Here is a 59,933-nt window from a genome sequence, read left to right as displayed (position 1 = left end):
CATTTGCATATGAAGCGCGCAATTTATTTCAGGCTGTTTTGGAGAAAGCTCGATAAGTGTCCCCCCCCCCCGCCCGTTATTTCCTTTAGCAGATATGGGCGAAGAAAACGAGAGGAGGGAAGAATATCTCTCCTCCCCCCCCTCCCCCGTTTTCTTTGCTTTGGAGTGAAAGAAGGACTCTTTTTGCAATATTTCAAGATAATAATATTGCAATACTGATTTCCCCAGAGTGCCATTCACAAACTAGCCCTTTGATCTTAGGAGTTGTGGGATAATATAAATCCTCCAAACTGTCTTGAGTCATCCAAGATTTAATTAATTATATCATTTTGATAGATGATAGATAGATAGATAGATAGATAGGTGATAGATAGATAGATAGATAGATAGATAGATAGATAGATAGATAGATAGATAGATAGATGATAGATAGATAGATAGATAGATAGATGATAGATAGATAGATGATAGATAGATAGATGATAGATAGATAGATAGATAGATAGATAGATAGATAGATAGATAGATGATAGATAGATAGATAGATAGATAGATAGATGATAGATAGATGATAGATAGATAGATAGATAGGTAGATAGATAGATAGGTAGATAGATGATAGATAGATAGATAGATGATAGATAGATGATAGATAGATAGATAGATAGATGATAGATAGATAGATAGATAGATAGATAGATAGATAGATAGATAGATGGTAGGTAGGTAGGTAGGTAGGTAGGTAGGTAGGTAGGTAGGTAGATGATAGATGGTAGGTAGGTAGGTAGATGATAGATGATAGATAAATAGATAGATAGATAGATAGATAGATAGATAGATAGATGGTAGGTAGGTAGGTAGATGATAGATAGATAGATGATAGATAGATAGATAGATAGATGATAGATTGATTGATAGATAGATGAGATAGATAGATGATAGATAGATAGATAGATAGATAGATGATAGATAGATAGATAGATAGATAGATGATAGATAGATAGATAGATAGATGATAGATAGATAGATAGATGATAGATAGATGATAGATAGATGATAGATAGATAAACAGAATTGGAAAGGATTTTATAGGTCATCTAGTCCAACGCCCTGCCCAAGCTGGAGACCCTGCCTACACCATTTCTGACAAATGCCAGTCCAATTTCTTCTTGAAAGCTTCCAATGATGAAGATCCCACAACTTCCGAAGGCAAGCTAAGGGGGCGTGCATTAGTACAACAACGTGTCTATCATCCCTGTCCTATTGTTCCCATTTATTCGTATCCCATTCCTGTGTTCGTGTCCATGTTTATATTTATACCTGTTACCTGGTACATGTTTGACCAAACAAACAAACAAATAAATAAAGCTGTCCCATTGGTTGATTGTTCTCCCTGTCAGAAAATTTTCTCCTTTTTCTAGGCTGAATCTCTCGATCAGTTTCCATCCATTGTTCCATGTTTGACTTCAGGTGCTTTGGAGAATATCTTGACCCCCCTTGCCTCTGTGACAGCCCCACAAATATTGGAACATTGCTACCATGCCTCCCCTGGTCCTTTTCTTCCCTAGATTAGCCATGCCCAGTTCCTGTAACCGGTTTTCATATGTTTTAGTCTCCAGTCCCATAATTATCTTGATTGCTCTCCTCTGCACTTTTTCTAGAGTCTCAACATCTTTTGTATAGTATAGTGATTAAAACTGGATGCAATGTGGTCTTACTAAGGCTTTATAGAGTGGTATCAGTATCTCACTTGATTGTGATGGTGTTAGATACTTGTTCTAACTACTGTGGTTTCCACCAAAGTCCTCTGTTCTGGCGGGAACAGAGGTTTAATCCTATTGGTCGAAGGGTCTGACTATAGGCTCCCTATAAAAAGGCTGCTGTCAGATTCAACCTTCACTGTATTGTTCTCATTTGTTGTACTTAATAAAGTACTGTTGTTACCGTTAAGCCTGTGTGTGCCTATCCATTACCCAATCTAACACTGGCGATGAGGATGGGATCAGAAAGCAACTAGGCAAACCAAAAAGAGCGTAGCAATCCAGCAAGTACATCTTCGAGCAGCCATTTTTGAGCAGCAGATTCCAAAACGCCCTCAGAACACAAAATGGCCATGCATGCCCCACCGACTTTGTATCACCCAGTCACTGAGCCCTGGGACTCGTACATGCTACGATTTGACTGCTTCCTCAAGGCAAATGACCTAATGGGCCTTTCTGAAGGCCGCAAGAACACGTTCCTTGGATACTGTGGCCAGGAAGTGTTCGAGATAGCGAAAGACCTCTCTGAGCCGACACCGCTGCAATCAGTTGCCTGGTCCATGCTTCAGCAGACGCTAATGACCCACAATGCCTCCAAGCCACCCAAGCATGTTCGCCAATGAGTTTAACATCAGGAAGCAGAAGTAGGGTGAGCCAATTAATGAGTATGTTGTGGCACTTCGCAAGGCCGCAGCGTACTGCAAATTCCGAGACCTGGACGAGTTGATTCTGGACCGCATAATTTATGGCGTGCGGGACATTACCTAACAGAGGAGGTTACTTGATAAATCTAACCTCTGCAGATCACCTTGGATGAGGCCAGGGCATCCGAATTAGCCGTCAAATCTACCGAGACTCCTTTAGTTTAGACCCCAACATAGCCCCAATAAGGCTAAAACCCAGGAGAGTACCTTTTGCTCTCCACCCCAAAATTGACAGAGAAATTGACAAGCTCGTAGGCCATGGAATCCTAGAGCCAGTCGATCACACAAACTGGGAGACCCCTATAATGACACCTGTCAAATATGATGGGTCTGTTTGCATCTGCATGGACTACAAGTGCACAATAAATAAAGCACTTCAACAAAGTGCCTACCCTGTACCCATTGTACAGCACGTAGTTCATTCACTAGGCACCGGAAATTTTTTCGCAAAATTAGACATGGCGCAGGCATACCAACAATTACCTGTAGATGGTGCTACAATGGAGGCCTAAACCATTGTGACGCACAGGGGTGCATTCAAATGTCACCGCCTGCAATTCGGCATTAGTATCACCCCTGGACTGTTCCAAAGCGTCATGGAACAGCTTTTGCAGGGGATTCCAGGAGTCGTCCCCTATTTCGATGACATCTTGGTATCGGCTGCAAATGAGGCGCAACTTTTGAAATGTGTACGACCAGTTTTGCTCGAATTACAGACAAAGGCCTCTGTCTCAAAAAAGAAAAATGCCAAATTAGAGTGCCAAGGGTTGAATTCTTAAGGTACCTAATTGATGGTTCTGGGATTCACCCGACCACATAAAAAATTAAAGCTATTCAGGACACCCCCACACCTTGCAATCAAACCGAGCTGCAGGCGTTCCTCGGGCTCCTTAATTTCTACAGCGTCTTTCTCAAACAGAAAGCCACCGTTGCTGTGCCCTTACGCCATCTCCTGGCTAAGAACGCGAAGTGATCCTGGGGCAGAGCCGAGGCTGCCACATTTGCCGCGGTAAAACGACTCCTGTCGGCGGACTCCTTTCTAGTACAATACAGCCAGACCCTGCCGTTGGTGGTGACCTGTGATGCTTCCCTGTTCGGAGTCATCGGCATCCTCAGCTATCGCTTGCCCAACGGAACCGAAGCCCCTATTGCATTTTACTCCAGGACCTTGTCCGCCAAAGAGCGGAACTAAAGCCAGCTGGACTGTGAGGCTTTGGCTGCAGTGGCCAGAGTAAAGAGGTTCCATGAGTAACTATATGGCCGGGACTTCGAACTGATTATGGACCAGAAGCCATTGTTGGGCTTACTGGCTGGGTACCGACCTACCCCAGTGTCATTATCACCTCGCATGACCAGGTGGACCATCTTCTTAGCTGCCTACTCCTACTCCTACCACCTCATCCACCACCAGGTTCCACTTTGGGGCATGCTGATGCATTAAGCCACTGCCTGCTGCCAAAACTTCTCACTGACCCTACCCCTGAGACGCCAGTCCTCCTCATTGACTGCCTTGAGACTGGGCCTGGCTTGTCCAGTGACATTGCCCATCACTCTGCAAAGGACTCCACCATCAAGCAAATTTTGAACTGGGTGTGGAGGGGGTGGCCCAAGAGGCCTGTTGGGGTTGATTTCAAAATGTATTTTACCAAACATGATGAGTTATCGGTTGTTAATGGCTGTTTACTGTGGAGGAACTGGGTCGTTGTTCCACCCAAACTGCGCATTGCAGTATTAGAGGCTTTACACCTAGGGCATCCTGGAATTGTCAGGATGAAGTCTTTGGCTAGAAGTTACGTGTGGTGGCCTAACACAAACAGAGAGATGGAAGAATGTGTGGCTACCTGTACACCATGCCAGAGGTCCAGACCAGCTCCCCCAGAGGCGCCCGCTAAGGAGTGGGAGCCACCTCAAGCACCATGGTTTTGGTGCACTTTGACTTTTCTGACCCAGTTCACGGCCAGACATTTCTCGTAGTTGTGGATGCCTACTCGAAATGGTTAGAGGTAGTCCTGATGACCTCCACTACGGCAGAAGCTTTCTCCACGCACGGCCTGCTTGACGTCTTGGTCTCTGACAATGGGCCCCAATTCATGGCCATGCAATTTGAGACCTTCCTAGCAGTTCAGGGAATCAGACATACCCTGGTCGAGCCATTCCATCTGGCCTCCAATGGTCAGGCGGAGAGAATGGTGAGATCTGCAAAAGAGGCCCTCTCTAGGATGGGCCTGGGATATTGGCAAAGACGGGTTGACCACTGTTTGCTAATTCATCACATCACACCCAGTGCCACTAGAGGGAGAAGCCCCTCCAAGCTTCTCATGGGTTGCCAGCTAAGGTCCCACTTAGCCCAGCTACACCCCAATTATTCTGCCTCATCACCCCCAGACTCCACAAGCAAGATTCAGACATTTAGCATAGGGGATTTGGTAGACGCCCACAACTATGCCAGGGAAACTCTGTGGATTCCTGCCACAGTGATAGGCATCACCGGCCCTTGCTCTTACCTTCTAGAGCTCGAGGACGGTAGGAATTGGAGAAGGCATATTGACCAACTCCGTGGCCGCCTCTCCAACTCTACTTTTAGACAACCAGAGGTAACTCCTGCATGAGTTAGCAAAGCCCTACCCAAATGGAGCAAAAGCTCACTCCTTCCATGGCCAGCTCAAGCCCGAGGGTACAGGGAAACTTATCTGATTATGTTGCAGGCCCGCAGCAAGCTCTGAGCGAACCGGCTCTAGAAGCTCCAGCCGCGGCCTGTGAAAGGTTCCAGGAGCTTCCACCAAGCGGAGCTGAGTAGCAAACAGGTCCGTCCGACCTGTCCAAGGAAACCCCTCCTACTGAACTGCGCAGGTCAGGCAGAGCTACCCAGAGGTACCTGCGTGACTACATAACAAGTAGGATTGTTCCATCCAAGAGGGGAGGGGTGTTAGATACTTGTTCTAACTACAGTGGTTTCCACCAACGTCCTCTGTTCCGGTGGGACAGAGGTTTAATCCTATTGGTCGAATAGGACCAATAAAAGGGCTGCTGTCAGACTCAATCTTTGCTGGATTGTTCTCACTTGTTGTACTTAACAAAGAGCTGTTGTTACTGTTGAGTCTGTGTATGCCTATCCATTACCCAATCTAACAGATTGTGTCTCTCTGTTAATGCAATTTAGGATTGCATTGGATTATTTGGCAGCCGCTGCACACACACAGCTAGTTTATGATTCAAAAATTATACACTGAAACTACACAATCCTATCTACTATATCGACTATATATTCTGAATATTTAAATATTTCCATCATTTTAGACATCTTTTAGATTTTCCAGGATTCTTTCCTGGTTTATGTACCTTTTGTCAGTACCTAGCTGGGGGGGGGGGGAGAGAAAGGTAGAACCTGTTTAATATTTGGATGGGAGACCACTAGGAAAAGCCAAGTTCTGTAGTATATGATTGGAAAGCAAAACAAAATTGTGGAAGAAGGCAATAGAATACTGTTTCCTGTACTGCTTCTAAGAAAACATGTTAAACTCTGGCTGCTACAGACATGATCATTAGATGGCAGCAAAGAACTGGAGATTTGTGTCCACCTTAGCTGTCCCCTGGATAAAGACTATCTTTCTGATCTGGTTTTAAAAGTCTGCTCCCATGAACACAATTAAGCCTCTTGGTTAAAAACCTAGTGACTTCATACAACATCCTGTAGAAAGTTAGCACCCACCGCTCTCGTAGAAAAATGGAATAAACTAGGAAATATTTAAAAGGTAGAATATTATGTTTCCTTGGAAAAAAGGAGAAACGTGTTTTAAAGACAAAGCAGCTTCCTGCAGCTCCCTGTCCCCCCTTCAGCTCCAGGATGCTGGGATTAAGACATGGCCCTCAGGACATGATAGGATTAGCCCTCTACCCATCTCACCACATGGCACCTGGGAAGATTACATCACCCAGCAAGGCTCAACCAAGCCTGGGACTCAGGATAGCCTGCAGAGTTGCTCCTGCATGGCCCCATTGGAGTCTGACAACCAATCAGAATACAAGATCAAATTCAAAAGCCCAGAGAGGGTATAAAACTCAGGCACTCTCAGCATCTCCTCCCCAACATCTTCAAGGCATGTGATCCTGTCCACCATTAAAACATTCTTTCCAAGCAACTTCCACAAATCCAGTGTCTTTTCCCCCACTTGGCACTGAACCCAGAAGGACATATCTTCCAACAAGGCTATACTGGATAATGCTTCCCAGTAGTTCACCTTTGGTGGTTTCGAGGCTTGTGGGAACCTGAGAGAATAGATTAGATCAACATATTGTGCAAAACCAGAAAAATGGCTAATACAGTAACAAGGTTACACCACTGTATACGTGTGAGCTATGCTTATGGAAGGAGGAGGTGTGGGTGGCAAAAGGAGAGGATTTCAGATTGCAAACCAGATTTGACCCATTCTACTTTTGAAAATGAGCTGCACCAGCTGGTTTCCCAAAGCAATTGAACTCCATAAGCGTTGGAGGAAGTTGATGTGATCTGTTGTTGCGGAATCTGCCTGTGCAATTAACTTGGCAAACAACTGCTTGAGTGAGTGATTTATTTGCCAAGATTGAGCCATCTGGAATTGGACAAAATCGTGACCTCCCAAATCATGAAAACAGTCCATGACATGAGCAGTTTAGAATTCCTGGTATGTTTCTAGCATACAGATAGAAAAAAAAGAGGTTTGTTTTTCCTCCACTTATGTGTCTTGTACTACAGGTAGTTCTTGAATTATGACTACAGTGGAGCCCAAATTTTTGTTCGCTAAGTGAATTTTGCTCCATTTTATGACCTGTTTTGCCACAGTTGTTAAGTGAATCACTGCGGTTGTTAAATTAGTAACATGGTTGTTAAGAGAAACTGGTTTTTCCCATTGACTTTGCTTGTCAGAAGGTCGCAAAAGGGGACCACATGACAACCCACCCACCCACCCCGGGATACTGGAACCATCAAAAATGTGAGTCAGTTCCCAAGAGTCTCAGTTTCATCATGTGACTCTGGGGATGCTGCAATGGTTATAAGTATGAAAATCGTCGCCACGATGTAGAAAAGATGTGGAGACTCTAGAAAGAGTGCAGAGAAGAGCAACAAAGATGATTAGGGGACTGGAACATATGAAGAACGGTTGCAGGAACTAGGTATGTCTAGCTTAAGAGAAAGAAGGACTAGGGGAGACATGATAGCAGTGTTCCGATATCTCAGGGGTTGCCACAAAGAAGAGGGAGTCAAGCTATTCTCCAAGGCAACTGAGGGTAGAACAAGAAGCAATGGGTGGAAACTAATCAAGAAGAGAAGCAGTTTAGAACTGAGGAGAAATTTCCTGACAGTTAGAACAATTAATCAGTGGAACAGCTTGCCTCCAGAAGTTGTGAATGCCCCAACACTGGGAAGTCTTTAAGAAGATGTTGGATAGCTATTTGTCTGAAATGGTATAGGGTTTCCTGCCTAGGCAGGGGGTTGGACTAGAAGACCTCCAAGGTCCCTTCCAACTCTACTATTGTATTGTATTGTATTGTATAAAAAGTTCATGATACATTTTTCAGTGCTGTTGTACCTTCGAACGGTCACTAACTAAACTGTTGTAAATTGAGGATCACCTGTAGCCAATTCTTCTAATAAAAAAGAGAGATCACAATCATTTCCATTATTTATCAAAGATAAAGCAAAACTGTGCTAAATGCCTATTGCAATTTCTCTATAGCTGAACTTTTTACGTCCAGGCGTAAGCCTGAATATAATTGTATGGACATATGTATATGCAGGGGTGGGCTGCCGGGGGGGTTGCAGGGGTTCAGGAGAACCTCTATAGCTAAGATTCTGTGCAGTTTGGAGAACCCCCCAAATTCCAATCCTGGCTGGCCCCGCCCACCCCTCCCCTCCCAGGAGTGCCGGAGGCCGACTAGGCCACGCCCACCATGACCACGTGTACCTGGCAACCAAGCAGAGAATCCCTTGCTAAAAAATTTGAAGCCCATCCCTGTGCCTATGGATCCTCCACAGGTTGCTTTCAGAAACAGAACTTGCCTGTTTCTGAAATAACCAATAATTAAGTATACAGACGAAGGCAGTTTCAATAGAACCTGTTTCAATAAATTGATTAAAGGATAGAAACAACATTGCACAGAAAGCCCCACCCCTTTGGGACATGTATTATGGCGTCATTTGATTTATTAAGGTAGCCTGCAATGCAATGCTGCTTTGGTCATGTTGATGAATTCTCAACAAATCTAGTGAAACTTGGAATTGGAGAAGATTCCCAAATGGGGAACTTGTAGGGTTTTTTTGGGGGGTAGGAAGAGTTCAATTCCATCTCAGACAAGCTTTATTTAATTCTCAGAGCCCTATCTCTTCTCTACCAATCATCATGAGGAATAGAATAGATTTTAGGGTTGGGGTTTTTTTACATGCAGGGGTCATAATTCTTAGATATTTGATATTATTTGTCAAAGGATACCTATAAATATTGGGAAGGTGGTTAAGATGTCCTTGAACCCTTCTGGAAAGAGATGGACTCTTCTTGAGGGAGGGTTTTTTCATATATGGTACACAGCCTATCATGCATACATTGCAGTGGTGGGTTCCGGATCCTGGTGCAACTGATATGGTGCAATGGGGCCTGGCTTCCACCACATGAATGCGGCAGCACACAAACGCACATGCGTATGCATACTTACTGCCTGGATGCCTCCAAGATGCTCGCCGTATGCTCAGTGCATGTGCGCAGAAATCCTGAACAGCTCAAATACCGGTAAGGAGCGCAGGTGGGCTGGTGGCCCTCTGGAGCACCGTACCGGAATGGTACCCGGTGCTCCCGGCAGGCACCGGTACGCTCATACCGGGGCGTACCGGTCGTAACCCACCACTGATACATTGCCTTTTTTCCCAAGCTAAACTACTGTTATAAATTGCAGTGTCCCTAATGCCTTCTCTGGCCAGTAGGCTGCATAGTGTAGTGGGTCCTACAAGACAGGCTTCTCCTAAACTGAACACGGATAAAATGACTCTGGTCCCAATGGGTGATCCCATGAGGAAAATCCCATCAAATCAGTTGGACCAATTGAGATCATCTGGATCAATTTGGCATGTCTTTTTGAAATGTTAATTCAGAGGTGTACTGTTGGAAGAAATGTCCATTTGGGTTCGGTTACAAGTGGGGAAAAAAGACACTGGAAACATGGAAACTACTTGGAAAGACGGTTTAATGGTGGACAGGATCACATGGCTTGAGGTCCTGGGTGAAGAAGTGTGGGGAAAGACGAGGCTTGACACAATAGGAACGTCCAACTCTGTTTTTATTTACAAGAAGCAATGTCAAGTAATACAGGAGAGAATCGCCCGTTCCGTAGCCTGACAGCTATTTAAGGAAAAGCTGTCAGGCCGAGGAACCAATCAGAAGAACAGACCAGCCCGCCTTCAGCCATGCCGCGCCTGATTGGCTAAGGCGCAGCATGGCTGTTGCTGGCTGACAACAGGGGGAATTCCCCGGTCGTAGGTCGGGGAGGAAAGAATACAATACTCCTTCCCCCCCAGCGAGTACGCATGCGAAGCAGTGGAGCATGCGTAGTCGCTAAGATAGGCTGGGCGGCGACGGACACGCCCAGAACGCCTCAGAACTGGGCAGACCATCGGAGAAGGAGGTGGTGTCCGTGGGAGCTCCTCCCTGAAGGGAGTGGAGCTCCGGGCGCCATCTTGAAGGCCTACCCCAGCCGGAGGCAGAGGCGGAGACTCAGGAACAGGTAGGCAGGGCCGGGGTGGCGCGGCCGGTGGCGGGTTTGAGGCAGGGAAGTTTGAATTGTTGCGAGGGACAGGCTGGCCTGATTGAGGGAAGGCCAAAGTCGGTTGCAATGGCGGAACTGGTAGCCCGACGGGGGCTGAAACGATGGAGGGCTGTGGAAGGCGGAAGGCGCCTGGAACAGTCTCTGGCGAAACTTCTTGCGGCCTGGGCAACAGCCACGGCGGGGAACTCGGGTGCGGCGCCAACCCCAGGGCCTCGGGATGAATTGGCGAGGCCGACCCTGCGGGGTTGTTGTGTGGATCCAAAGGTTCGCGACGCCTTAATTGATCCACGTGGCGGCGCCAGTCTGCACCGTCGGCGGTCCGGACCCTGTAAGAGCAGGGGCCGGTTACAAGAGTGACGGTGGCAGGCACCCACTTAAAATCCCCGGAGAAAGCCCTTGCCCATACTGGATCGCCCTCACGGAAGGAACGAGGAGGGGGCCCCAGGTTGCTCGGCTGTGCCTCAGAATAGGTTGGGTGCAACCTATCTAAGGTGGTCCGCAGGCGCCGGCCCATCAGCAGCTCAGCTGGGGTTTTGCCGGACAAGGGACATGGGGTGGAATGCTGAACCAGGAGGTAAGCAGCCACCCTCGTGGGCCAGTCGCCCTTGTCCATTCGGCCAAGGGCGTCTTTGGCCGAGCGGACAGCGCGTTCCGCCCGGCCATTGCTGGCCGGATGATAGGGAGCGACGAGGGCATGCCTGATGCCTTGGGTGGCCAGGAACCCCTGGAACACGGTGGACACAAACTGAGGACCGTTGTCCGACACAACGACGTCTGGCAAGCCGTGGGTGGCAAACAGGCGCGTCAGTGCTCGGACAGTGGCCTCGGCTGTGGTGGAGGTCATGATGATGAGCTCCACCCAGCGCGAGTAAGCGTCCACCACAACCAGGAAAACCTGACCTCGGAAAGGCCCGGCGAAGTCCAGGTGGAGGCGTGACCATGGGCCGCGGGGAATCTCCCACTCCCGCGGCGGGGCCGCCGGAGGCGCTGGACGGGAGACCTGGCAGGTCGAGCACCTGGCAACCCAGGTAGCTATCTCGTCGTCCAGGCGGGGCCACCAGACATAGCTGCGCGCCAATGCCTTCATGCGCGCTATGCCAGGGTGGCCCTCATGGAGGCGAGACAGCACCTGGTCACGCAGAGTGGGTGGAATGATCACCCTGTCCCCCCACAGGAGGCACCCACTGTGAAGGGACAGCTCTAATTGCCTGGCCTTGTAGGGGTGGTGGCCGTCGGGCACCGGCCCCCCAGGCCACCCCCGCAGAACCCAGGTCATCACCTGGGAGAGGGTGGGGTCGTCCAGAGACGCTGCTGCCACATCGCCCGCGGAGAGCGGCAAGGCCAGGTCTGCAATGGCCAAAACAGACAGGCAAGGCACTGTCTGAGGGTTGGAGACGGGCAAGGGGCAGCGGCTGAGGGCATCAGCATGCCCTAGCTGCTTGCCAGGGCGGTAGACCAGGGCATACGAGTATGCCGCCAGGAACTCCACCCAACGTGTCATCCGGGGTGACAGAATGGGAGGGGTCGGACGGTCACCGGCCAGAAGCCCAAGGAGCGGCTTGTGGTCAGTGAAGAGCGTGAAATGCCGTCCGTAGAGGTATTCGTGGAACTTTTTAACCCCGGACACGGCAGCCAGAGCCTCCTTGTCGATCTGGCTGTAGTTCCTCTCCGCTGGAGAGAGTGTCCAGGAATAAAAAGCTATGGGGGCTTCTGAGCCGTTGGGAAGGACGTGGCTCAGGACAGCCCCCAAACCCACGGGGGAGGCGTCACACGCTAGAGTCAGGGGCATCCTGTCACTATATTGGACTAGGACTGCCTCTGACGTCAGCATGTCTTTGACAGCCGCGAACGCATGCGCTTCGCGGCTGCCCCAGCGCCAGGCTGCCGATCGGTCGAGCAACCGATGCAGCGGCTCGGCTAGTGACGCCTTGTGCGGCAGAAATGGCGCGTAGAAATTTAAAAGCCCCAAGAACGACTGCAGCTCCACCTTAGTGGTAGGGGTGGGCGCGTTCTTGATGGCTGCGACTTTTGCAGGGGTGGGGTGGATTCCGTGGGCATCAATGGAGAAACCGAGGAAGTCCACTTTAGGCACAGCAAATGAGCATTTGCTGCGCTTTAATTTGAGACCCGCGCCCCTAAAACGGTCGAGGACCTTCCCCAGTACTTCGAGGAGTCCTGAGCGGCTGGATGCAGCGATCAGGACGTCGTCGAAATAGGGTACAACGCCAGGGAGCCCATGGAGCAATCGCTCCATGAGGCTCTGGAAGATCCCCGGGGCCACGGAAACGCCGAATTGGAGGCGGCGGCAACGGAAAGCCCCTCGGTGGGTGACGATAGTCTGCGCGGCCGCCGCTTCGTCATCCACCGGGAGCTGCTGGTAGGCCTGCGCCATATCCAGTTTCGCGAAAATACAGCCCTGCCCCAGGGAGTGGAGCAGGTGCTGTACTACAGGGACTGGATAGGGGTTTGCCTGAAGGGCCAAATTGATGGTGGATTTGAAATCGGCGCAGAGGCGTATGGAGCCGTCGGCCTTCACTGGGACCACTATAGGGGTCTCCCAACGTGAGTAGTCAACAGGCTCCAGTACGCCCTGCGCCAGCAAGCGGTCAATCTCCTCATCAACTTTGGCCCTTAAGGCAAAAGGCACCCTGCGGGCCTTCAGCCTAATGGGAGCAACCTGGGGATCTAAGTTAAGAGAGATGGGGGTGCCCTTGTATAGTCCCAGCTGGCCGTCAAAGACGTCCGCGTAGGCGGAGATGACAGCAGCTACGTCAGGGGGCGTGTCTGAGATGGAGTGCACCCCCTGCACGGAGAGACCAAGGGCGGGGAACCAATCTAGCCCCAATAAAGCGGGGAGGGGCTTTTCTACCACTAGGATTGGCAGGCATCCCGCAAACCCCCCGTATTCAACCCTGACTGTGTGGCAGCCCAGGGTTGGAATAAGTGACCCCTGATAGTCCCTTAAGGCCACGGGGCTAGCAGACAGCTGGCGTTTAAGGACGCCGGGGCACAGTTTTTGAAAGTCTGCCCAGGCAATTAAGGAGCGGGACGAGCCGGAGTCCACCTCCATTACACAAGGCGCGCCCTCAATGAGGACTGACGCCTTGATTCTGTCCGCACCTGCGGAGGCCTGGTAGATCGCCTCAGCAGGGGCGGCTGCTGTAGGGCCTGGCTCCACGGTGTAACAGCTGGCCTTCGAGCGCGGCTGGCGGCGGGGCTGCTGCTGCGGTCCGGCTGTCATCTGCTGGCCTGTGGCTCCCTGGGATGGTGGTGGTGGTAACACAGCACGGCAAACTTGGGCCAGGTGCCCTTTTTTCGAGCACCGGCGGCAGATGGATGCCCGGAATGGGCAGGCTGACCGGTCGTGGCTGCCACCGCAGCCAAGGCAGGCTGTCACAGTCTGGCGCGGAGGTCGCGGATTGCGGCGCCTTTGCAGTTCTGCCAGGCGAGCCACGAGTTCTTCCTCTTCCTCAGCCGGGCTCGGGATGGGCACCAGCTGATCGATGAGGCAGGTTTGCGCTGGGGAAGATTGAAACGGGTGGCGGTCCATCTCTGCAACAGATTGCTCCGACAACTCCGCCGCCCGTGCCTCAGCGACCGCCTCTGACAGGGTGATTTCTGGCCGAGCCAGGAGACGCCTCCTCAGCCGGCGGTCCCTGATGCCGCTTACGAATTGTTCCACCAGGTTGTCCTCCAAGTCTGGGAACTCGCAGGGTATGGCTGTGGTCCGCAAGGACTGGAGGAACTGGCTGACGTCTTCGTGCGGCTTCTGGACGCACTGACGGAAAGCGTACCGCCTGGTGATTTTCGATGGGGTCGGGGCGTAATGGCCCTTCAACTTGGCCATCAGCGTGTCCCAGTCGAGGTCGTGGACTGGCACAGGGGCTGCCAACGCCCGGGCGGCGTTGAACATCGGGGTTCCGCAGCTACTGAGGAAGAAGCTGCACTTCTCCTCCATCGGGATACCCCGTTTCCCGTTGGCTCGTAGGAAGCATTCAAATCGCTCCAAAAATCCCGTCCATCCCTCTCCCTCGGTTCCGAAGGGGGCGAACGGTGGAAGCGAAGACATCGCGGCTTGAAGTTGTGCGGCTCGGGGAGCTAACTCAAGCGGCTGTGTAAAAAGGTCGGGTTCCGTCAGGGTCGTCGCCTCAGAAAGATCCCACCTTCGTCGCCAGTGAAGAAGTGTGGGGAAAGACGAGGCTTGACACAATAGGAACGTCCAACTCTGTTTTTATTTACAAGAAGCAATGTCAAGTAATACAGGAGAGAATCGCCCGTTCCGTAGCCTGACAGCTATTTAAGGAAAAGCTGTCAGGCCGAGGAACCAATCAGAAGAACAGACCAGCCCGCCTTCAGCCATGCCGCGCCTGATTGGCTAAGGCGCAGCATGGCTGTTGCTGGCTGACAACAGGGGGAATTCTCCGGTCGTAGGTCGGGGAGGAAAGAATACAATACTGGGCAAAAAGGGGAAGAGATGCTGAGAGTGCCTGTGTTTTATATCCTCGCTGGGCTTTTGAATTTGAGCTTGTGTTCTGGTTGGTTGTCAGACTCCCACAGGGCCATGCAGGGATACCTTTGTAGGTTGTCTGTGTCCCAGGCTTGGTTGAGCTTTTCTAAGTAATGTAATCTCCCCAGATGCAATGTGGTGTTGCTAGATGTTAGAGGGCTAATCCTACCTTTCTTTGATCTTGGGTGAGGACATTTGCCTATGAATAGACCTAGCAATCTCTTTATCTCTTAAGTGCAGACATCTGTTGTGGGTTATTGAGGAGAGTGGGGGCTATTAAGAGTGAGTCTGTTTCCTGCCTTAAAAAATATACACGTTTCTCCATTTCCTATCCAGGGAAATATAATAATCTGCCTTTTTAATATTTACTACAATATTTCATTTTTCTAGGATGGGGTGGGTGCTAACTTCCTACAGTACATTTGAATATGATGGTTCAACACAAATAGTCAATTCTATCCAGACATCGAATTAAAGATCAATTCTGAACTGCAACTTTGCAGAGATCTATCGGATAACCTGGCCTGCCAGATTCTTTATAGCATGATATTATGAAGCGATGTGACATGGGTACAAAAGGGAAGCAAGGATTATGGATTGCAGTGCACTGACTCTACGAAATAATAACCCAACTACCCAATTGTCGTAGTTTTGAGTGGATCGACTCTACATGAAGTTGCTCTCTTCAAAATGGACAGGCCAACCAGAAGAATCACAGTTGATGAGGATTTGTCGTTGTCCTGTCTGAGACGAATAACGGCACTGGCCCTGTGACATTCCCTGTAGGTTGCAGGTGGTGACAGAGAAGACGGATTTGCTGAGCCGTAAAGCTCTGCGATAATGAGTCCCAGCCCAGCTGCAGACGTCCTTCAGCTGGTTGCTTGGAGCATGGACGAAACTGTTGGTGCTTTTGCAGGGCCTGGCCATGCCTCTTTGTAGCATCATAACCATGCAGTAATTCTGCCCCACGACTTTGGTCTGGGGGAAGTCCTGGTGCTCCTTTAGAAACTTCTTGTGCCGAGGATTCTCAGAGGAGCTTTGGCTTGCAATCATACAAGGTGCCATCAGCAGGAAGAACATCGGATAGCCCCATTTCTTCAGAACCAGAAGCATAGCTGATTTCAGGACCTGAAACCAGAGAAAAAAAGTAGGAGGATCAGGACGGAGCTGCCTAATTTGTGACCGGCTAAAATAAAAACAGTTCAAACAACTGTCCTTGAGACCTTCAATTCAAGCCTTTATTGTCAGAGTGCAACATGTGTACAATGAGGTTGGCTGAGCCTCCCTTCGTGCACACCCCCCAACCAGTAATGGTATCCTCTTATCTTCACTACTGGTTCGGAAGTGGCAGGATGCGCGTGATGATGTCCTGGTGGGTGGGCAGAGCCTCGCACCGCTGCCACTACCACTTCGCCCAAACCGGTGCGAACCGGCAGAATGCCAACTCTGCCCCCAGCACAATACAACTCACAGTGAAAGACAAAAAAATCTCCAGCCCAGTGAATCCTACTAACAAACACCTTGTCCTATCACACAATGTGAACTTATTGCATGTTGCGCCGGTCCCGCAAGTTAATAGCACTATGTTGTTGTAGAGTTATGTTTCATTTGGGAGTCTGACAGCCTATGGATAAAAACTGTTCTTCGACCTGTTTGTGCGGCTGCCTATGTTTCTATATCTCCTTCCAGATAGTATGGGAATAAAGAAGGGCTGACCAGGATGTGAGTCGTCCCTGAGGATTTTCCTCATTCTTTTAAGGCAGCAAGCCCTAGCGATGTCGTCTAGTGGTATCGGGACAGCCCCTAATGTATTGTGCTATGCTCACCGCCCTCTGTAGCAGAGATGGGTTCCTACCAGTTCCGCCCAGTTCGGCCAAGTAGGTAGTAACTCAGCCTGCCACGCGCTGAACCAGTTCTCCCGGCAGCGCCATAGGCAGCGCCATCTTGTTTTTTGATTCTGCACATGCACAGAAGCATTTTTTTAGTATTGCACATGCACACATAGTGTGCATCAAGCACCCCTGTGCGCAAACCGCATCCCTGAGCAAACCGGCAGTAGAACCATCGGAACCCACCCCTGCTCTGTAATGTCTTTCTATCCACGGCATACCACACCATAATGCAGTGAGTGAGGGCACTTTCTGTTGTGGCTGGTTCAACATGGCTGGCCATATCTCACCATAGGAGTGATGATGTCATCAAGGTCGTCATGTTCCATGGGATAGGAGAACATTGTGCAGATCAAACATTAAAGGATATCTGTGCTACTTTAATATTTGTAGTATTCTGAGATAATAAGCGTGAATTAGTTTCTGGCACTGTGAAAACTGGGTAAATTTCTGCTAATTTTGGGACCGGTTGTATGATCTTCTGTTTTGAAGGTCAACTCATAGAATAATTGAACTGTGAAGTCAAGAGACAGAGAGATGTATCTCCCTTAGAACTGAATATCCCCAGTTCCTCCATAATTCCAAGAAATTATAACACCTGGAAGGAAGCAACTTGAAAAGAAGGCTTTATATATGCAACAAAATAAGGTGATAGAAAGTCTGCATTGGGTGAACTCTATTTTAGAATGTGGTAGCAGAAGACTCTTTTAAAATTCTTCCACTGTATGTCTATGTAGATTATCAGTCATCCAGGTCATAGTTGTCTCAAAAGTGATTTCCCCCCCTTTTTTCCTTTTCAAAAGACTGTTTTTTGAGGAAGACAAAGAAGATGTTTCACTTCTCATCCCAGAAGCTTCAATTGTCCCAACTGATGAAACTTTTTGGATGAGAAACGAAACATCTTTTTTCTTTTTCCACTATATAAATATCCATCAGGTGGCAGCATTTAACTCACTTTGACCATTATTAAAAAACTAAGAAGTATCAAACCCAATTAGTGCAGGCTGAAGACCATTAGGAAGTACTAAAGCTACCGCAGTAAGAATAGTGGTACATAGAAACAAACAAACAAAAAGGATTGCAGTGAAAACCTTTGGTATAAATAGTCCTCAACTTATGACCACAATTGAGTCCAAAATGTCTGTTGTTAAGCAAGACATTTGTCAAATGAAGTTTGCCCTATTTTACCTTTCGTGCCACACTTAATAAATGAATCACTGCAGTTATTAAACTAGTAACAGGGTCACTTTTTTCAGTGCCATTGTAACTTTGAATAGTGAACTGTTGTAAGTTGAGGGCTACCTGTACCTATTTCTTTCGAGGCAGTGAATGCCCTGCTTCCTTGAAAATAAGACCCAACCAGAAAATAAGCCTAGCATCATTTTCCGGATGCTCATAATATAAGCTCTACCCCCAAAATAAGCCCCAGTTAAGATCCTCAGACAGACAGACACATTTAGTACCATATTTTCCTGAAGATAAAACCTAACCAGAAAATAAGCCCTAATGTGTCTTTTGGAGCAAAAATTAATATAAGATTTGGTCTTATTTTCAGGGAAACACAGGTAACTATAATGAACACAGAAGACTGATGCATCCAAGGCAGCTTACAACATACACCACCTAGTAATGTGCAGGCTTGGTTTGGCACTAGCCCTTGCGAAATCAATTGCAAAAATCCTGCTTTCAAGTGAACCGTTGCAGTAAAGCCAAGAGGAAGTTATTTAGCAAAAGTGCAAGGCAACAAAAATGTCTTTAGTGTAGAAAATATAGAAATACTACCCTTGAATGCAGAGTACATGTTTTAAGGAGAAGAATTTGAGGATAGCATTTTGCCTAGGTGCCCTGATCAATTTTGCCTAGGTGCGCCAATCTATTTTTTGCTACACAGGTGTGTCCTTGCATATTCCCCATGAACATTTTATTATAGTCTTAAACTAAGAGTCAAATGTAAGAGTTTTTTATACAGAAGAAGTCAGAAGTCATTCTTTGTATCTGTTTTTTTCCCCTTTCTGTTTCTTTCTACATTTTTCAAATCTCTATTCTACTTCTCTCTTCATTCCTTATTGTTTATCTTGTAGGGGCGCAGTGGTTAGAAGGCAGTACTACAGGGCTAACGCACTGCTCACTCCAGGAGTTCAAATCTCACGGACTCAAGGTTGACTCAGCCATCCATCCTTCCGGGGTGGTTAAAATGAACACCTAGATTTTGGGGGGCAATATGCTGACTCTGTAAACTGCTTAGAGAGGGCTGTAAAGCACCGTGAAGCAGTGTATAAGTCTAAGTTCTATTACTATTATTAGTTTATGTTGTTTTTTGATGGAACAAGTGTGTTTTTGTAAGGTCACCGCTTAGATGCCTTGTGCTAATTAATGCTAGATAGCAACAGTGAACAAGTGATTGTCTGTTATGAAGCAGACACTGGGGAAGTAGGAAAGTTTATTAGTTCATTTGATTGATGGGGGATCCTCGGTGGTCTCTGAGCTTTGTTGCTTTCTTGCAGATGTTTCATTGCCAAACTAAGCAACATCATCATCACCTAATTTGGGTAATAAAAATGGGTATGTCTAGTTTAATAGAAAGAAGGACTAGGGAAGACATGGTAGCAGTGTTCCAATATCTCAGGGGTTTCCACAAAGAAGAGGGAGTCAAACTATTCTCCAAGGCACCTGAGGGCAGAACAAGAAGCAATGGGTGGAAACTAATCAAGGAGAGAAGCAACTTAGAACTGAGGAGAAATTTCCTGACAGTTACAACAATTAATCAGTGGAACAGCTTGCCTCCAGAAGTTGTGAATGCCCCAACACTGGAAGTCTTTAAGAAGATGTTGGATAGCCATTTATCTGAAACGGTATAGGGTTTCCTGCCTAGGCAGGGGGTTGGACTAGAAGACCTCCAAGGTCCCCTTCCAACTCTGCTATTGTATTGTATTGTATTGAAACATCTGCAAACAAACAACCAAGCTCAGAGAGCATCAAGGATCCCTCATTTCAACCGTGAGCTACAAATATTCCCCTTTATTTGATTAATTCCAATGCCCAGACTTCCCTCCATCCATTCTCTCCCCACAACAACTTCCCTATGTGATGAGTTAGATTGAGAGAGAAATCTGCCCAAATTAAGCTATCAAACTCCTGGGCTGAGGGAGGCCTAGAATTAGAGTTTCCCCATTCCTGGTCCAACAGCTTATCCACAAGAGGACTCTGGCTGCTTGGTGGACCAAACAAAAATGATGTCCCCCCGCTCTCCCCCCCAAAAAAAAGTGTTGCATGAATACAGTTGCCTTCTCCAACTGCAAAGCCCTGGTGACAGTTCAGCCAGTTCGCACCACTTCAGGAGAACTGGTTGTTAACTTTTTGAGCAGTTTCCTGAACTGGTTATTGGAAGAAAACATTAGGGCAGAGAACTGATTGTTAAATTATTTGAATCCCACCACTGCCTGGTGAGCACGAGAAATGGCCACAAGGAAAAAGCTGAAATTCTTTGCAGCCATCTTTTCTTTATTGGACTGTGTCTTTAATCTTGGTCTTTCTCTGAATACGTCAGCTGCCCAGGGTTGTTTGGGAGAAGGGCAACACCTAAATCTAAATAAATAAAATCCTGTAACAATGCATTATAAATAGTCTCTCCCTTCCTGCAAGCAAAGAAACTTTGAAACCATAATTGTGTCCCAGGTTTCGTTTCATTAGCCAGGCTGAATGAAACTGGGTTTTAAATATGTGAAACAAAGACTTTTTTTTTTGGGCTTCTCCTCGTCATCTAACCTAGGGAGTGACAATTTAGTCCTCTCCACATTCTTTTAAAAGACAGATCTTCTCTGCCTATCCTTCTTCCCTGCTGTGGAAGACATCCAAGGCTTATGAACACAAAACATCTGGAGAACACCAGCTCACATTTTCCTGATTTTGAGTTCTCAGGCTGCAAACACCAACATCCCCTTCCAAAAAATAATAATAGTACAGAACTCACCTCCAAGGAATTCACACAACTGGGAGTCAAGCCAAATGATGCCTACATTTTCTGCTGCTTTCTGGGCCTCTTTATACATTGCTTGGCCAAGGGTAGGGGTGAGCCTTCAGTGATCGCTTAGAACTGGACAGAACCAGTGGATAACATGTGGCTAAAAAAGAGGAGGAGGATTGGGATTAGGAAGAACAAATTATCCAAGGGTTTCTTTCTTAATCAGTAAACACGTCACCGTTCCCTGAGTCTCAATTTTGTTTTTCTGGCATGTGATTCTTGGTTTCTTTGACCTTTCAGCTGATGAAGAAATGTGAGTAATGTGACTCCCTTTTTAAGGAATTAAGTCAATCCCCGATGTTTATGACCAGGGCTACATAGCAAGATGGAGAAGTTGAGAATGAAAGGATGTTTGTTCAGTTTGCATTTGAATAAGAAGGTATGTCATTTGAATGTCCAAGCCGATGTCAAAACCCAAAGTTATGTGTCCTTCAAAATAGACACCTCTCCAAAATTTGCAGCACAGTTGTCCTAAATATAGTAGGGAAAGATCTCTGAACAAATATTAGTGGAAGTAATAAACCACTTACTACTTTAGCAATGCTTAGCAAAACTCTTTACAAACCTGATGCACATTAGAAGGAATTACAAACAAAAATGTGCATGTTAGGAAATGACACAAAGAAAAATGTGTGTCTAATAAGAATAATAATGCAAGCATTGGATTAATTAAAATTAAAGTTGAAAAAAGACAGAACTATATATTTATACAAAGGGACGTGATGGCTCAGTGGCTAAGATGCTGAGCTTGTCAGTCAGAAAGGTTGGCAGTTCGGTGGTTCAAATCCCTAGCGTCACATAACGGAGTGAGCTCTTGTTACTTCTCCCAGCTTCTGCCAATCTAGCAGTTTGAAAGCATGTAAAAATGCAAGTAGAAAAATAGGAACCACCTTTGATGGGAAGGTAACAGTGCTCCATGCTCCTTTGGTGCTTAGTCATGCAGGCCACATGACCGCGGAGACATCTTCAGACAGCGCTGGCTCTTTGGCTTTGAAATGGAGATGAGCACCGCCCCCTAGAGTAGTGCACACCAACGGAAGAAAATGTAATAAAAATAATAGGCTCACGAAAGAACTAAAAGAGAAAGAAGAATCTGAATATTACTCCGTATGGGATTTATGGTATAATTGGCTAGAGGAAAGGGGTGGGGGAAAGGGGGGAAACAGGAAAGCAAAAAAGAAAGGATGAAAGATCAACAAATTAATAAACAACTACAAAACCGGAATATGATTAAAAGATAGAAATAAGAAATAGACTGTAGCAAATAAATAATAGGAAATGGATACAAAACGACTCAAATGTAATAAAGGTTGTTATACATAGACTACATAGAATACATAGAATGTTATATATAGAATGAAGAAAAAAGATGTATGAAATTATATATACAGTGGGGCAAAAAAGTATTTAGTCAGCCACCAATTGTGCAAGTTCTCCCACTTAAAAAGATGAGAGAGGCCTGTAATTGGCATCATAGGTAGATCTCAACTATGAGAGACAAAATGTAAAAAAAAAAATCCAAACAATCACATGGCTGATTTGGAAATAATTTATTTGCAAATTATGGTGGAAAATAAGTATTTGGTCAATATCAAAAGTTCATCTCAATACTTTGTTATATATCCTTTGTTGGCAATGACAGAGGTCAAACATTTCCTGTAAGTCTTCACAAGGTTGGCACACACTGTTGCTGGTATGTTGGCCCATTCCTCCATGCAGATCTCCTCTAGAGCAGTGATGTTTTGGGGCTGTCGCTGGGCAACATGGACTTTCAATTCCCTCCAAAGGTTTTCTATGGGGTTGAGATCTGAAGACTGGCTAGGCCACTCCAGGACCTTGAAATGTTTCTTACAAAGCCACTCCTTCGTTGCCCGGGCAGTACATTTGGGATCATTGTCATGTTGAAAGACCCAGCCACATTTCATCTTCAATGCTCTTGCTGATGGAAGGAGGTTTGCACTCAAAATCTCATGATACACGGCCCCATTCATTCTGTCCTGTACAGGGATCAGTCGTCCTGGTCCCTTTGCAGAGAAACAACCCCAAAGTATGATGTTGCCACCCCCATGCTTCACAGTAGGCATGGTGTTCTTTGGATGCAACTCAGCATTCTCTCTCCTCCAAACACGACGAGTTGTGTTTCTACTAAACAGTTCTATTTTGGTTTCATCTGACCATATGACATTCTCCCAATCCTCTTCTGGATCATCCAAATGCTCTCTAGCAAACTTCAGACAGGCCTGGACATGTACTGGCTTAAGCAAGGGGACACGTCTGGCACTTCAGGATCTGAGTCCCTGGCAGCGTAGTGTGTTACTGATGCTAGCCTTTGTTACGTTGGTCCCAGCTCTCTGCAGGTCATTCAGTAGGTCCCCCATGTGGTCCTGGGATTTTTGCTCATCGTTCTTGTGATCATTTTGACCCCATGGGGTGAGATCTTGCGTGGAGCCCCAGATCAAGGGAGATTATCAGTGGTCTTGTATGTCTTCCATTTTCTAATTATTGCTCTCACAGTTGATTTGCTCACACCAAGCTGCTTGCCTATTGCAGATTCAGTCTTCCCAGCCTGGTGCAGGTCTACAATTTTGTTTCTGGTGTCCTTCGACAGCTCTTTAGTCTTCACCATAGTGGACTTTGGAGTGTGACTGTTTGAGGTTGTGGACAGGTGTCTTTTATACTGATAACAAGTTCAAACAGGTGCCATTGATACAGGTAATGAGTGCAGGACAGAGGAGCCGCTTAAAGAAGAAGGTACAGGTCTGTGAGAGCCAGAAATCTTGCTTTTTTGTAGGTGACCAAATACTTATTTTCCACCATAATTTGCAAATAAATTCTTTCCAAATCAGCCAATGTGATTGATTGGTTTTTTTTTTTAACATTTTGTCTCTCATAGTTGAGGTCTACCTATGATGCCAATTACAGGCCTCTCTCATCTTTTTAAGTGGGAGAACTTGCACATTTGGTGGCTGACTAAATACTTTTTTGCCCCACTGTATGTGTATGTGTGTGTGTGTGTGTATGTGTGTGTGTGTATGTATATATATATATATATATATATATATATATATATATATATATATATATATATATATATATATATATAGTTATAAAACACTTATATGTACAGATAAAAGAATCACAACAGATATGTAAAATAAGTGTAATGTGTTGCAAAGATGTGAAGTTTGCATGAACAAAATAAAAAGTTTTTTTTAAAAAGAAGTACAAATGCATGCACTTGTATCATGTGGCAGAATAAATATCTTACATTCCAAGAGAGAGGCAGAGAGAGAGAGGGAGGGAGGGAGGGAGAGAGAGGGAGAGAGAGAGAGAGAGAGTTTGCTTACACATGTAGATTTTTATGTGGATTATGGATGGTTATAATGATGTATGGTCACCTTGTATTAAAATTATGTCTTCACATTCATGTATGCCATGGTGTCCTCAAGGGAGAGTCAAAAAAGTCAAGAAGGTAATCATATCCAGATGATCAAACACCCACTATATCTTTAAAGTGCACTTTAAGAGGGAAAGAGCTTTTTTCTTGTGTCAAGGCTGTGGTTCAATTGTAGACATCACAGCATGTATGAAAAGGCTTCCATGCATACATGTTTTGTTGTTATATTCTTTTCCCCACCAACATAAAAAAAGATGTGGAGACTCTAGAAAAAGGTGCAGAGAAGAGCAACAAAGATGATTAGGGGACTGGAGACTAAAACATATGAAGAACGGTTGCAGGAACTGGGTATGTTTAGCTTAAGAGAAAGAAGGACTAGGGGAGACATGATAGCAGTGTTCCAATATCTCAGGGGCTGCCACAAAGGAGAGGGAGTCAAATTATTCTCCAAGGCACCTGATGGTAGAACAAGAAGCAATGGGTGGAAACTAATCAAGGAGAGAAGCAACTTAGAACTCAGGAGAAATTTCCTGACAGTTAGAACAATTAATCACTGGAACAACTTGCCTTCAGAAGTTGTAAATGCTCCAGCACTGGAAGTTTTAAAGAAGAGATTAGGCAATCATTTTATCTGAATTGGTGTAGGATTTCCTGCCTATGCAGGGGGTTGGACTAGAAGACCTCCACGGTCCCTTCCAACTCTGTTATTCTATTCTATTCTATTCTATTCTATTCTATTCTATTCTATTCTATTCTATTCTATTCTATTCTATTCTATTCTATTCTATTCTACTCTATTCTATTCTCTTACAATGTTGTATTGTTCTTTTCCCTATGTTCTGTTTTATTAAACAAACCCATGCATTTTTTTTTTTAAAAAAACAGGGCGATTTCCCTAAAACGTCTCAATTCTCTAACCGCATGGAAGAGCAACTGAAAAGGAGGCTGTGAAACCACATTTCTACATGAAAAACCACTTCTTTCTTGGGATAATTTTGCAACCCATCGAAGAGTAACGACAAGCACCTGTAAACCTTCTGGCTGATTTCAGCATTTGGCTGTGTGTTCACAATCCACATGAATTGGACATGCCTTCAGCGAAAGGCGACCATAATAATTGGGAAAATATGAGTTGTTTCCTTGGCTGGGCTACTTGCCATCTCAAAAAAAAAAAAAAAAAAGGATGGGAAGGGGCTGAATGGGGTCTTCCTGCAAAAGTAAGAAGGCATGGAGATAATTCCTGAAGGATAAACCACTTCAGAGTATATGTGTAAAGTTGCACAAAAGGATCAGATGTGGAGTCACCTGGCCACCAGCACTTAGCCTAATTTCAAAGTCTTCTGCAAGAGATCAGATTAAACATCTCTCTAGAGTAAAGTTTTCAAAAGTACGAGGGTACCTCCCTTATGAAGGTGCAGGCAGAATCAAGAGGAGGTGTGAAGAACCTTCAGCTGTGCCTTATTACAATAAAACCTTCTTTCTCAATGTTTTATTGTATTTCTTCATGGTTTGTTTGAGTCAGAGGTGCGCTCAGTTTGGCCGAACTCGTAGTGGTTTAGTGGCCTGGGTTACTGGAACAGGCAGTGACCTAGGCCTGCCACGTCCCCAAACTGGTTCCCCTATGGGGCCGTCATCTTGATTTTCTGTTCTGCGCATGCGCGGAACAATTGTAATTGCCCAATTTTTTTGTTCTTTTTAAATGTTTTGCGTATGCGCATACCTATTTTTGTGCAAATGTGCGCACGCGCACTGAACCAGCAGTAATGCCGGGAGCAACCCACCCCTGGTTTGAGTTCAATGTGATATTTGGAATTTTAGGGGAGGTATGTATTAAGATTACACTAAAGGGAAGCAAGATGACAAAAAAATTTAGAAACCCTTATTCTAGAACAAGATGGGGAAGCAATGGAAGGAGACGTAGTAGCATTTCCTTTCTTTTTATGGAAGACTAGCTGTATACCCATGCTTCGCTATGAAACCATTGATTGGGCCAGCCCTCAGGCTGGATGAGTCACATGCTGACCATGCCCATGTAAGGCAACTGGCAGTTGGAACAGAGTTCCTTTCAGGTGGGGAGGGGGAGTAGAACACCTAACTCTTTAGCATCAATGCATGTTAATATAATACTGTATAAGAAATACTGATGATCTGATGGTCATTTTGAAAACTCATTTCTTAGTGAGCACCTAGAAGCCAAGAGGAACATATGTGCTGAATTTCAAGTTGGTAGGCTTTGCAGTTCTGGAGATATAGATGAAGAAGACCAGGTGGGGAACACTGGCAAAATGGAAGCTTGTTAGTGACTGAACATAGGAACACATCAATCTCAGATAGCCATAGCCCAAAACTTGGACTGTATATGTCATTAAGCTTTCTCACTATACATTGAAGATGTTGTATGGACATTGCAAGGCTAGGTTCACAACATCTGGTAAGAGATGACAGATGACCACAGATGTCCTGATACAACAGAGAAGAGGCTATTGACTGGCATCTGAGAGTTGTCACTTCCTACATGTCTATGGATGAGAAGTGAAACACCTTCAGAAAAAGTTGCCTCTTGAAAAAGAACCTTTGGGTTCCTTCCAGCAGTTTTATCATAATCATGATTCTATCAGGGTTGGAACTGTTTCAGAAGAATTGGGAGCCCCTCTTCATCCTTCTGTGCTCCTCTTTCAGTGTGGCCTGCAAAGAAAACATGGCATTCCTAAAAGGATGGTGTGGCCACTTTTGGTGCTTCCCCCATCAAAGGCACATATTTTGAAGGCACTATATTGGCTGTTTTCACACAACTCCCCAGAATAGAATAGATAAGCCTGTTTAAGGAAGTCTTAAGGAAGATCTTCATTATATACCACTCACAGTGGTTTATTCAGTAGATTCTTGACATTCTGGAGTGAATAACTCAACTGCTGATGATCCTAGCCCTTATCTTAAGAAAGGCACATATTATTCTTTCGGTCAGTTTCCATTGGACTGGTCAATATTTGGTCATAGGTAGAAACAGCAACAAACAGGAACAATCCAGTGCAGGCAGAAAAACTTTGGTTTTCACCTCTAATATTCATCAAGCTTTTGATGCCGCCTTCGGGTCTAGTGTGGGTTTCCTTATCTCGTTACTCTGATTCCAAAGATTATATCTGGGGAAAACCGACTTTTATAGGTCAAATACCTTTCTTAGTTCTTGAAATCCATCTGGGCCAAAGGAAGGTGAGCAACCTTCTTGCGATGTAGAATCATCACTAGAGCTCCTTTGGTTTGTGAAAACATTTTCTCCCAGATGTCTTTGTGGTTTGGTTAGGTAATGAGAGATTGCAACATCTGGAATTCCTGTGAGTTGCGAACATATTTTCTCCCACATGCCATTCTGGTTTTGTTAGTCAATGAGAGATTGCAAATTTTTTTCCAGGCCACAAGTCCAGCTTGGCACATGGTGGTTCCACTGAACTGGGCAGGACTTTGGAGCATTTTTGGTCAACTTCTACCATTTATCCCAACCCTCAGAACTAGAAGATTGATAAACTTTTTGTCATTTTTTCTTAATCAAAAAAACTCCCGAGCTCCATTTTCGCTGGCAGAGGCACTGTGGGCCAGTCCTTTGCTGTTTTCAGGACAGCCCCTGTGGGCCAGATCTGTCCCCCCCTCCCAAACTATTTTTATTGCTCTGAGCATGATCAAAATACATGATCAAAAATCTGCTTTTTGTGGGCAATGTAAAATTTTGCTTTGAAGCTTCATTGGCATTTTGCCTTTTTTTGACTCTTCCCTCCAGTGGATGCTTATGCTGTGACAGGATAATTAAGGTAACCTTTTCCTTTATACACAAACGTGTGTGTGCACATACACAAACGCATAACATAGACTCAGTCCCTGTTGTAAAGCAACCTGGATGGGATTCACCCAATTTGTATGTTACTTACTCAAAAATAGTCGCTAATATTAATCTCCCCTCTTGGTTTAAGGTAAGCTTTCTTTAGTCCATGTTATGTTGTACTATTAAACCTCTTGGGACTCTCCCCACTACAGCCTTGTGTTACGGCTACATAACTGGACTGCAATGTTCCAAGCTGGCAGGAAAGTGAAATAGAAGATAGCAACGGAGGTGGGGTCCCCTCTTGTTTAGCTTATAATGAAAACATGATAAAAGTAAACATATATACACAATCCTCATAATTATATACAAAACTTCTACAGGAACACGGCAGTGGCTTCTTAATTGGATGTTCAATTCAGCTGTCCAGGCAATCGCTTCTGGCAGTTGCTTCAGGCTGGGAGTGGCCGTCTCAACGTCATTCGTGTTGGGCTGCCAATTGTGGCCTGAGCGCTCTTCCAGGAAAAGTGGGCTTCCGAGCTCCATTTTCGGCTGTGATACCCTCCTGCAACCCTCTGCCACTGAAAACGGAGCTCGGGAGGGCCGCCCTCCCACGTTCCATTTTTGCTGGCAGAGGCACTGTGGGCCAGTCCTTTGCTGTTTTCAGGGGGCCCCTGTGGGCCAGATCTAAGCAACCCACAGGCCAGATCTGCCCCTGGGTCTTGAGTTTGAGACCCCCATTCTAGAGAATCAGATAACGCACGTGGTAGGCAATCTTGCACAATATGTTTAACAATTTGCATATCAGCACCACAGTCACAACAAGGGGAATTTTTCCATCCCCACCAAGACAGGACAGAGGCATTTCTTCCATTATCAGCTTCTGTTCAATTTCAACCAGACAGAAAAAGGCAGGTGAAAACTAGGTGGTTAATAGAGGGATCACTAATGCAGTGGTGGGTTCCTACCAGTTAGGACCAGTTCAGCCAAACTAATAGAGGTTTGGCAGCCTGGGTCGCTGGAACTGGCAGTGACCCAGAACTGCTACTCCCCTGAACCGGTTCTCTGTTTTGGGCTTCTGCGCATGCGCAGCGCATCCACAAGCTAACTGGCAGTAGAGAGTGAAACATTTGTTAAGTGAGTTTGTGCAATTTAACAAATTTTCTCTCCACATTGGCTTAGTGCAGTTGTAAAGTTAGTAACACGGTTGTTAAGTGAATCTGGCTTCCCCATTGACTTTGCTTGTCCGAAGGTCACGTAAGGGGATCGCATGACCCCGGAATACTGCAACCGCCGTAAATGTGAATCAGTTGTCAAGCATCTGAATGTAAATCACATGACCATGGGTATGCTGCAATGGTCATAATTATGAAAAATGATCCTAAGTCACTCTTTTTCAGTGTCATCGTAACTTCGAACAGTCACTAAGCGAACTGTTGTAAGTCGAGGTTTCCCTGTATCTGACTTCCGTGCTGCTTTACAGGATTTGAAAAATAGTGGTGCCCTCTAGTGACATGTTATATTTTTGCATGCCTGATCTGTAGCCCTACTTGTAAATAATCTCATGCTTTCTCTATTGGCCTCTTTGCAGATCTTCAGCTCATTTCTGAAGTTTGAATCCAGGGGTGGGCTGCTGGGGGTTCACAGGGGTTTGGGAGAACCTCTAGCTAAGATTCTGTGCAGTTCGGAGAACTTCCAAATCCAACTTTTGGCTGGCCGCGCCCCACCCTGCCCCTCCCCTCCCAGGAGTCCCCACACGGCTCGTTTTGGATTCAGGTAAGTGCAGATTGTGTGCGGAAGCTCGCGGAGGGTGAAAAATGGGTCTACCAGAAGTTTGGGAAGGCACTTTCCCACCTCCAGAGGGCCTCCGGAGCATAGGGAGGCAGTTTTTACCCTCCTGAAGACACGAGGAAAGCCTCTGGAGCCCTGGGAGGCAAAAACACCCTTCCCCCCGCAACCCGGCCATGGTGCAGGAGGTTAACTAGGCCACGCCCACCATGGCCACGGCCACCCAGGAACCGGGCAGAGAACCTGTTGTTAAAATTTTGAAGCTCACCCCTGTCTGAATCTAAGGTATATTTCTTTGAAGGAAAAGATATCACTATGGGAATTATAGTGAGTAAACTATCTTAAGTCATTCAAAGAGAATATCAAAACTCATTAAGCTAATAATGTTGTTATTGGGTATCATGTTTGTTGCCCAAAACAACAGGCACTTGTACAACAGTTAGGGCTGGCAAATAACGAAAAAGCAGATTGAAAAAAAAGTCATAATTTCCAAATGACAACAGTACTACTAGTAATCATAACACAATGCCATTCTGCAGGTAAACGAAGACTTTATTGCATGAAGCTGCTAGAGGAAAGAGATTCAGGCAAAAGCTACAAATTGATATTTTCCACTTTCCATCAATCCCAGAAATAATAACATACAGTTTCATTCCTGATTTTCCACAAACATTTGATGCTGGAGGTAAAAACACTCAGGACATATCAACTTAAAGAACCCTTCGGGTGATCTGGAATCAATCTGAACAAGAAATGGCTCAGAAATTCAATTCTTTTTTTAAAAAAACGTATCTGTTTTTTGAGAAAATTGTTTTTTTGAAAGAAAACTGCCTTAAATTTTAATTTAATTTGAAAATTTAAAATTAATTAATTTTTGTTTACTTAATATATTTTAATTGAATTAAAGTAAAATCAATTCTATTTGAATTTGTACTTTTTATATTTATAAAAAGAAATTTAGAGCACATCTGTTTCTCCGGGTACCTAAAATTATGCTTCAGTTTTTATTATAGTCACAGACCAACGTTATGCTTCAAAACACATTTCCCCAGAAAGGAAAGCAAATGGTCTAATTTAAAATGAAAGATGGCTATGCAAAACATTTCCTATCAAAAAAAATCTGACCTTATAAACGTAATTTGGGCATGTAGCATTTTAAATATCACGACTTCTCACATGTCATGGCCCATGGGAGAAGTGAGTCGTGATATTTAAGTCACATAGCTGAAGAATGTTAGTTTGGGGTGTCTGCTATATACTCCAATATCCAGTTTTCTGTGCAGAATTATTAGCCTCAATTTTCCTCAGAAGGCAGAAAAACAGAAAGTTTGATGTTAGAGAAGCTATATTAACATTTTGATGAATACAACAGTCATTTTGATTCAGTCACTAGAAGGCAGTATAGAACAAAAAGAGAGAGACTGAAATATATTATTGCCATAATTTGGGTTGAATGCCTGTTAGATCACAGCAAAAACTTCAGACCTGATTATATTTTAGACCTCACCACTTTAAGATGTGTAAACTACAACACCTAGAATTCCCTGGTAGATTTTCTGTATCGTTTTGCAGCTATCTTATGGTCGCCAGGTCCAGATATGGTGACCAAATGAAGGCCTGCCACAGCTCAGATCCTGCACAATTGCATTGGGACTACATCTCCCAGAGTTCCTATCAGCCATGCTGGCTGGGAATCATGGGGAATCATAGCCCCAATCTATTTGGAGGTCCCCATCTTGTCTAAAACAGTTGGAGAGGAAGACTGAAAGAAGAGGGAAAGGCAGTTAGAAAGAAACTAAGAAAAAGAGCAAATTGTAACTGAAATACACCATTGCAGTAAAAATAGGAAATTTTCTTGGCTTCTAAAGCAGATGAAGATTTGTAATCCCTAACTAGTCATCATGGTTGTTGATATTTCTAAAGAGCTTGTTTGAAATGCACCGGCAGGCCATTTACGCAGGCAACTCGGATTTGCTGGGTGCTAACCCTGCCTCGGTAGTTACAATTAGGAGGGGTGGTTCCTCCCCCCGTCACACGGCAAACAGTGAACTCAAAGGCGCTTTTGCTGTCGTAGTAATTATCACTCGAGTAAGTGCCCCCATTGTTGCAGATGGCATCCACTGCTGTGGCTTCCCCATGGATGAAGGTGTTGGTAGGTTTACACTTGATGTTCGTCATTCCTCTTCGTTGCATCATCAGGTTGCAATAGACCCGGGCATCCATTCCGCTATTGGGCTTTGCGGCGACATGCTGCCGGTGGAATTTGGCATGAAGGGTTTCTCTCTGGGCAAGCGTTGGCAAGGATCCCAGCAGCAATGCCACGAAGAGTACCAACACCGAATAAGCCAACATCCGAGGCATGGCGTCAACTAGACCTAAAAGAGAAAAGAATGCAGATCACAGAATTGATATCGGGGTAGTCCATTTGCATCTTGAAAAAGTACCTTTGGGACAACCGTAGCTGAGAATCTCCATAAATATCGGAGTGAGATTTGCACCCCATTGGCAGAAACCTAGCAACATTTTTTTTAAAATTTCTATTGACTTTGATCTTATTCAAATAAGTGGAGTATTTGCTCATGCACTGCTGACAATTTTATTTCCAAGTAACTCTTGAGTTGGAAGGGGGGAGGGAGAAAGTAGGCCAAAGATTGAAAGAAAGAAAAATAAGACACGAGTAAGGATTTTCTACTAACCATTTGTCCCCTTTTCTGTACCCTTTTAAGATTAACCCATCCAAAATCGCTTGTTTTGCAAGATTGCTTTATAAAATATTCATCAATCTTCAAGAATGTGTCTAACAGCAGAAGCAATTAAAAACATTAATCAAAGCAGTAAAGTGGGGAAAATCAATACATGTAGATATCAAAGCACCCTTTGGAAAGGAGGAAATTAAATTTTATTTATTAATCTATAAAGTAGTTCATATTAGGCATTGTTGGCTGAACTTAGGTGGGAAGCCCCCTGCCCCCAAGAATGAAATATTTTGAGGAATATTAAAAGAGGTAGAATCAGGGGTGGGCTGCTGGGGGTTCGCAGGGGTTTGGGACAACCTCTAGCTAAGATTCTGTGCAGGTTGGAGAACCCCCAAATCCCACTCCTGGCTGGCTCCATCCACCCCTCCCCTCCCCCCCCAGGAGTCCCCCATGCAGCCTGTTTTGGATGCAGTAAGTGCAGGGCGCATGGGGAGCAGAGGTGAGTTGCTCCCGGTTCGGCCAGATTGGGCGAACCAGTAGTGGTGGTAGCAGGAGTCTCCATCCACCTGCCCAGACTCTTCTGCACATGTGCAGAAGCATCATGCATGCACGCACAAGCGAATCGGTAGTAAAAAAAAAATGGAAACGCACCACTGGCACGGAGGCTCGTGGAGGGCAAAAAATGGGCCTACTAGAAGTTCAGGAAGGCAGGAAACGGGCTCATTTCTGGTCTCCAGAGGGCCCCCGGAACCTGGGGAGGCTATTTTCACCCTCCTGGAGGCTCGAGGAAAGTCTCTGGTGCCCGGGGAGGGCAAAAATGCCCCCCCTGCCATGGTAGAGGCCGACTAGGACATGCCCACCCAACCTAAAGGGCAGAGAACCCCTTGCTAAAAATTTTGAAGCCCACCACTGGGTAGAATCATTATATTTCCCCAAAGAAGAAATGGAGAAATATGTTCTTAGAGGCAGAAAGCAGCCCCAAATCTTTCTTAATAGGCTACATCAGATGCTCATTAAGAAAGTCTGGGCCAGCCTAATCACAAACAAAACACCTTCACCTGCAGCGATAAGATTAAAATTTACATCCTCCTCCACCCAAATTCCAAGAACAGGGCGTGGCCTTTTAAGGCATAATAGGATTAACCCACCACCATTGAAATAGTAAAAAATACCAGACTCACTACATTGCACAACACACACACCGCAGCATTTCAGAAACTGTATAAAAACCCCTGCACCTATCAAGCTAAATTGTCAGCTGTCCCAGAACTGCACCCTACGGTTGTGCTCAGCAATAAACTTTCTTTCTTAAGCAGCCTCCATTTTATTCCCTGCTTGGAACTGAACCAGATGGATTTTTCTTCATACACTTAAAAATTGCAAGCTTTCGGGAGGGTATTTGAAGAGGAATGAAAATGAACAGGAAAAAATGAAGGGAATGGAAAGGCAGAGATTTTATGCACCCCAATGGTTACAGAGCAGACAAAAGGTAGAAAGAAAATACTCAGATCTCCTACCCCAATTATTCCAGACAGTATGCAGAAATCACAGTAGATTTGAACCAAACCTGATGCCAAAATAGGGAAGAAGCAACCTCTGCTCCAGAAAAACTGATGTGGAAGCTAGAAAGATGCAGTTGGGAATCCTATGGAATGGATTGAATGCAGCAATCCAATTGCCCCTTTCCCAACTTTTCTGATCGTTCATCTTGGTTGACCAGAGGTCAGCCTACATGCCTTCAAAAATGTTTTCTGTTCCTTCTGGTTCTTGATTTATCTCCCTCCCTTTATCCACCATGCCTCAGAGAAAAATCTTTAGACATTTTAGGAACTCACCTGAAATTCTGGAGGCTGGATCGCTCCCCCTTTTGATTTTTCTCAGTGGCTTTGCAGGAAAAGAGCAGACATGGCTTTCTCTGTGGGCTGGGTTTTCTCCTTTGTAGAGGTGGGTGGAGGCAAAGAGAAAGGAAGAAAACAAATTCCACGAAATCCTAAAGTGCCAAAATATTTTGCAGTTATGAAAGCAAGAACATCTGGGCCATTTTTTCTTTAATTTCCCTTGATTTGTTGGAATGTTAACTCTGTAATAACAATAAGCATAGTGCCAAGCCTGCAGCTTTCTTTTGGATCTTTGGCCTTCCATACTTTTTATTATTCTACTATGCCTTTTTCTATTGTGGGAAAATGGGAGGGGGGGTTGTACGGAGTTAGATGCCATGTAGCCAGAACGAAATTCTTTCTAGAAAGCCAAGGTCATCCTTTGTCTCTGCACCTCTGCACCTGACTGGAACTGGATGGGTGGAACTGCCAGCATGACAATGGGAGATTGGACCATGTGATGGAATTGTGGGTGTGGGGCAAGATCTTGAACTTTCAACTAGGTGGGGAAAACCTGGAAGCTTTCAGGGGTCTGTTAATAAATAGGAACTTTGAAAATTTTTTTGCCTTGGATTCTGATTTACTTTTGGATGCTATTTGGAACCCTGACACATAGTTTGTCCCGCAGCTGACAAGGTTCAAGTGAAAGAAAACACGTTAATTTAACTTTTTTTTCTATCTCTCCACATCTGGAAGTGATTTAGTGGATGAGGAAAAAATAAAACACGAAAAACCTGTTTCTCAACAATTGTTATGTGCCAGTTTTAAGAGGACAGCTGGGAATAGGACTTGTATACAGCTAACATTGAAAAAAATCTAAGCTGCATCCTATTATTATGAAAATAATAATAAATCTGCATTGCAGGCAAAGATAGTCACTTGACTCCCAGGACACTGCAGCCACCATAAATATGAGTCAGCTGCCAAACATCCCAATTTTGATCACATGATCATGGAGATACCACAATGGTTGTAAATGTCAAAACAGACATAAGTCATTTTTTCAGTGCCATTATATCTTTGAATGGTCACCAAACAAATGGTTGCAAGTCAAGGGCTATGTTGGAATTCATTGTTGGCATGTGTTTTTATGCAACAACTGCAGTAGTATTCAGCCAGTATATGGCAGTGTTTCAAATTTGAATCATTGATATATATTCTATGCTCTCTTGTTCTGAATAGAATTTTCTGTTTTCCATTACAGTTAAAATAGTTGAGCAGTAAAGCACATGGTGACTGTACTCTGTTTGATCAGTAGTTTTATATATAAACAAAATTTCTAACAGACTACCTGTAATGGTTAGCAAGACATGATGTTATAATTTTATTATGATGTTGTTATGTGGTATAGACTGCTTAGCATCCTCTGTAGATTGCTAATATTTAGTCAGCACATCATATTAGCTCAGCTGGAGTAGCTAGCCTATGATTTGGTGCTAAAGCAACAGGCTTAATTTAATTTTCGAATTTTTTTTTTATATATATATATATATATATATATATATATATATATATATATATATATATATATATATATATATATATATATATATATATATATATATATATATATATATATATATATATATATATATATATATATATATATATATATATATATATATATATATATATATATATATATATATATATATATATATATATAAATTCTGAATCAAATGTGTGCTTTAATCTGATCAGAGTCCTGCCTATAAGTGAGCAATAATAAAGAAACTATTCTAAGTAGCTACTTGTGTTGACCTTGGTTCTTTGCACCTGGCATGATACAAGCAAAAATTGAATTAAGATAGGTAAATCTTCCCTAATTCTGTTTGCAGTGGCATCAGCCGTTGTGACATCTGGGTCTCTTTTATTTAATTATTACACAAAAGTTAAAGTATATTAGTTTTACTTCTCACTGGTTTGTTCTGGCATGTCAGAATTACCTGGGTCAATTATAGCAAGTGTACATACTCTGTAGTTAGTACTTCCCAAAAGCTGTTCCCAGTTCAATATTGTTGCCACTGTACTGATGCACACCGGTTTTGGCCAACATAGCATAGTACTCAATTTCTGATTTTCTCAAAGCAGGACAGTTATTGGCTAAGACAGAGGTGTCAAATTTGATTTTATTGAGGGCCACTTCAGGATTGTGTTTGACCTTGGGGGGGTGCATGGCCAAGGTGGGCATGTCGAACTTGATGTCACTCATGTCAGAGGGGTGGCCTGGGTACTCTGTCAGCGAAAACAGGCTCCCAAGCTCCGTTTTCGGCTGTGATGGCCTCCTGCAACCCTCTGCCAGGGAAAACTGAGTTCAGTGAGCTCCATTTTCACTGGCAGAGGCACCATGGGCTGATCCTTCACTGTTTCCCAGGGCAGACCTGCAGACCAGATCTAAACTAGAGGAGACATGATAGCAGTGTTCCAATATCTCAGGGGTTGCCACAAAGAAGAGGGAGTCAAACTATTTTCCAAGGCACCTGAGGGTAGAACAAGAAGCAATGGGTGGAAACTAATCAAAGAGAGAAGCAACTTAGAACTGAGGAGAAACTTCCTGACAGTTAGAACAATTAATCAGTGGAACAGCTTGCCTCCAGAGGCTGTGAATGCCCCAACATTGAAAGTCTTTAAGAAGATGTTGGATAGCCATTTGTCTGAAACGGTATAGGGTTTCCTGCCTAGGCAGGGGGTTGGACTAGAAGACCTCAAAGGTCCCTTCCAACTCTGCTATTGTATTGTATTAAACACCTCATGGGCCAGATGTGGCTCACAGGCCTTGAATTTGACACTTCTGGGCTAGGATAACCAACTTGGCTTTGCTCTACTGAATCATTTTCAGAGTTTGTTTATACCCAAGTACATATTTGCCACATTTCATAACCAGTTGAAGCCTAAAGTTTATGAACTCTAAAGACTTTTTTGTTTTCTTAGCATATATATATATATATATATATATATATATATATATATATATATATGTGTGTGTGTGTGTGTGTGTGTGTGTGTGTGTGTGTGTGTGTGTGTGTGTGTGTGTATGCATGCATGCATGCATGTATGTATGTAGAAATTTGGGTCAGATTAATGCAGGATGAATCGGATCATCAACTCTTTGGGGTGGGAAGCAAACATGCTTAAAAAGAAATGAGGCTAAACAAACAACAGAGATGCAATGCTACTCTTTTTTTATTCATGTCTTTAAAAGCATTTGGTAGAGGAATTATTGCAGGCTTACATAACATTTAGGATATTCAGTCTTTTGTGCTCGGCTGAAGAGTAAAGAGGCAAAATGTAAGCAAGGCAAATATTTAGGTAGGTAGGTTGCAATGGTGCACCGATCACCGATCAGAAGAAAACGATATCTTTTCCATGGAAGATCACCCATCTTGAGGATGGCACTCTCTGATCCACTCAGGTCATCTTCAAACACTGCTAAATCTGACCTTCATCGTAGTGCACAGGCAATCCGTTCTCACAACCAATGACAATATACCTGGGCGAAGTGTTATCCCTGTATTCACAAGGAGGATGAATAGAGGATCCTCTTAATGTGCAAGTAGTGACACGAAACTGTTGCTGGCTACGCCGCAGTCTGTCTCCAAAGGGTGTACCGTCATTTCCACACACAGCAGTGATTTTGTTCTTTGTGTCGTGGATGAAAGAATTCAATGGCTTGCAATTGGGCCTGGTCATTCCGCGTCTTTGCATCATTCCATTACAGTAATTTCCGCGCACGTTGCTCTTGGGGTTATCGTAGTGCTGCCTCAGAAAGGTTGGGTAGTCAGTAGCGAAGGTGCCCAGCATCAGGACAGCAGCCAGGACTACGAAGAGCCCAAGGCCAAATCCCTTGAACCACATGATCAGCTCTGCTACAGAAAAAAGGGAGAAGATGCATGAGTATTTCGTGCATCTCGTATTTGGTAACAGTCATTGAAATATCTAGCCATGAAATGGACCTTTCTGTTTTTGCCAATATGGAAAATATTTGATATCTAGAAGGCATTAGGGATATATTTTAAACGCACTGGGGTATTATTTAAATATAATATTTAGAGTCATACACATTTAAATTTTGCAAGAACTCCTAAGAAATATTAGGCAGGGAGGAAATTTGCTTCAGAATCTGCCCAGGGAATTGCTAAGGAAGCTACTCTTTGCAGTGGAAACAAGCAGCTGATTTTTTTTCCAGGCTCTCATATTCAGTCAAAAGCTACATTCGTTTAAGAAAGACAGGGGTGTCAGATTGCAGTCAGCCGGCAGTTGGTAGAAGTAGCCTGCAGTACTGCACTCTATCCACTGCACCAATGTGACTCACCGCTTAACTTAAATAATCCCAGCTTTCAGGAGAATCTTTGGAGAAGACTCAAATGAACAGGAAGACAAAAGAATGGAACGGAAGACTTTGAACACGCTTTCAGAGCAAAGGGAAGAGAAATCCCCAGATCTCCTAGATCCCAAGAGATCAATAATTCCAAACAGTAGGTAGAAATTATAGGGAAGTAGATTAGAGCTAAACCTGGGAAGTGTGTTTAGATGTCAAGATAGGGAAGAAGTAACTTCTGCTCTAGAAAAAGTGAAGTGGTAGCTAGAAAGATCCTATTGGGGATCCTGTGGAATGGATTGAATGCAATAATCCAAAAGCCCCCTCCAATTTTGGTTTTATGATTGTTCACCAAGGAGTCCACCCTAGATGCCTTCCAAAACATTTTCTGCCCCTATGATTCTTGATTTTACTTCCCCTTCCACCCATCATGGCCCAGAAAAATCTCTAACCATTTTAGTATCTCACCTGAAATTCTGGGGCTGTTTAAGTCTCCCTTTTGATTTTTCTCAGTTGCTTTGTGAGGAAAAAAGCAGGCACAGCTTTCTCTGAGAGCTGCCTTTACTCCTCTGTAGAATTTGTGGTTGGAGGCAAACAGAAAGAAAGAGAATAACTTTCCCTAAACACTAAAGTGCCAAAATATTTCATAACTTGTCTCTCGGGGAAAGGCGGGACTATGAAAGAGAAAGGCTAATGAATAATCAGAAGTGCAGAGTTGCAGAAGAATAACCTGGTTCTAAAAACATTGCTAGTTAATCTTTAATCTTCCTTGATTTATTGAGAAGTTAACTGTGTAATAATAAATTAGGTAGCAAGCATACCCTGCCCATGCATCTAGCAATGTTAAAGTTGAACAAAAAGACAAAACGTGGTAAGATTACTCTTTTATTTTCCTAACAATGAAAAAAAATCTGGAAGTGATTTAGTTGGGGGGAGAGAGGGAAACACTAGCAATTTGTTATTTAAGACATGTTATATCCCAATTTTAGGAGGATTAGATGGGTCAACCTATTTTTCAAAACACCAGAAAGGAAGACAAGAAACAATGGATGGAAACATCTTCAAGAAAAAAAGAAGAAAGTCCAGTTGCCTTTTCAAAAATTATCTTTGGAATACTGACTAAGAATCTCAATAGACAATGGATGGAAATTAATAAAGAAGAGAAGTGACCTAAAACTATGGAGGAATTAGGGAGAGGAGAGGAGAGGGTTTTTTTTTTCATTTTTCATTTTTATCATTTTATCAATTTTGTGTGAGCACAATGGCCCACATTAAAAATGAAATTCTGTTTCCTGTTCTCAAGGGGAAAAAAATGTATATCTATCCAAACACATACATAACACTCATATATACATGATATAAACATACATAAATATATACCTGCTCTATCTATCTATCTATCTATCTATCTATCTATCTATCTATCTATCTATCTATCTATCTATCTATCTATCTATCTATCATCTATCTATCATCTATCCATCCATCCATCCATCTATCTATGAATATATATATATATATATATATATATATATATATATATATATATATGTGTGTGTGTGTGTGTGTGTGTGTGTGTGTGTGTGTGTGTGTGTGTGTGTGTGTGTGTGTGTACGTAGGTAGGTAGGTAGGTAGGTAGGTAGATAGATATAGATATAGATATAGATATAGATGTTTTTGTAGATTTTCACGGGTGTAGGTATGCTGGTTTTGTTGTATTCGGGTCTTTTCCCGTATAAGATTGAGATTGTTTTGGCAACATTTCAGCGAGGTCTCACTCGTCATCTCCAGGCTGGGTTTTGGGCTTAAAGCGTGGTCGGACCTGCCATCTTTCTATAAATCTTGGTGAGGGGGGTGGAGTGCTGGATTTGTTTCAGTAAGTGGAATGATTGGTCATGTGGTTGTATCATGATTGGTAGATTGGTGCTGATTGCTTCTGGCTATGTGTCCATTGTTGTTTCATGTTGTAGCGGCCTGGGTGTTGGGTGGGGCTCGTTTGTTGATTGGGGCTGGTTTCCAGATATCTGGTAGGCGGGAGGTATCATCACATTTATTCATGTTGTGGGGGTGTTTCGATAGCTATTTCGATAGCTTCCATAATTATTCTCTTGTTGAAGTGTTCAGTTTTGGAGATTAACCTGGTTCCTATAAAATTAATTTCATGTCCTATAGCTTTAAGGTGCTGGAAAAGGAAGGAAGCTTTTTCTTTGTTTCTTACTGCGTTCTTGTGTTCTGCGATGCACACATTTATTCTCCTGTTTGTTTGTCCTATGTATGTTGTAGGGCAGATTTTGCATGGTATTTTGTAGACTCCTTGGTTTTCTAGCTGGATTTTGTCTTTGGGGTTTCTTAAGATGTTGGCTATTTTTTGGTCAGTGTTGACGGCTGTCTTGATATTGTATTTGTGGAGAATTTTGCTGATTTTATCTGTGGGGCCTTTGATGTAAAGGCATCGCCCTCCTCCCTTATCTCCAGAACCAAACGCCTAGCCGATAAAGACCACCTGAAAACTGAATTACACACTCTCACAAGTATTAATCTCCAAAGGAGTCCAGAGAAAAACAATTACCAACCTAATCCAAAGGGAGACTTCCCCCCAAAAAACCGAGACACAGAACAGGACAATGGCATTGCCCTCCTCCCTTACATCAAAGGAACGACAAAATTCTCCACAAACACAATATCAAGACGTCATAGAAGGAAGTAGGGACAGCTGGTTAAGGGTGTGGCCCCTCCCAAAGAGTTTATAAGTGGAGCGAAGGGAGGGAGATCTTTGCAGGAGACGACAGTCCATATTCAAGCCATTGTGAAAGCCTTCTGTAAGTGTTATCTTGTGTTTGTGAAGAGAACTTTATAGGCTCCCAGCCAAGGGGTGGCTTTATCTATGTAATTAGTCGTGGCAGACAGCCAAGCCTGGGTCTGTATATTCCTTGGATTCACGGGACAGAATATATGTATATATAATGTGTGTGTGTGTGTGTGTGTGTGTGTGTGTGTGTGTATGTATGTATGTATCGTGTTACAACCCCTGGTATGCCCAAATATGGTGGCTAATACATCTGCCTAATATGTAATGCAGCCCAGGCTCAAACCCCAGTAAGGGTATGGCTAACTGATGAGAGCTAAATAGCTTGAAATAGATCTATACTAGTCTCCCTTTATTTATTTATCAGCACAAATACAACACAAATATAACAAGGCAACATTAAAAATATGGTTTTCTGTCTGGATGGTCTCCCTCAGTGAGCTGAAAGACAGAAAGGGGGAGTAGTGAGCTCCCTCCCATATTTGGGCATACCAGGGGTTGTAACACAATACATACCTATTTCCCTGGCTCAGCTGATAAGGAAGAGAGCCTGTGGCTTAGTGGCTAATACATCTGCCTAATATGTAATACAGCCCAGGTTCGAATCCCAGTAAGGGTATGGCTAGCTGATAAGAGCTATATAGCTTGAAATAGATCTATACTAGTCTCCCTTTATTTATTTATCAGCACAAATACAACACAAATATATATCAAAGGACCTGATATGCCCAAACCTGAGGACCTGATTTTGCCTTTCAGCTCCACCCTAGGGGCCTTCCAGGCAGAAAACCTTTTTTGTGTTGCATTTGTGCTGATAAAAAAAAGGGAGACTAGTATAGATTTATTTCAAGCTATTTATCTCATCAGCTAGCCATACCCTTACTGGGATTCGAACCTGGCCTGTTTTTACATGATAGGCAGTTGTATTAGCCTCTAAGCCACAAGCTCTCCTACTGTCAGGCCTGCAGTTATATTTCTTTTTAGGATCTTTGGACTGCCACACTCTCTATTATTTCATTATGCTGTTTCATTAGTGTAGTAATTGGGAGGGGGAATAGAAAGGAGTAGAATTGTGGAATGTGTTGTTGTCATTTGTTTCTAGAAGCCCAAGGTCATCTTTTGTCTCTGCACCTCTGCACCTGACAGGAACCAGCTGGGTGAAGATGCCAGCGTGGCTGAAGAAGATTGGACAATGTGATGGATTTGTGGGTGTGGGGATAAGATAATGAACTTTCAACTGGGTGGAATCCAGGAAGCTTTTAGATTTGGGATTCCACAGATGTGCCAACATGTCTGTCTTATTAAATTGGAACTTTAAGGATAGCTCTTCCTTGGACTCTGATTTAATTCTGCATGATATTTGGAACACTGACATTATCCCAACTCTGTTTAAAATAAATCACCAGCACCCCGGCACAAGGGCTGGTGAGGGGTGCTGATTTTCCAATGCTGACCGGGTCAATTATGAGAAAGCCTTTTGAGATAAGAAGCTGAGATGAGAGGCTTCTCTGCAAATCTTCAAAGTTCAAAGGAATTTCTGTTTGAAACTTCTTTACAAAGCCTCGGAGTGCAAAGGAGTTTCTGTTTGAAAAATTATAGCATCTGGAAGAATGCAGTGGGGGAAGGTTTCTACACACAGCTGGAAGCAACAAGATGTTTGGAATCCCAGACCAACCTCTTCAGGCAAATGTGAGTCAATCTCCCCCCCCCCCCCCTTCACTAGCGAAACCTGCAATGGACTGGAGGACTGGAGTGGAGATAATTACTCCTTCCAAACAGCAGTAAATGAAATGACTCATTACCCTGCAACTGAGTTGAAGATAGATTCCCTATCAAAATGGGAAATTCAACCCAGCCAGCAAGAAAGGATTTGGCCAGCATCTTTCACTTGCCAGCCACCAGAAATTGGGCTCTAGCTTGTGAAGGAAGCACACCAATTTGGGCTTTCTTCCCAGAGTATGGATGGAAAAGATGCCAGTGGGCACCTGCTTGGCCATCAGCATGAGAAAATCCTCCAAGCCAGCAAAAGGGGCCTTGGCCCATAACTCCTCCAAGCCACCAGAGGGGGCCTTGGCACACAACTCACCCCCTGCCAGCCATTGTTGGTTGAACTGCAACTTGTGAATCAGGAACCCCCAGGATGGGTCTTAACCCCAGGTCATGGATGGAAGGGATGCCAGTGAGCACCTGCTCTCCTTCAGCAGATGGCACCATGGCAGATAACTGGGCAGTGGCCAAGCCAGGGATTGACCTCCCCACCGGTTCCAGTCTTCCCAGAAATGCCCCAACAGGTTCTTACCCCACCTTCCTACAGAGAAAGGTTTTTGACAAAGGAAGAAGGGATTACCAAGGGGGAAGCTACAGGATGGATAGTGGAACAATGTGATGAGATGTTCCTAAATTTAGAGATGTAATTAGGTTCCTTTTCTTGTGGGGGCCAATAAAATGCCACCATTGCTGTCAACATGGCCAAAGAACATCAAAGTGCTTGGCTCCAACCCCAATGCCACAAATGTGCACACCCACCGCCATAGCAGTAAAGAGAAGGCCACAGATGCCAGCAGAAAAGAGTCATCTTGGCCAACAATCTCTGGAAGAGGATCCCCAACCTAAGGTGATGAAAAGTCCTACCAAGGGGGAGGCCTTGGAGGAGGAAAAGGGCCAACAACCTCTGGAAGAGGATCCTCAAACTAAGGTGATGAAAAGTCCTACCAAGGGGGAGGCCTCGGAGGAGGAAAAGGGCGAACAACCTCTGGAAGAGGATCCCCAACCTAAGGTGATGAAGAGTCCTACCAATGGGGAGGCCTCGGAGGAGGAAAATGCCAAAGATGACCCAATGGTGAGTGCACCCATCTGCCCCTTTGCCTTCCAAGTGAACCTCCAAGTACCTGAGATAGGGGTGGAAGGGGAAGTTAAGGAGTTGTGGATACCAGTTGCACTTGATGCTTAATCAGCATGTCGATTGTCAAGCAACTAGGCATATGCACAAGACCTCTAGCCTGTCCCATTCAGGTTGAGCAGGTAGATGGAATACTAATTGGAGGGGCCCCAGCCATGCTAATAACTGAACTGCTGAAATTACACGTGGGCCGCCACTATGAACTTCTCAGATTCATTGTGGCTCCAGAGATGCCGGAATCAACTATCTTGGGGTTTGCATGGCTTGACAAGTGGAAGCCTACAATAAAGTGGAAAGACGGTGGTAGGAAATTGATGATTGCGTTTGGGCTGCTACCACCAGTGGAGGAAAAGGGCCAGCCAGGGATGATTGAACCCAAGAGCCCAGAACCTGCAGCAGCTTCAGCAGGGACAAAAAGCCCAGGGGTCCAACAAGTACCAAAAAACTTGTTGGGGGATGTTTTGTCGAGAAAACCGCAGTACAACAGTAATGAAAGACAGGATAAGCTGATGACAGCTATGAAATTGGCGCTCCCAAAAGATCAGTGGCTCAACAATAACCAGGAAATCCTAACGATGAAAAATGAATTAGCCTGGAAGGGGTCCAAACTGTATGTCCCTGCAGGGTTGACGCTGGAAGTTCTACAGTAAAGGCATGAGGTGGAACGAGGAGGCCACTTTGGATTCCTAAAAACACTCCACCTCACCAAGCATCAATTTTGGTGGCCAAGGATGAAATTGAAGGTGGAAGATTACGTAAAATGCTGTGCTACTTGCGCAACGATGAAAGCACTTCCAGAGAAGTCCTCTGGACTGCTACAACGAGTGTCCAGCCCTAACTGACCATGGGTCGAGGTCGCAATGGACTTCTTCGTCGAACTCCCAGACAGCAGTGGAAATAGAGTAATCTGGACAGTTATTGATTTGGTTTCCAAGCAGGCACATTTCATTACTTGCTCAGGATTGCCATCCGCAAAGAAATTAGTGAAAATGTTTGTGAAACACATTTAGCACCTGCACAGAGTGCCCAAGAGGATCATTTCAGGGTCCAGTTCACAGCCAAGTTCTAGAGAGAGGTCCTGAGATCCATTGGATCCACATGAACTGAGCTCAGAGGTTCATCCCAGCATGAACTGCATAGCGGAGAGTGTGTATACACACACACACAAACATATACATGCATACATACATACATACATACATACATGCAAGCAAGCATTGTTTATGTGCTACATTCTGGATAGAAGGCAGTGAACTGCCAATAATCTTTTTTGCTGTCCTCACCACTCTCTGTACCATCTTCCTGTCGGAAGGACCCTGGGGAGAGCGAAAAATGGGCCTAACAGCCCAACTGGAGGTTCTGAAACAGGTTTGGACTTCTGGTTGGGCCATTGGCCCCATTTTCTACCCTCCTCAGGCTCCAGAGGGTTTCCTGAAGCTTGTGGAGGGCAAAAATAGCCTTCCGTGGGCCCCCAGAGACCCCCCAATAACTGGAAACAGATTATTTCTGAACTTCCAGTTGGCCCGTTGGGCCTTTTTTTTTGCCTTACCCAGGCTCCAGAGACTTTCCTGAGGCCTGGGAAGGGCCAAAATAGCCTCCCCCAGCCCCCTGGAGGCTCTCCAGAAGAAAACCAGAAAAACCTCTTTATGACACTCTAATTATCAATGTGTGCAATGCAAAGAGTACACTATATATAGGGTGTCAAACTCACTGCATCATATTGTCATCATGTGGTGTATCATGACTTTTCCCCCTTCGCTAAACTGGCTGTGGGCATGGCCAAGGCATGATGCATCCGGCCCATTGGCCACATATTTGATACCCCTGCTATATAGTTTAGGTCAGTGATGGCTAACCTTTTCCCCATCGTGGGCCAAAAGTGGAGGGAGTGCAGAGGGGGGTCATTGATAGGTGAGCCCACATCCATAATGCTATGCATGTGACCCTACATGCATGCATGCGCGACCCCCCACTTTTGGCATGTGATGGACAGTTTTTCACCCTCCTCAGGATCCAGAGGCTTTCTAGGAGCCTGGGGAGTGTGAAAAAAGCCTCCCCTGCCACTCTGGAGGCCCTCCAGAGGCTTCAGGGGGCTTCCCTGAAGCTTCCGATGGTGAAAACGGCCCAACATACAAACCGGAAATCCATTCCTGAACTTCCAGTTTGCAGGGATGATTGAACCCAAGAGCCCAGAACCTGCAGCAGCTTCAGCAGGGACAAAAAGCCCAGGGGTCCAACAAGTACCAAAAAACTTGTTGGGGGATGTTTTGTCGAGAAAACCGCAGTACAACAGTAATGAAAGACAGGATAAGCTGATGACAGCTATGAAATTGGCGCTCCCAAAAGATCAGTGGCTCAACAATAACCAGGAAATCCTAACGATGAAAAATGAATTAGCCTGGAAGGGGTCCAAACTGTATGTCCCTGCAGGGTTGACGCTGGAAGTTCTACAGTAAAGGCATGAGGTGGAACGAGGAGGCCACTTTGGATTCCTAAAAACACTCCACCTCACCAAGCATCAATTTTGGTGGCCAAGGATGAAATTGAAGGTGGAAGATTACGTAAAATGCTGTGCTACTTGCGCAACGATGAAAGCACTTCCAGAGAAGTCCTCTGGACTGCTACAACGAGTGTCCAGCCCTAACTGACCATGGGTCGAGGTCGCAATGGACTTCTTCGTCGAACTCCCAGACAGCAGTGGAAATAGAGTAATCTGGACAGTTATTGATTTGGTTTCCAAGCAGGCACATTTCATTACTTGCTCAGGATTGCCATCCGCAAAGAAATTAGTGAAAATGTTTGTGAAACACATTTAGCACCTGCACAGAGTGCCCAAGAGGATCATTTCAGGGTCCAGTTCACAGCCAAGTTCTAGAGAGAGGTCCTGAGATCCATTGGATCCACATGAACTGAGCTCAGAGGTTCATCCCAGCATGAACTGCATAGCGGAGAGTGTGTATACACACACACACAAACATATACATGCATACATACATACATACATACATGCAAGCAAGCATTGTTTATGTGCTACATTCTGGATAGAAGGCAGTGAACTGCCAATAATCTTTTTTGCTGTCCTCACCACTCTCTGTACCATCTTCCTGTCGGAAGGACCCTGGGGAGAGCGAAAAATGGGCCTAACAGCCCAACTGGAGGTTCTGAAACAGGTTTGGACTTCTGGTTGGGCCATTGGCCCCATTTTCTACCCTCCTCAGGCTCCAGAGGGTTTCCTGAAGCTTGTGGAGGGCAAAAATAGCCTTCCGTGGGCCCCCAGAGACCCCCCAATAACTGGAAACAGATTATTTCTGAACTTCCAGTTGGCCCGTTGGGCCTTTTTTTTTTGCCTTACCCAGGCTCCAGAGACTTTCCTGAGGCCTGGGAAGGGCCAAAATAGCCTCCCCCAGCCCCCTGGAGGCTCTCCAGAAGAAAACCAGAAAAACCTCTTTATGACACTCTAATTATCAATGTGTGCAATGCAAAGAGTACACTATATATAGGGTGTCAAACTCACTGCATCATATTGTCATCATGTGGTGTATCATGACTTTTCCCCCTTCGCTAAACTGGCTGTGGGCATGGCCAAGGCATGATGCATCCGGCCCATTGGCCACATATTTGATACCCCTGCTATATAGTTTAGGTCAGTGATGGCTAACCTTTTCCCCATCGTGGGCCAAAAGTGGAGGGAGTGCAGAGGGGGGTCATTGATAGGTGAGCCCACACCCATAATGCTATGCATGTGACCCTACATGCATGCATGCGCGACCCCCCACTTTTGGCATGTGATGGACAGTTTTTCACCCTCCTCAGGATCCAGAGGCTTTCTAGGAGCCTGGGGAGTGTGAAAAAAGCCTCCCCTGCCACTCTGGAGGCCCTCCAGAGGCTTCAGGGGGCTTCCCTGAAGCTTCCGATGGTGAAAACGGCCCAACATACAAACCGGAAATCCATTCCTGAACTTCCAGTTTGCAGAGCGAAAAACGGCTGAAAAAGAAGGCCGAAGTCAGGTGACCAGCACGCTCATGTGCACTGGAGCGGACAGGGCAATGCCATGTGTGCCCTAACAAATGGCTCTGCATGCAGCTGTGGAACATGTGCCATAGGTTCGCCATCACAGGTTTAGGTTCTAGGGCAATGTATTTCTCTTTGGGTCATCATTCCAATGGCTTCGTATCTAAAGAAAGTTTAATCTCACTATATTATCAGAGGATGTGAGGGAAGAAGGCTTGACATTATGATCATTATATAACAATACGTGCTGGCAAGCGTGCCATCAGCTCCAACCGTTTATTTCCAACTGACAACAACTTCAGAACCAAGGCAAAATGACAGTTCCCTGCTTGACAGCTATTTATATGCATGCTGTTAAGCGGGGCAGCCAATCAACGGCCACCTAATGTCCTGCCCTGGCCAGCGCCACTCCCATTTGGCTGGAGTGTGCGTGGCCACGTCCTTGGGGCACGGACATAACCCTCCTTTCCGCCAGCCTGGGGTATGTGTAATCCTGCAAGTATGTAGGTGGCCTGCACACCCAGCCAGATCTTCTTACTTCCGTGGCAGCTGCTGGAAGCTGATTCTCCTGAGGAACTACTGGAGACTGCGCCGACCCCTCATTTGACAACCCTGATGCAGAACCTGCTCTGACAGGTAAACCTGGCATCGGAATGGCAGGACAACTGGAAGGAGGACATGACTTGGCTGTGGGGCCAACCGGAACACCCAGGGATTCAGCGGGGTCAACTAGTGGTGGATCAGCTTGCATATGTGTCGAGGCCTGCCACCCTTGCAGCTGATCAATGTAGCGGTGCCAAATGTGCCCGTCCCTCAAACAAACCCTGTAAGAGCAGGGGCCAGTTAGTTGCAAAGTATGTCACGGTAACCATTTTGGCTCACCCCCCGTAGGTCCGCGCGAATATTAGGTCGCCAACTTGAAATGATCGGGTGTGGCCGATGATGTCCAATGATTTATCTGTGCAGTAACTTGGGTGAAGCCGATCAAGGTTGGTGGCAACCCATTAACAACTCTGTGGGGCTACGGCTAGTCAATGGGCAGGGTACAGTGTGCTGTACTAAAAGGTATTTATTCATCCGGGCTTGTCAATCCCCTGGGCCTAACCTTGCTAGGGATTCCTTAATGGATCGTACCATCCGCTCCGCCATAACATTACTTGCGGGGTGGTAAGGAGCCACCAGGGTGTGACGTGTGCCATGCCCAGCCAAGAACATCTGTAAAGGGGTAGCAGTTAGTTGGGCCCCATTATCGGACACCAAATGTCCAGACAACAGTGGGTCATGAACAGTTGTTGCAGTGCCTATATGAGAGCCTTGGTAGTGGTCGATGGCATTAGAATGACCTCCACCCACTTAAAATATGCATCGACCACTACCAAGAACATCTGTCTGTGAATAGGGCCTGCAAAATCCAAATGGATCCTCGACCACAGTCCTTTGGCACTTCCCATTTTCACGGTGGTGTGATGGAGGGGGGCAGGCCTGGTTTGCTGGCACTCCTGACAGCCCTCTACCCAACAGGTAATGTCATGATCTAACCCCGGCCACCACACATAACTTCTCCCTAAAGCTTTCATCCGGACTATGCCAGGATGGCTGTCGTGCAAACAACAGAGAATGGGTTTCCTTATCTGCGGGGGCACTACCACTCTATGGCCCCACAGTAAACACCCACCTTGCAGAGACAGTTAGTGCTGTCTGTGCTTGAATGGAAGAAATTGGGAGGAAACCTGCACCTGTGGCCAGCCACTCTTGACCCAGTCGATAACCTGAGCTATGGTATGATCTTTGGCAGAACAGAGGGAAACATCGGTGGCTGAAAGAGGGACTGTAAGTTCCTCTATCAACAGGACATTAGAGTCAGGGACAGGATCAGACCCTACAACAGGGAGAGGGCAGTGGCTCAATGCGTCTGCGTGCCCTATCTGTTTCCCAGAGCGGTGGACCAGTTTATAATTATATGTAGCCAGAACACTGTCCAGCAGGACATGCATTGTGACAAGATGGATGGGGACTGTTTATCACCTGCCAAAAGACCGAGTAATGGCTTATGGTCAGTTATCAATTCAAAAAAACACCCATAGAGGTAATTATGAACACGCTTGATACCAGCTACTGCGGCTAGGGACTCTTTGTCTAATTGACTATAATTTCTCTCCGTAGAGGAGAAAGTTCTAGAGAAATAGGCCAAAGGTGCTTCAGACCCATTAGGCAACCTATGACTAAGGACAGCGCTTACCCCATAAGGGGAAGCATCGCAAGTTAGAGTCAAGGGAAGGTGTTCACTGTATTGGATAAGAACTGCATTGGAAGTCAAAGATATTTCACAGCTGCAAATGCTGTTGCCTACTTGTGACCCCAGTTCCATACACCTTTGGCATCTAGGAGCCTATGCAGCGGCTCTGCCACTGATACCTTAGGGGGCAGAAATACAGCATAAAAATTTAAAAGCCCCAGGAAAGCTTGTAACTGAGCCTTACTAGTAGGCACTGGTGCCTGTTTAATGGCTGCCAACTTTGAGGGGGTTGGATGGATGCCTTTGGCATCAATCAAGTACCCTAAAATTCAACTTCAGAAACCCCAATTTGGCATTTGGAAGATTTGAGTTTTAACCCCACTTCCTGGAACATTGACAAAACTACTCACATTTTAGCAAGGAGATCAGTGCTATCCCTGGCAGAGATGAACACATCATCAAAATAAGGGACAACTCCAGGGATACCATGGAGCAACCACTCCATAAGACCCTGAAATATGCCCGGGGCAACACTTACACCAAACTGGAGCCACCGGCACTTAAAAGCTCCTCTGTGGGTAATGATGGTCTGCACTTCAGCAGTTGCATCGTCCATAGGGAGCTGCTGATACACCTGGGCAGGGTCCAATTTGGCAAAGATGGAGCCCTGCCCCAACGTGTGGAGCAATTCCTGGACCACAGGGACAAGGTAAGGATTAGCCTGAAGCCCTTTATTTATCGTGCACCGATAATCTGCGCATAATCTGATAGAACCATCTGACTTCAAAGGTATAACAATAGGGGTCTCCCACTTAACATAATCCACTGGCTCTAATACACCCTGGGCTATTAATTTGTCTAACTCAGCATCCACCTTTGACGCAAAGCCAGAGGCACCCTTCTAGGTTTAAGGCAGATGGGTAGTACCTGAGGGTCTAGGTTAAAACTAATGGGGGTTCCCCTATAATTACCTAGAGACCCGTCAAAGGCGGTGGCAAACTCGCCTTTCAGGATGGCCCACTCGTCACTGCCCCTAGTGGTATGTATGCCAGCAATGCTGAGGCCCAGGGCATCAAACCAGTCTAAACCCAATAGACTGGGAAGAGTGCCCTGGACCACGATGAGTGGCAGGTACCCTGAAAATTTCATGGTGGCCACTTTAAATTTACCACTGCCCTCAATTTGGATATTATTCCCTTGGTAGTCCCTCAATTTGAGGGAGCGAGGGAATAGGAGCTGCTTTGAAAGGGATGGCATCAAATGCTTCAAGGTAGACCAGGAGAGTATTGATCTGGATGAGCTGGTGTCCACTTCCATGTGACAGAGGTTGCCTTCAATTTTACATCAAAGTAGATTTTGCTGCCTGACATCACGTTGGCTTGACAAGTAGCATCAAGTGAATGCCACTGGTAACGAAAGATTGCAAAATAACCTTCAGCAGTCTGATGTGCTTTGGCGGCTGGCCTACAATAGGCTGGATGATCATTGGCTTGGTTATGGAGAGGGGGAGTCGAGCGGCACACCTTCGCCAGATGTCCTTTCTTTCCACAATTCTGGCACACAACATTTTTAAACTGGCACCAAGCACGGGAATGGTTTCCGCCAAAGCCTGCGCAATAGTTCTGAGACGACTCCTTCCTCAGGTGCCCTGCTCTAACCCCAGTGGTTTTAAGGCAGCAGACGCCAGACTCGTCAGGATCAGACAAAAGGTGTTCAACCACCTCCTCCTGATGTACTTGCACAGTCTTAGGAGGTGGCATTGCTGTTTGGAACCTCCGACTCTCAGCAGAGGATTCATTTGACATTTCAGAAGCCCGAGCCTCATCTAACGCTGACTGGAGGCTGATGTCCTGATGGGCTAGCAACCGGCACCGGAGTCTCACATCATTCACTCCGCACACAAGTTGCTCTAACAAGGAGTCATCTAGGTTAGGGAAGTCACAATGCAATGCGGCAGAGCAGAGGATGGCCATGTAATGATTTATGGATTCGCCTTCCTTCTGCAGTCTTTGCCTGAAAGCATAGCGCCTCGCAATGTTTGATGGTGCTGGAGCATAATGGTTCTGTAACCTCTGCAGTAGAACTTCCCAGGACAGGGATTGAACCGGCTGTGGGGCAGCTAAAGCCCGGGCCGTTCCAAATATTTCACGCCCACAGACACTCAGGAAATGAGCCCTCTTTGTACTGCTTGGTAGATCAGTGAGGCTATTTACTTTAAGGAAGCACTCAAACCGTTCTATGTACGCCTCCCAGGACTCCAATGCCTTGAAGTTATTTAAAGTGGCCATTCTGATGTGGAGGCGTCTGAGGAGATTGCCTCAGGAGTAGTCAGCCAGCGAGGAGAGGGAAAGACAAAATTCAGCTTTACTGTGTTTCGATCTTCCTATTCCTCAGTCAATCCCATCCTCATCACCAATATTAAATCCTCAGAGGGATATTGACTGAGGCGAGGCAGCAGTTTAAACCAACCGTTTATTTCCAACTGACAACAACTTCAGAATCAAGGCAAAACGACAGTTCCCCGCTTGACAGGTATTTATATGCATACTTTCAAGCAGGACAGCCAATCAATGGCCACCTAATGTCCCGCCCTGGCCAGCGCCACTCCCACTTGGCTGGAGTATGCATGGCCATGTCCTCTAAGCACGGACTTAACAGGTTTCGCCATCACTGGTTTAGGTTCTAGGGCAATGTATTTCCCTTTGGGTCACCATCTGTATTTTGATTTTCATTCCAATGGCTTTGTATCTGAAGAAAGTTTAATCTCACTATATTATCAGAGCATGTGAGGGAAGAAGGCCTGACATTATGGTCATTATATAACAATATGTGCTGGCACGCGAGCCTTCAGATCCAGCACACATGCTAAGAGGCTGAGCTTGTCAATCAGAAAGGTTGGCAATTCTGCAGTTTGAATCCCTAGCGCCGCGTAACGGAGTGAGCTCCCATTATTTGTCCCAGCTTCTGCCAACCTAGCAGTTCGAAAGAACGTAAAAATGCAAGTAGAAAAATTGGGACACCTTTGGTGGGAAGGTTTGGGTGCCTTCGGCGTCTAGTCATCTGGGCCACAAGATCACGGAGACGTCTTTGGACAGCGTTGGCTCTTTGGCTTTGAAACAGAGATGAGCACCACCCCCTAGAGTCAGGAATGACTAGCATATATGTGCCAGGGGAACCTTTACCTTTACCTTTACCTTACCAATAATATGGAAGTTTCTGTCCCTTGAAATCAGATTGTTCTCTAATTCATTGTTTTAGGAAAATACTAAATAGAGATCTACTGAAGAGTTGATATACTGTTGGCACATAATCCTGTTTACTTGCCTGCTTTTTGAACAGTTCTATAAGGTAGTCCTTGACTTTGCTTAGTGAACGTTCTAAGTTATAACATCACTGAAAAAGTCCCTTATAACCATTTTTGCACCTAAAACACTTGTAGCACCTCATGATTTATGAAATGATTTATGGTCTGATCATTTTATTATTGTGACCTGATGAGTCTCTTCATTGTGTTGGGTTAAAAAAAAATAGAATAATGACAAATATCTCTAGTCCAACAGAGAGGGTCTAAGCCAGTGTTTCTCAACCTTAATAATTTTAAGATGTGTGGACTTCAACTCCAATGGTCCAAAACCATTCATCTGCTGTGATGCCACACAGTTGATATAAAGAAAGACAGACAAACAGACAGAAAGGGGTCCAGATGAGTAGACCTTCCCCAGGTTTTTTTTTTTTTGCAATGATTGTCTGTCTTTGTGAAAGCTTAATGTCCTTCTAAGAGACCACTAGATCTAGGATTGTCTAACACTGGTTCACCAGAGCTTGCGTGAATACAGCTAAAGCATGTTAATTGTAGTACACTTTTTCCTTTTGTTGGTTGGCTTTGCATCCCTACCAACTAAAGGATCTAGAGCTACATCAGGCTATTGGGCTATTTCAGAAGAACGATTTGCATTTGAAGGAAAAAATAATAATAATTGGGGGTCCCAAAAGTGCTTTTTTCTCTTTCTGATGGTTGACTTTACATACTTCTAACTAAAGTATCTAGAGCACGGATGTCAAACTCGCCGCACCACATTGCCATCATGTGATGTATTGCGACATTTCCCCACTTCCCGGAGCTGGAGGGGGCGTGGCCTGCACGTGACGCATCCAACCCATGGGTCACTAGTTTGACTGCCCTGATCTACAGCTACATCAGGCTGCTATGTTGATTTAGAAAACTTCTTCGTGTTTCAAAGAAAAGTAGTAATACTTGGTGGTCCCAAAGGTGCTTTTTTCAAGAGACAACTGGACTTTGCTTCAAAACATTTTGCTTCTCATCCAAGAAGCCTTTTCAGCTCTGGATGACCCTCCATGGAGAATTTCCATAGATATAATACTTTGTGGCCATCACAAACGGGGCCCTAGTGTGTTCAGAGAGAACGAAGAAAGAACAATTTAACAAGAACAGAAATTTTGGTCAGAGTAATGCAGGATGAATCTGGTTGTCAACCCTGCAGTTTGCCTGACTGAAGCCATTTTCTTTATTGTTGCTTCAGTGCTGACACAGGTTAAAGTTGAAGGGAAGGGAGTGGGGAGTAGAGATAGTTGGGGTGTTGTAACCATAATAAAATTCCTTCTTATTGTTATGGATGTATTACTTGGAACACTGACATTGGTCATGCCTTTTTTGAAAAAACCCAAAATTATTTAAAATGAAATGAAGCCACACAAAGAACAGAGATGTAATGCAAATTTTTGTTTATTTTTAATCATTCATTTAAAAGCATTTGGTAGACATATTATTGCTGGTTTCCATAAAATTTAGGATATTTAGAGTTTTGGTTTTTTGCTGGCAGAAGGATAAAGAGAGAAAAAGGAAAGCACTGCAAATATCTAGGTTGATTATACGGGTAGAAACTGAGCACAGGAGTTCAGGAAATGAGCTAAGGGATCAGCAGAAAGTGAGGTATTTTTTTCATAGAAGAGAAGCCATCTTGAGGGAGACTCCATCCGATCAATTCATATCATCTTCAGATACTGTTAAATCTGACCTTCCTCGTAGTGCACAGGCAATCCGTCCTCACAAGCAATGACAATATATCTGGGCGACGTGTTTTCTCTGTAATCACAGGGAGGTTTGGTGGATGACCCCTTCATCTTGCAGGTGGTGACCCGGAATTGCTTCTTGCTACGCCGCAATCTGTTGTCAATGGCTTCTCCGCCATCCCCGCACACAGCTATGATGTTGTTCTTTGTGTCATGGATGAAGGTGTTGACCTCCTTACATTTGGGGCTGGTCATTCCGCGTCTTTGCATCATTTTATTACAGTAATTATCTCCCACGTTGCTCTTGGGGTTATCGTAGTGCTGCCTCAGGAAGGTTTCATAGTCAGCAGCGAAGGTGCCCAGCATCAGGACAGCAGCCAGGACTACGAAGAGCCCAAGGCCAAATCCCTTGAACCACATGATCAGCTCTGCCACAGAAGAAAGGGAGAAGATGCATGAGTATCTACATCTGAAATCCATCAGTTGGAATATCTAGCACTGAAACGGATCTTTCTATTTAGGCTATTATGCTAAATATATGACTTTCCACATTGTCAAAATTTGAGAATTTTCCATAGAAGCTCCTCCGGGGAATTTCTAAGGAGGCTACACCCCTTTCCAAACTGTCAGAAGTTTCTAGAGTCTCCTATTCAGACAAGAACTACATTAGTTTCCTAGCTGACTTCATTTGGTGCTCCATAGAAGGGCTCTACAAACATCCTTGAATTGGAAGTTCTATCAAGGTAATATTCTAAAGGTGTATGGCAACTATGTTGGGGAGAAAGAAGGAACAGTCACAGGCTAAGCAATGGTGAGATAAAACACATCTGAACCAGCAGAATAAATGGTCTGCCCTTCACTGTAGTACAAGCCCAACAAAGAAGCTTAAAATGTAGCTCAACTAAGTATTGATAAGCCTAATCCAGTTCAGTGAGAATCAAAATCTCCCATGAGAAAATCATCTCTTCTCTGGTCTTAGACTTACCTGAATGTGGTTTTGAAGAAGAGATGGGTTCTCCACCTTCCGTCTTCTTCTGTTCTTCTGCTTTCCACCATCCCGTTATATAAATGGTCGATCTGCAAGGGAGAGGTGGAGCAGGAAAGAGCTGCAAATGACCCCCCTCCAAAAAGGAGAAGTGAGCATGGACAGACGTTAATTTCAAAACAGAAAAAAGAAGTGCACGTGTGCAAGGACATTCTTGAAGCGAGTGTGATTATGCATGGACATGTTTCACAGCTGGAACCAAGCAATGCTGTTGCCTTATCACCAATGGTGAAACAATAACTGAAAGACACACGAACATCTGAAGCTTCTGAACTGCTGGGTACCTCTGAGTAAGGCCAACATTCCTTCAATAAACAGAACTTACTGCTCACTTGTACATCTCTGAAGAATTGGCTAGAAGGAAGATGAGATTTCCAGCATGGACCTGACATTTAAAAAAAATATAGCTAATCTGATCATGTATTTTTATCTGTAATGAATCATATTTCTATATTTCTATATGTTTTAATAGATTAACAGAGTTGGAAGGGACCATGTATGTCATTGTACAGGAGACCCTGCAACATTTCTGACAGATGGTAGTCCAGTTTCTTCTTCAAAATCTCCAGTGATAAAGCTCCCAAAACGTCCGAAGGCAACTTCTGTTCCATTGGTTGATTGTTCTCACTGTCAGAAAATTTCTCCTTATTTCCAGGCTGAATCTCTCCTTGTTCAATTTCCATCCATTATTCCTTGTCTGGCCTTCAGGTGCCTTTGAAAATAGCTTAACCTCTTCCTCTTTTTGGCAGCCCCTGAAATATTAAAACATTGCTATCATGTCTCCGGTGGTCCTTCTCTTCACTAGATTTTTAAAGATGCTAGTGGTTATGCGTAATTTTGTAAATAGATTTTTTTGACCTGCTCTAAAAATCCAAGTGAATGCAAAGAACTCCACAGTGCCATGGCAAATAAAAGAAATGTGTGTATATCATAATAGCACTTATATACCACTTCACAGTGCTTTACAGCCTCTCAAAGCTATTTACAGAATCAGGCTGAGTAAACTCTGAGCCTGGTGAGATTTGAACTGTCAAATAATAATACAAAATTAGTTGTTTTTTCTCCACTGTATTTTTCATGGAGGATTGGTGATGAAATTTCAGCCAGATCTCATTGTATCCGAATTGCATCTCCCCCATAGTGGATAGGCCTTTGCGAGGTCTGGTGATATATTGAGATGAAACAGTCTGTCCTTAGTTGCAAGACAACTAGAGTGAGTTGTCTGTACATATGGTGACCCAAAAGGAAAACATACTGCACTGGTATATCACACAATACAATGCACTTTATGCACGGCTCACAGTTAGTTCTTAGGGATTACAGATTAAGTATTTCTTCTGAGTTGCTTCCTTGTAGAACTATTTTCATCAGCTCCCATTTTTGTGTCATGGTATTAACGCAATATCTTCAGACACAGATCATACTATCTCTTTGAAGAAATGTTATAATTAGGAGAATAGGTTCTTGATGTCAACACAACCAAAGGGATGAGGGCTGCTTGTAGCCAATTCCAAAGAGTGAACTTGCAAAAGCAAAGACTAAATGTTTCATCTTACCACAAGGATATATTTCTCTTTCAGGAATGGAATAACAGACTAATAGAGTTGAAAGGGACTTTGGAGCAGGGGTGAAATCAACTTACCTTCGCTACTGGTTGGCAAATGTGAGCAAATGTGAGCGAGGACATGTGCACAGTGTCAAAAACGGGATGTGATGATGTCCGGGCAGGTGGGCAGAGCCTCCCGCCGTCACCGCTACCATTTCGCCGGAACCGGGTAGAACCGGCTGAATTGCACCACTGCTTTGGAGGTCTTCTAGTCTAATCCACTGTTTATGCAGGAAACCTTATACCGTTTCATACAAATTGTTATCTAATCTCTTCTTTAAAACTTCCACTGTTGGAGCACCCACAATTTCGGGAGGCAAGCTTTTTCACTGATTAAATGCTCTGTCAGGAAATTTCTCCTTAGTTCTAGGTTGCTTCTCTCCTTGCTTAGTTTCCAACATTGCTTCCTGTCCTACCCTCAGGTGCTTTAGAGAATAGTTTGACTCTGATTTCTTTGTGGCAGCCCCTTAAATGTTGGAACTCTGCTATCATGTCTCCCCTAGTCCCTTTTCTCATTAAATAAGGTGACCAACCGTCCTCCTTTAGGGAGGACAATCCTTCTTTTGTAAGTTCTGTCCTCCCTCGAAAAGTGTCCCCCTACATGTCCTCCTTTTTGATATTTGAAGGCTAATCTGTTGCACGTTATGTGATGTATTTTATTAAACAGTTTTTAATGGTGTTTTTTTTACTTCATCGCAAGTATATTGAACAGATATTGAATCTTGTGTTGAATTTTTATCTAAAGAAATGCTAGACATTAAAATAGACGACAATTGTCTCTTTGAAGAAATTAGAAGACTGAATGTATATTTAAATTCTGAAAAATTAATACAATGGGAAAATCAACACGTTGAAATTGATAAAAGATGGGTGGATATTTTCAGCCATTTCAAAAATGAACATATTCCATGTGAACATTTATTTATACTTGTTCAATTTACGTTGTGCTGCCCTGGAACTAATGCAGCAGTTGAAAGAGTTTTTTTCAATTGCCAATGATTTTTGGACAAGTGAGAAATCGAGATTGAATGTTGATACTCTAGCTGCAGCACTTGCCGTAAAATTCAATATGAAGGATATTTCTTGTTCAGATATTTCCAATATATTGTTAGAAGATGATACATTGACAAAAAATATTAATTCAATGGAAAAGTACTCATTTAAATAATAATTAACAGGCATGTAAGCATAATTACAATATAAAATGTTGCAAATGTTTTTATTATGCATATATCATATTTTAGTGTATTATTGTTGCAATAAATAAAATATTTCTTTTATTTACGATATATTTTTTCCAATTTATTTGTCCTCCTTTTCATTGTAAGAAAGTTGGTCACCTTAGCATTTTGGAGAATAGAACGTGTTTTGTCCTTCTTTTCATTGTAAAAAAGTTGGTCACCTTACATTAAAGCACACGTACTCAATTCCTGCAATTGTTATTTCTATATTTCATCCACCCCACCCCCCCTAATCTCTTCTCTGCACTCTTTCTAGAGTTTCAACAATATAATAGAATAGAATAGAAAATATGGAAGAGAATGGAATGGAAGAGAATGGAATGGAAGAGAATGGAATGGAATGGAATAGAATAAAATAGAACAGAACAGAATAGAATAGAAAATATGGAATAGAATGGAATGGAAAGCAATAGAATAGAACAGAATAGAATAGAAAATATGGAATGGAATAGAATAGAAAATATGGAATGGAATAGAATAGAACAGAATAGAATAGAAA

At 44.5% G+C, this 59,933-nt stretch overlaps 3 protein-coding genes and 1 long non-coding RNA gene across 4 annotated transcripts; 1 reads left to right on the top strand and 3 right to left on the bottom strand.

Annotated features, from left to right (window-relative positions):
- Positions 1 to 15,428: 15,428 nt before the first annotated feature.
- Positions 15,429 to 16,995, bottom strand: LOC309401325 (ribonuclease-like; the record flags this gene model as incomplete). The annotated part of the gene is made up of 2 exons (XM_081970393.1): positions 15,429 to 15,890; positions 16,942 to 16,995. The coding sequence occupies 2 exons, from the start codon at positions 16,993 to 16,995 to the stop codon at positions 15,429 to 15,431; spliced, it is 516 nt and encodes a 171-aa protein (XP_081826519.1).
- Positions 16,996 to 30,199: 13,204 nt separating this feature from the next.
- Positions 30,200 to 34,395, bottom strand: LOC309382230 (ribonuclease-like). The gene is made up of 2 exons (XM_081933816.1): positions 34,200 to 34,395; positions 30,200 to 32,043 (listed from the first exon to the last, which is right to left on the bottom strand). Exon 2 carries the CDS (start codon positions 32,027 to 32,029, stop codon positions 31,586 to 31,588), a length of 444 nt encoding a protein of 147 aa, XP_081789942.1. The 5' UTR covers positions 32,030 to 32,043; positions 34,200 to 34,395; the 3' UTR covers positions 30,200 to 31,585.
- Positions 34,396 to 38,620: 4,225 nt separating this feature from the next.
- On the top strand, positions 38,621 to 39,583 carry LOC309381896. The gene is made up of 3 exons (XR_014173589.1): positions 38,621 to 38,720; positions 39,372 to 39,430; positions 39,549 to 39,583. It is a non-coding gene; the product is annotated as an uncharacterized lncRNA (long non-coding RNA).
- Positions 39,584 to 55,536: 15,953 nt separating this feature from the next.
- LOC309401324 (ribonuclease-like) lies at positions 55,537 to 56,927 on the bottom strand (the record flags this gene model as incomplete). Its single annotated transcript, XM_081970392.1, has 3 exons — positions 55,537 to 55,970; positions 56,528 to 56,619; positions 56,920 to 56,927. 3 exons carry the CDS (start codon positions 56,925 to 56,927, stop codon positions 55,537 to 55,539), a joined length of 534 nt encoding a protein of 177 aa, XP_081826518.1.
- Positions 56,928 to 59,933: the final 3,006 nt, after the last annotated feature.

Source organism: Natrix helvetica, assembly GCF_964273705.1.
Source record: "Natrix helvetica genome assembly, chromosome: Z".
Classification (NCBI taxonomy): Eukaryota; Metazoa; Chordata; class Lepidosauria; order Squamata; family Natricidae; genus Natrix; species Natrix helvetica.
Note: the sequence above shows the minus strand (reverse complement) of the source record. Positions and strands in the feature narration are given on the sequence as shown.

Excerpts from the sequence above, each read along its gene's own strand:
- LOC309382230 (XM_081933816.1), bottom strand. The coding sequence starts at position 32,029 with ATGCCTCGGATGTTGGCTTATTCGGTGTTGGTACTCTTCGTGGCATTG.